At 43.3% G+C, this 57,281-nt stretch overlaps 1 protein-coding gene across 2 annotated transcripts; it reads left to right on the plus strand.

The window, feature by feature from the left end:
• Positions 1-2,001: 2,001 nt before the first annotated feature.
• LOC106581812 (uncharacterized) lies at positions 2,002-45,564 on the plus strand. Of its 2 annotated transcripts, none has more exons than XM_014164457.3 (14): positions 2,002-2,450; positions 9,055-9,156; positions 10,569-10,673; positions 10,869-11,024; positions 11,197-11,364; positions 14,631-14,702; positions 38,962-39,146; positions 41,251-41,300; positions 41,423-41,473; positions 41,605-41,701; positions 42,904-42,937; positions 43,076-43,784; positions 44,135-44,217; positions 44,704-45,564. In XM_014164457.3, exons 1-14 carry the CDS (start codon positions 2,439-2,441, stop codon positions 44,728-44,730), a joined length of 1,851 nt encoding a protein of 616 aa, XP_014019932.2. In that variant the 5' UTR covers positions 2,002-2,438; the 3' UTR covers positions 44,731-45,564. The 2 variants fall into 2 exon arrangements, with proteins under 2 accessions (XP_014019932.2, XP_082828910.1); XM_082972784.1 differs by having other exon boundaries at positions 11,197-11,361.
• The last annotated feature ends 11,717 nt before the right edge of the window (positions 45,565-57,281 follow it).

Raw genomic sequence — 57,281 nt, forward strand, 5'->3', positions numbered from 1 at the left:
TGCGCTGGTTATCAAGGGACAAAGTATTGACGCGCTTAAAGTTCTCTTTACTGACCATAATTTTCACTTCTGACCTATCTGGGTGATGTTTTTTCTCACCTGAATGATCTGAATCTAGGATTACAGGGACTCCCCACAACTATATTCAGTGTGCGGGACAAAATTGAGGCTGTAATTAAGAAGTTGGAGCTCTTCTCTGTCTGTATTAACAAGGCCAACACACAGGTCTTTCCATCATTGTATGATTGTTTTGTGTGCAAATTAACTCAAGCTTACGGACAATGTCAAATGTGATATAGTGAAGCACCTGAGTATAAGGGCACAAGGCGAGACCCAGATACAGACACAGGAGGCAGATGGTTAGAGTCCAAGATGTTTATTAACAATCCAAAAGGGGTAGGCAAGAGAATGGTCGTGGACAGGCAAAAGGTCAATACCAGTTCGGAGTTCCAGAGGTACAGAATGGCAGGCAGGCTCGAGGTCAGGGCAGGCAGGATGGAGTCCAGAAAAACAGACAAAGGTCAAAACCGGGAGGACAAGTAAAAGAGAATAGAAAAGCAAGCGCGCAGGAAAATCACACTGGTTGACTTGAACATACAAGACAAACTGGCACAGAGAGACAGGAAACACAGGGATAAATACACCATGGAAAATAAGCGACACCTGGATGGGGTGGAGACAATCACAAGGACAGGTGAAACAAATCAGGGAGTGATACTGAGTGAGTTGGGTGCGCAATTACGCAGGTACTTTCCCGAAACGGACGACACAAACAACTGGATTCGTTAGACCCTTTCATGTCCTGCCTCCAGTCCACTTACCGATATCTGAACAAGAGAGTGTCATTGAAATTGCAATAAGCAGTTCCCTGAAAATTGAATTTAATCAGAAGCCACTACCAGATTTCTGGCTAGGGCTATGATCAGAGTATCCTGCCTTGGTAAATCGAGCTGTTAAGACACTGATGCCCTTTGCAACCACGTACCTATGTGAGAGTGGATTCTTGGCCCCCGCTAGCATGAAAACTAAATACAGGCACAGACTGTGTGGAAAATGATTTAAGACTGAGACTCTCTCCAATACAACCCAACATTGCAGAGTTATGTGCATCCTTTCAAGCACACCCTTCTCATTAACCTGTGGTGAATTATTCACAATTTTCAATGAACAAATATGTTTTTATATGTAAGATGGCTAAATAAAGAGCAAAATTATTGATTATTATTATTTGTGCCCTGGTCCTATAAGAGCTCTTTGTCACTTCCAACGAGCTGGGTTGTGACAAAAACTCACACTCATTCTTATGTTTAATACATGTATCGTATAGTGTATGTGTGGCAGGCTTAAAATGATGGCAAAAAACAACATTTGAAGGTGCACTGACCCTGGTGCTAGAGGGGGAACATAGCTGGAGGTTGAATGTTTGAAGTGGTACGGGACTATAAAAAGTTTGGGAACCACTGCAGTAAATTACATATTGCTGTTTTTCTAAAATAATAATCTTAAAGTATTTGTAAAATACCACTGTTGAGAGCCTTTTATATGTGTAATCCTCTAGCAATGTTTGCTATGTGGGCCTAAGTGTTATTTAACCCAGAATAGTGTGCTGGGATGGTAACTTAATACTCTATCAAAGAAGCTGTCTGTCTGAAGCACTCTGGGAAAACTAAGCCACTGAGTGCAAGTCATAGTGTTTTGATTTCCCTGCCGCTTCCTTGAGCAGTCTGGCATTTGTCTGCCTGGAGCATGCCCTTCAGGAGGAGTCGTGGGAAATCCTGCAGGCAACACCCCCACCCCAACCGATACCCTGCCTGGGCACTCACACTCACAGACAAACCAGCTGTTAAAGAGATGGTAGGGGGATTGTTCTAACGACCAAATACATCCATCTCATTATGGGCTGGTACATGTTTGGAATAACATTATGACAGTGGCTGCAAATAGAACGCTGAATGGTACTTACTGGACTGCAGTTATTTGTATGGACGGACTGTATCACTCTTAGGAAGACCAAAGATTTGCTTACTAAAAATAATCTCCCGTTTCCCTTTAAATTCAGAGAGGTGGGTAGGAGTGAGTGTATTGGGAGGGGGACAGTATTTAACCAGTTTGTTCTGAGCAGAGGACAGAAGGAGGAGGGGACAGGCAGGGAAAGGGGTGTGAGAGGTAATTTTAACTGAGAGCAAGTGCTCCAGAGAGAGGGAGAGAGCAAGAGCATGTGTGTGGGAGGGACAGAGAGTGAGAGAGTGTGAGAGCAAGCCAGCGGACGGGGGCTGTAAATCCGTTAACAGGGGCGCTCTGTGCATTTGTTAGACATCTTGGCTGTCAGCCCAACTTGGCTCATTGTAATCAAGGCATGGTCGTGGACTCCAAGCAGCCCTCTCCGCCACCTCGGCTGTTGCCTCGCGTTTGGACCCAGCCCAGGTTTCAACGCTGACATGGAGAGACCTGTGAGTGCCTTCTCGCTCTCTCTCGCAATCTTTCTCTTGCACTCTCTCTAGCTCTTTCTCTCCCTGCCTCTCTCGTTGTCTCCTGCTACAGGCTAGTCTCTCTGCTCCCCCCTTCCTCTTGTCTCCAGCTGGAGGTTATAGCTGTAACTAAATGCAGTGCTTCAGTCAGACATCCTGGCTCTATTCTCCTTCCTGGCCTACCAGTAGGGGCTGGGGATGCTGGGTGGGAAGGGACTAGAGAGAGAGAGGCTCTGCCGACCTCAGTTCTGCAGGCCTCCCTGCCTGGGCATGGGTGCCATAAACTGGCGGTCTCATTGCCTGTGTGGGTGTTTACGTGTGTGGGGCTCAGCCAGCTACCGTGTGCTAAGGACCTGCCTCCTTCACAGGCGATCACAGTGACAGGGGCTCGGAGAGAGAAAGGAGGTACCCCAAACCCAGACGGGTACATCCACATCCCCCTTACAGCGTTTTTCACGTGTGGTGTCTGTCCCTCGCTGTGATACTGTAGCTGGCTGTTCTTGTGAGCCGCCATTCGCCTGCATGAGTGCTGGTGGTGTTCCTTTCCCTCTCTGTCCTATTCCTGGTGTCATCATGGCCTGTTTTGTTTGGATACCCTGACAACCAGAAACTCTAAAGCAGCTCGGCACTTCCCACCCTGCCTCTCTGTGAGTCCCAATTTCTATCTCACTGTTTTCACAGGCTTTAGATTGAATCTGATGCTATCTCGTCCTGTTAAAGCTATTTGCTAATGTTCAGTTTGGGCTGTCTGTGAATCATTGCCATTGGCTACGCTGCACTGGAAACATACTTAAAGATTTTCAGTCTGTCCATTTAAAAAAAATAGTATGGCTGATGAATGTGCCATATTCCGACTGCATGTTAAGGTTTTTGAGGAATGTGAATGTTGGTCTTAACATGGAGCTTCAAATAATATATTCCTTTCTTCAGTCAATTTTAAAACAAGACATTTGACCAACGCCCCTCTTCCAAAATCTCCTGCCATCTGCGCCAGGAGTGTGGCAGCCACTCTTTGTGGCCAGTGCAGTGGCAGTGGAACGGCTTGGAAGGATCCCGTGCAGAGTCAGAGTGCTGTGTGGTGGAGGCTACGCTGGGAGTCATTGTTCTGCAAAGTGGAATGTCACATGGAGCAGCCAGGATCATCTTTTGTCGTCCCTTTGGCGGCGGTGGGTGACTGGCAGGCAGGCAGCTTTGCAGTGTGTGCCACCTCCTGGCTCTCTGTCTGTGGCAGTCGAGCTGTCTGCTAGGTCTGGGCTGCAGACATCACCGTAGTCCCTTTTTATATGGGGGAATTGAACAACAGGGGGTTGAAAGGGATATGTTTGTTATGGTTTCCTCCCTGGTTAAGATTGTCACACTGCCTCTCTGATGTCAAGTCATTGTATAACTAGATTTGATAAGGCCTGGGTCTAGCTTTGTTATGGCCACTTGTTGGCTTTGTTGTTTGTTTAGACTGTCACCATTAGTGTTATTTGCTGTATATTTTGACCTTTCATACTCTTCATGATAAACCCATTACAAGGATGACAGGGGAAGGACAATGACAGAATTGGCTTTGAATATCCACTTTATTGCCCTCCTGGCTCTTGTTGGTGTGTGTGCATATGCATTTGTGTGTGTATTGTAGGTGCTCACGGTTTAGTCGCCTCATGAATGCTAGCCTTATATGAAGGATCTAGTGAGCTTTGGGAATTGTATCTCAGAGTGGTGTTTCTGCTGTGCCAATACAATCTGGTCACTTTCCTCTGAGCACTGTGCGTGGCTGTTATTTGTTCAGAACTGACACTACAGTTTGTGTGGTGTGGGTGTTCACTTAGCCTGGAGAGGAAACAAGTGTTATTCAGCGCTGCATCATTAGCTCTGCTCAGGGCATCCATGTGCCTTTTTTAAAATGTTCTCCGTTTGAGTTTTACTTGTCAGCACAGACACTGCTGGAGTTGTTTCTAAAGGACCCACAAGGGATCGCAATAATGCAATTTCACATCAACGCCAGCATTTAATTAGCAGATCAAATAATCATAAGTTGAGATCAAAACCTGCTGCTTGTACAGTTAGCTGTAAGCACTTGTTTGCAGCTCCCAAATAAGATTTTTGACTGAACGTAGTGATGGTAGGCTACTTCTCTTTCCGTAGTATCACATACAGTACCAGTCCAAAGTTTGGACACACCTACTCATTCCTAGGTTTTTCTTTATTTTTTACTGTTTTCTACATTGTAGAATAATAGTGAAGACATCAAAACTATGAACTAACACATGGAATCATGTAGTAACAAAAAAAGTGTCAAACAAATCAAAATATATTTTAGATTCTTCAAAATAGCCACCCTTTGCCTTGAACACTCTTGGCATTCTCTCAACCAGCTTCATGAGGTAGTCACTTGGAATGCATTTCAATTTTAATTTAACTAGGCAAGTCAGTTAAGAACAAATTCTTATTTACAATGACAAACCCAATCAGAGCCAGATGTGATGCACCCTGGCATCAAACCAGGGACTGCAGTTATACCTCTTGCAGTGCCTTAGACCGCTGTGCTACTCGGGAGCCTCAATTAACAGGTGTGCCTTGTTAAAAGTTAATTTGTGGAATTTCTTTCCTTAATGCATTTGAGACAATCAGTTGTGTTGTGACAAGGTAGGGGTGGTATACAGAAGATAGCCCTTATTTGTTAAAGGACCATATTATGGCAAGAACAGCTCAAATAAGAACTGAGAAACGACAGTCCATCATTACTTTAAAACATGAAGGTCAGTCAATGCGGAAAATGTCAAGAACTTTGAAAGTTTCTTCAAGTGCAGTCGCAAAGACCATCAAGCACTATGATGAAACTGGCTCTCATGAGGACCCCCATAGGAATGGAAGACCCAGAGTTACCTCGGCTGCAGCGGATTAGTTCATTAGAGTTACCAGCCTCAGACATTGCAGCCCAAATAAATGCTTCACAGAGTTCAAGTAACAGACACAACTCAACATCAACTGTTCAGAGGAGACTGCGTGAATCAGGCCATCATGGTCGAATTGCTGGAAAGAAACCACTACTAAAGTACACCAATAATAAGAAGAGACTTGTTTTAGCCAAGAAACAAGAGCAATTGACATTAGATCGGTGGAAATCTGTCCTTTGGTCTGATGAGTCCAAATGTAAGATTTTTGGTTCCAACCGCCATGCCTTTGTGAGATGCAGAGTAGGTGAACGAATGATCTCTGGATGTGTGGTTCCCACCATGAAGCATGGAGGAGGAGGTGTGATGGTGCTCTGCTGGTCAAATCAAATTTTATTGCTCACATACACATGGTTAGCATATGTTAATGTAAGTGTAACAAAATGCTTGTGCTATCAAATTCACAACTACCTTATACACACAAATGTAAAGGGATGAATATGTACATATAAATATATGGATGAGCGATGGCCGTGCGGCATAGACAAGATGCAGTAGATAGTTTAGAATACAGTATATACATATTAGATGAGTAATGTAGTGTATGTAAACATTATTAAAGTGGCGTTATTTAAAGTGTCTAGTGATACCTTTATTTCCATTTATCTAAGTGGCCAGAGATTTGAGTCTGTATGTAGGCAGCAGCCTCTCTATGTTGGGGATGGCTGTTTAATTCTTACGACACCAATCCCATCAGCGGGACTGAGTTTGACAATAGCCAGTGAAAAATCAGAGCGCCAGATTCAAAACCACAAATCTAATAATTTCAATTTCTCAAACATAGGACTATTTTACACCATTTTATAGATACACTTCTCCTGAATCGAACCACGTTGTCCGATTTCAAAAAGGCTTTACAGCGAAAGCAAAACATTAGATTATGTTAGGAGAGTACATAGACACAAATAACCACACAGCCATTTTCCAAGCAACTAGATGCATCACAAATACCCAAAACACAGCTAAATGAAGCACTAACCTTTGACGATCTTCATCAGATGACACTCCTAGGACATCATGTTACACAATACATGCATTTTTTGTTCGATAAAGTTCATATTTATATCTAAAAACAGCATTTTACATTGGTGCGTGACGTTCAGAAAATATTTTCCCTCAAATAATGCCGGTGAATCAGCACAACAATTTACAAAAATACTCGTCATAAACGTTGATAAAATATTAAACTGTCATTCAAAGAATTATAGATGAACATCTCCATTAGGCAAACGCTGTGAAAGATTTCAAAAAAGCTTCACTAGGAAAGCACACTTTGCAATAATCTGAGTACTGCGCTCAGAAAAATACACTAGGCAATACAGATACCCGGCATTTTGAAGTCATCTAAAATCATAAATTGCATTAGAAATATTCACTTACCTTTGATGATCTTCATCAGAAGGCACTTCCAGGATTCCCAGGTCCACAACAAATGTTGTTTTGTTCGATAAACTCCATAATTTATGTCCAAATAGCTCCTTGTTGTTCACGCGTTCAATTAGCTACTCCAAATGTAGGAAGCGCGCGGAAAATGTCACGACGAAAAGTAAAAGAATGTTCTATTTACGTTCGTTCAAACATGTCAAACGTTGTAAAGCATCAATCTTTAGTGCCTTTATAACGTGAAACTTCAGTAATATTCTAACCGGACGATTCCAGTGTCTTGAAAAACGTTTTAGAATACAGCTACCTCTCGCGTGAAGGCACGCCAATGAACTGATGTCCTTCCCTGAGTCAACAACTTCCCCACCTTCTTGTTCGGTCTCTGTTCATCATAGAAGCCTCAAACAACTTTCTAAAGACTGTTGACATCTAGTGGAAGCCTTAGGAAGTGCAAAATGAATGCTTAGTCACTGTGTGTTCGATAGGCAATGACTTGAAAAGAGTCCATGCATCAGATTTCCACTTCCTGGTAGGATTTTTCTCAGGTTTTTGCCTGCCATATGAGTTCTGTTATACTCACAGACATCATTCAAACAGTTTTAGAAACGTCAGAGTGTATTCTATCCAAATCTACTAATAATATGCATATCCTAGCTTCTGAGTTTGAGTAGGAGGCAGTTTAATATTGGCACGTATTTAATCCGAAAGTGACAATACTGCCCCCTATGCGATTGGTGTCGTAAGAGGTTCAACAGTCTGATGGCCTTGAGATAGAAGCTGTTTTCAGTCTCTCAGTCCCAGCTTTGATGCACCTGTACTGACCTTGTCTTCTGGATGATAGTGGGATGAACAGGCAGTGGCTCGGGTGGTTGTTGTCCTTGATGATTTTTGTTACCTTCCTGTGACATCGAGCTGTTGGTGTCCTCGAGGGCAGGTAGTTTGCCGCCGGTGATGCGTTGTGCAGATGGCACTACCCTCTGGAGAGCCTTGCGGTTGAGGGCAGTGCAGTTGCCGTACCAGGTTTGAATGTTTTAGGTGACAACCAAATTTCTTCAGCCTCTTGATGTGTTCACCACGTTGTCTGTGTGGGTGGAGCAATTCAGTTTGGCCGTGATGTGTACGCTGAGGAACTTAACTTTCCCCCTCCTCCACTACTGTCCCGTCGATGGGGTGTGTGTGTGGGGGGTACATTCAGTACCCATTAAGTCCAGTCTGGACTTCTAACATATTTTATCAAGTATTTTTATGTCGCATTAAAAAAAAATTGAAATTAAAGTCATAAAAGTTCACGAGAGATTAATCTTTCATTTTATCTCCACTTTTCTTAGGGAAATTAGGGCTGTGTACGTTAGAAATGTCTAAACTTAGATTTTGGTGGGCTTAATAGGTACACTTACCCTAATGCCATCAGAGACTGCTACGAGAATGCTCAGGGTCAGAAGCCCAAAGTTTACCCAGATTGTATTTTGGATTAGATTCTCCATCCCTGTGATTTTTGCCCTGAATACATTTCAAAATGGTGTGTCTGTCAACTTACCAGCTGTAGTTTTTATTGTTAATTGGATTTGTGTTATTAGGCCTAGTGTCCTTCATAGTTACTGTAATGCCTATTGTTCAGTCAAAACCACAGAGTGCCACAGTGGTATGACATATGAAATGCCTTCTGTTTTAAAAGCGGGGTAACACACACCCTGTTACAGCCCCATAAGAAGTAATCGAGGCTTTAGTCAGAGGCCTTTGTCCTATGAGGAGACATGCTGCTCTGTTCTGTAGTGCTGACGGCATCAGGATGTTTAGGATGCTTTGCTCTGGTATTCCTACTGGGTAACTGAGCCCAATAATGAACAGTCCATCAGGACACGTATGTTCGTGGGTTTGTGTGTGTTTACTACTGTTACTGTGCGTGACCTCAACAGACACAATTGGTGTAGAAAGACAGAGATAATATTTCATACTCATTCATGGATCCGTCTGTAAAGCACATCAAGCCGAGAATTGTAAGAAGAAGATTTCATCAGTGCTTGCTACATATTGTTGGCCGGATTTTGCTGGGTTAATCATTCTGAATGCCCATCATGCACTGGATTGTTTATTGTAGATACTGTAGCCACTCACAGGTAGGCTGGGTTTCTGTACAGCACTTTGTGACATCAGCTGATGTAAGAAGGGATTTATAAATAAATTGGATTGATTGTTTGAGGTACCAATAATATTCTACATTAAGGCTCTGATGAGCTCAGTATTCTCTCTCTCGTCCCCAGACCCCCAGTGACGTCATGTTGAAGAAAGAGAAGGATGTGGAGCTGGATAAGAAGATTGAGGCGCTCCGCAGGAAGAATGAAGCACTCATGAAGAGGTACCAGGTGAGTTAGTGTTCAACTGTTCTTACTCTGAAATAGAGACACCATTTTAGAGGATTGGGGTTGAGGATTGGGGTTGAGGATTGGGGTTGACAAAGACCTGAATATTTGTTTTTAATTATACAAATTATTATACAAAATTCTTGCAACCAATATAATGTTTATTTATATGTGTGTGAACTTTTGGAAAACATCACAGCACAGTTGAAAAATATATGGCAAATAGAAATCAGAACTGGATGGTCTTCAGAGATAGATTGGAGGGGTTGAGCGTAGCTGAAGGATGGGATTAAAAACAAACAAAAGATAACTATTGTAAAATACATTGTGTCTGTAAAATGTATATGGTATGTGTAAGCTGGAAGTAGAAGCCAAAGTGGTGTTGTCCATTAGTTTGCTCCAATTAGGGGAGGGGTGGTGGGGTTAGGGGATAATAATACATGTAAATGTATTTTAAAACATATACAGTACCAGTCAAAAGTTTGGACACACCTACCCATTTAAGGGGTTTTCTTTATTTTTTACTATTTTCTACATGTCTTAAAGTAATGATGGACTGTTATTTCTCTTTGCTCATTTGAGCTGTTCTTGCCATAATATGTACTTGGTCTTTTACCAAATATGGCTATCTTCTGTATACCACCCCTACCTTGTCACAACACAACTGATTGGTTCAAACACATTAAGAAGGAAAGAAATTCCACAAATGAACTTTTAACAAGGTACACCTGTTAATTGAAATGCCTTCCAGGTGACTTCCTCATGAAGCTGGTTGAGAGAATGCTAAAGAGTGTGCAAAGCTGCCATCAAGGCAAATGGTGGCTACTTTGAAGAATCTCAAATATATTTTGATTTGTTTAACACTTTTTTTGGTTACTTCCATATGTGTTTTTTCATAGTTTTGATATCTTCACTATTTTTGTACAATGTATATAATAGTAAAAAGAAATAAAAACGCTTGAATGGGTATGTATGTATGTATGTATGTATGTATGTATGTATGTATGTATGTATGTATGTATGTATGTATGTATGTATGTATGTATGTATGTATGTATGTATGTATGTATGTATATATATATATATATATGGGGGATTGGAAATTATGCAGACAATTACATTGATGCAAGCTACACTCTATATGCAATATTAAAGCTGATCTACCCCCTAAAGAAAGAAAGAAAAAAAAGACCTGCCGTCTTTCTGGAATGGTTTAATCCTCATATCCCCAAACCAAGTGACTTTGGAAACCTTCGATAATGATAAGTATCTAACAACTAGCCTTGTATGGAGTGAAGATCTAAGACAAATACTGCATTTTAACTCACCTTTTTTACAGGGTTTGTTGACGACTAATAATAATATCAGGTTCCTGATGTTGTCATGTGTTTCATGTTCTGTTTCATTCCATGCAGGAGGTAGAGGAAGACAAGAAGAGAGCGGAGAAGGAAGGAATGGTACTGCAAAGCCCTAAGGGTAAAGCAGGGGACTTAACCATCACCATCAACAAGTCTACCAGCGTGAGTTGCCCCGTCTGCCTACAGAGATGCTTTTACATACAGAATAGTTGTGAAATATGAATATTCTTACCAATACAATTAGAATGTCCATGTTGATGAAAGACACCATATGCATACACATATATTATCAGCAATAGAGATGTATTACTGAGATACTGTGATTCACACTGTCATGTTCACTTTGCTATTGAGTAGGATCCCCGTGTTGTGATGACCAAACCAGGCACGGGTGGTTCTCCCACCCTAAAGTGGGTCCAGGAGCTTGGGGAGAGGGAGGCGGAGGGGAACCTGCTGTGCTCTGGGCGGGGCAGGAGGAAGCAGCTACTGGTCACCATGGCTGGCAACACAAAGGTAAACAACATGACGAGCCTATGAGGGACAGCAGAAATGATCAAGTTCTGTGGCCAACTGTAGTCAAATTATGCCATTGAATGATACAAATGATGTTTAGGGCCAGGACTTTTTTCTGATAAGGTCACTTGGAAATGATTCATATTGATGATCCATGTGTGTTTGATCCCAGGGTAAGAGGGTGGTGAGTGAGAGGCTGGAGAGAAGGCCAGGTCCAGGTTCCCTCAGTCCACTGGATGTGAAGAGCCCTACAGAGGACAACCATCACCGTGTGGAATCAGCAGCAAGAGGGAAACACCAGCACACTCACACAGCAAAGAGGGACACAGGACCACAGGTCGTCAGTGCATACTTTGGGCCGAATCCTAGCTTGAGACATGAGACTCTAAACTGAGAGTCCTGGAGGAAACCGATAGGCCTATGTCATAATAGCCTGCTTTTTATAGATTGATAATATGGCAGTCAGCTATGCACTTTTTTACACTGACAAGACTTTGGCTAGTTTATATTGCTTCCACATCATTCCCTGCTCTGTACCATGTTGTCTAGCCACCTTCCCCTTCCCTCCCCTCCCTTGTGTCTGTCCTCTCATACGCTGCTCTCTTGTTTTACATAGTTGTCAGACATGTTAACAGGCCCCTCCCCTCCTGTAAAAAAGCACAAAGGCTGTTGGACAGAGGGAGGGCTGCAGGGATGGTGATTGACTGGGGAGTGGGGGGCAGGACTGTGAACTCTTCTGTCACACTGGTCTGGCCTGGAGCTATTTGGGCCTGCTGTTTTTTTTATTGTTATTTTATTTAACTTGGCAAGTCAGTTAAGAACAGTCTTATTTACAATGACGGCCTACCCCGGCCAAATCTGGACGACGCTGGGCCAATTGTGTGCCGCCCTATGGGACTCCCAATCATCGCCGGATGTGATACAGCCTGGATTTGAACTGTAGTGATGCCTCTTGCACTGAGATGCAGTGCCTTAGACCGCTGCGCCACTCGGGAGCCCTGAGTGTAGCTAGTAGCTTCTGTAGTCAGAGCTGAGAGGGCTCCGTTGACATACAGTTTGTTGAAAAATGAAAATATCACATTTGATGGTATATGGTGTATTGTTTTCCACAATGTTCTGATCTGGAGGGCCATTATACTGTAGCAGAGCCCCTCAAGCAGTCCTGGTGGGGTGTAGATGCTGTATTCAGACAGAGCCCACAGCAGACATACAGCTTGTTAGTCCCTCTGTCTCTACAGTGGCCTGGCTGTTATCCTCATGAGACTGTAGGGAGAAGTATTCATCCAGCTGATCCAAGGCTTTCATTATATTCACTCACACTGGGCAGGCCATTGAGAATGACTGCAGCGAATAACTTGGAAAATAGATTTTGTGTTTGTGTGTTTTCCTCCAAGGAGTTTTCTTTCTTTAATTTTGGTTTTCAGAGCCATTGTTTAAGTTTACCATTTAAGGACAATTAAGATGGTCCTTACTGAGTTACTGTATTTCAAGTCCCTAACATCCTGCCTCTTAGGGCTGCTCTTAGCGCTCTATTACTTCATGAGTTATGATTCGGTGATGTGATATGGTCATTTATAAATACGTACAGATGGAAACGTTTTAAAAGAACTGCCTGATGCAGGTGGTTTCATAGAAGCTGTGCAGGCACACGTACGTACATACCATACACACACACAGTACTCCCAGCTGCTCTGTGAAATGCCACACGGTTTCTGATTTAGAGCCCTTGGGCACACAGAGTCTTTGGAACAGCTGCTAGTGCTCTGACTGACGTCTGGAACACACAAGAACACACACACTCTTACACGCACATGGCCCAATCAACACACTGACGCACACTACCGGCAGCTGATCCTCCAGCACTAAAAAGTGAAAACCAGCCAGTCCGTCAGGCTCTGTGAACAGAGAGTGGATCTGTGCTACAGGAGGAGTGGAGAGCTGCACAAAGCTGTAGTGTGGGACAGGACAGACAGACCGAGGCTCCAGAATGATCTAGAACACAACTCTGTGTTTACAGGCTGCTGCTGCTACTGCCACGTCCAGTGAAGTTAACGCGACAAATGTACAGGGTGAACAGGATGTTCCCTGGCTGTGTTTCTGGCCTATATCTATCTGGTCAGACACTCGTAGTCATGCCATGTACACTGAATCAGCGTTTGAGCCATGGCCAGTGTTTGAGACAGCCGTGAAAATCTAGGCCTGTTTGCCAGGTCCACTTCTATTTGGACCCCGCTTACATAATGTTGTTCAGCCTCTATATGGCGGTGATTGCTCTGCAGAACACTCTCTTCAGACAGCCAGCACTGTTACTGCAGCAGCATGGTCCCTATTAATCCACGGATGGCTATGGTTCACTGTCCAGTCTTCCTCTGGTCTTCTGTACCACTCCTAGTGATGAGGGGGGAGAGAGGTTTGAGACTGGGAATGGATGACGACTGGAGTGTCAGTAGGAAAGGATGAGAGTGACAGGGAGAGCCTCAGGGTGGTACTATCACTACAGGCCCTGGGATAGAGAGAGAGGAAGAGATGGAGAGAGAGAGAACCAGGCTTGCAGACAGGTTGTTTCCAGTCTCTGTTACTCTCCTAAACCACAGAGAGTCTGCTCTCCTCCGCCACATTGTTTCCCCATTCCCGCTGTCATGAAAATCATGATTTAATCTAATTAACATTTGGCTGCCTTTTGTTCAGAATGGGCTCATTATGCCGCCAATGACAGGACAGAGTGGACAGCATGCCAACGAAGGGGGAAAGAGGGATGGAGATAGGAGAAGAAAGCGAGTGGAATAAAGCGTGTGAGAGAGGGGGAGGAAAAGTGATTTACAAGAGTTGAGGGAGAGGGATCCTTTTTGAATGTGCTCACACAGGGGAACAAAACCCCAGGCTCAGTGGTGTGACTCCGAAGGTGTTCTATCACTGCTCGGACAAGCTTCCTGACTGTTTCCAAAACTCCCTGTACCTCTCTCACTCTGTCTCACACTGTTCTGGAGATGGCTGTTAGTAGCACCAGCAGTCTAGGGTTTATCCAGTAGTGGAACGTTTAGAAGGTTGGGAGAAGAGACGTTGAATTTAATGGATACTGGGAAGAATATTGTCTTAAGAATATAAATAGTCCAAAAACATATATGAAAAAGGTCATAGAAAAACTATTGGGTAAGGGTCAAAGTATTTTTTTTAAATTAAAGTCTCTTGTTCCCACCCCTCCCCAGTGCTATGCACTGGGATGTATATAATGGATATATCGGCAAGAAATTGTACACTTGGGACTGTTTGAAAGGGGATCAATTAAACATTGCCTGTTTTTTATTTAAAAAATCCCCAGTTGGTATTCTGTGAATTCTGTGTAAAATAGGTATTTCATTGTGTCTTTGAAAAAGGACTATGATATCATGTGTCCACTTGGGAGCAGTGTAGCTCTCTGAAAGTCTGAAATGTGCTGCTGAGGATAGGAACACATTCATTTTTGTGACAGCAGTATCAGTGGCAGCAGTGGGACCTGCTGTAGTACGATCCTTCTGTATAAGGACTTAGTTGATAGACATCATCATGATTTTTGTGGTGCTGATAACTTCTTTCTCTCTCCTCCATTCTCTCTTCTCTCTCTTTCAGCATGAAGTGGGGCAGGGGACGTGTTTGACAGAGGAGCGTCACTGGCTGTCAGAGTGTGAGCCTTACCACCAGGTAAGAGACCAGACCCCTTCTTATTAGCACCTAATTGTTTACTGTCTTAAGCCAATCAATTACCATGAATATAAATGTAACCTAAGTACCATATTACCAACATTTCATTATGCATTCTTTCATATTTTGTTTAATTGTCCAATTGTGCATACTTAATCTTCTTTTGAAGAGTGTGTGCATTGTCCATCATAGGATAATCCATGCCAAATCAGTGTGCACATGTCAGTGTAGGTGCTGAGTAACTCAGGAGTTGCGTGTTGAAACCCAAAGGCGGCAGCTCAGAGGCACGCCCGCTTCAAACGGTGTTACATGCAGTCTGACTTACATCGTCAGGTTATTACCGCCTTATTACTACTCCATTACTGCAAACAGAGCTTGCTGATGAGCTTCTTCAGCTCACTGGTCTTGGTCTTTAAAACACACACTGCGTACCAGGCCTCTGGAGTCTGCCATAGTGTCAATGATTCACCCCATGAGTTACGTGGAGCTGTAGCATCCACAATGAGCACAAAGTCTCCGGTGGTGAAACTCAGCTTTGTGCTGTTCCACTTCGGACGATCCTGCGTCATTGACAGACACTCACATGTTCATCTTCTCCAGAAAAGTTCTGCAAGGTACTGGGCTTGTTTCCATCTACTTCGAGCATACAAGTCGTCCTTCTTGAACAGACCTGATGGCAACAATGGTTATCCTTTGAGTTGAATGACGTGATTTGGTGTTAGGGATTCCAAGTCACTTGGGTCATTCGAGACTAAAGTTATTGGGCAGTCATTAAGAATTGCCTCCATCTCACATGCAGCTGTTTGCAGGGCTTCGTCATCAAACCTGCCTCATGACGGATTGAAGAACACTCTTTACTTGCCGGATGAGCTGTTCCCACATACCGGCATGGTGAGCACTATGAGGAGTGTTGAATCTCCACTTTATGCCATCCTGCAACAGGGCCTTCTGAATTTTGTCTTGATTTAGATCCTTCAGAGCTTCTCTTAGCTCATGGTTAAAGCTGACAAAATGTATTCCATTGTCCTCTCCTAAACTCAGCAAAAAAAGGAACGTCCTCTCACTGTCAACTGCGTTAATTTTGAGCAAAATTAACGTGTAAATATTTGTATGAATATAATAAGATTCAACAACAGACATAAACTGAACAAGTTCCACAGACATGTGACTAACAGAAATTGAATAATGTGTCCCTGAACAAAGGGGGGGGGGGGGGGGGGGGTCAAAATCAGAAGTAACAGTCAGTATCTGGTGTGACCACCAGCTGCATTAAGTACTGCAGTGCATCTCCTCCTCATGGACTGCAGATTTTCCAGTTCTTGCTGTGAGATGTTACCCCACTATTCCACCAAGGCACCTGCAAGTTCCCAGACATTTCTGGGGGAATGGCCCTAGCCCTCACCCTCCGATCCAACAGGTCCCAGACGTGCTCAATGGGATTGAGATCCGGGCTGTTCGCTGGCCATGGCAGAACACTGACATTCATGTCTTGCAGGAAATCACTCACAGAACGAGCAGTATGGCTGGTGGCATTGTCATGCTGGAGGGTCATGTCAGGATTAGCCTGCAGGAAGGGTACCACATGAGGCAGGAGGATGTCTTCCCTGTAACGCACAGCATTGAGAGTGCCTGAAATGACAACAAGCTCAGTCCGATGATGCTGTGACACACCGCCCCAGACCATGACGGACCCTCCACCTCCAAATCGATCCCGCTCCAGAGTACAGGCCTCGGTGTAACGCTCATTCCTTCGATGATAAACGCGAATCCGACCATCACCCCTGGTGAGACAAAACCGCGACTCGTCAGTGAAGACCACTTTTTGTCAGGCCTGACTGGTCCAGCGATGGTGGGTTTGTGCCCATAGGCAACGTTGTTACCGGTGAGGACCTGCCTTACAACAGTCCAGCCTCTTTCAGCCTATTGCGAACAGTCTGAGCACTGATGGAGGGATTATGCGTTCCTGATGTAACTCGGGCAGTTGTTGTTGCCATCCTGTACCTGTCCCGCAGGTGTGATGTTCGGATGTACCGATCCTGTGCAGGTGTTACACGTGGTCTGCAACAGCAAGGACGATCAGCTGTCTTTCTTGTCTCCCTATAGCGCTGTCTTAGGCGTCTCACAGTACAACATTGCAATTTATTGCCCTGGCCACATCTGCAGTTCTCATGCCTCCTTGCAGCATGCCTAAGGCACGTTCACGCAGATGAGCAGGGACTCTGGGCATCTTTCTTTTCGTGTTTTTCAGAGTCAGTAGAAAGCCTTAATTGCCTTCCGTCTATAAGCTGTTAGTGTCTTAACGACCATTCCACAGGTGCATGTACATTAATTGGTTATGGGTCATTGAACAAGCATGGGAAACAGTGTTTAAACCCTTTATAATGAAGATCTGTGAAGTTATTTGGATTTTTTACTAATTATCTTTGAAAGACAGGGTCCTGAAAAAGGGACACTTCTTTTTTTTGCTGAGCTTACAAATGAACCGTCGAAGGGGACTGAAGCATGAGTCTGTGTCAAAGGAATGAGCCATTTTGAGAAGGATGGCTCAACTGGTCAGACATGTGGATATTACTCCATACCTCTTTACATTACTTCGTCCTCTCTTAATTTCAGTAGGTCCGCAGTAGTCGATGCCTACATGAGTGAAAAGTGGTAGATCTGTAGAGATTCTGCCTATAGGAAGAGAAGCCCTTTTCTGCTGTCCTACATTTCAATGTTTGCGTTGACAAGCCAGACATTCCTGTATGATGGTGCTTTCTGCAGAGTTGGCACGCAGAACCCAGTATATGCGCTGCAGCCTGGAGAGCATGTCATTTCTCCTGCTGTGGCCAACCAGCTCATGACAAAGGATCAGTTTTGAGATGTGTCTGTCTTTGGGAAGAATGGCTGGGTGTTCTGTTTCTTAAGGAATGGCAGAGCTGCTAGCCTTCCACCTACCCTTAGGACACTGTTCAACAAGACTGGATCCATTCTGTACAGCACCAGTCAAAAGTTTGGACACACCTACTCATTCAAGGGTTTTTCCTTTATTTTGACTATTTTATACATTGTAGAATAAGAATGAAGACATTGAAATAACACATATGGAATCATGTAGTTACCCAAAAAGTGATAAACAAATCAAAATATATTTTATATTCTTCAAAGTAGCCACCCTTTGCCTTGATGACAGCTTTGCACACTCTTAGCATTCCATCAACTAGCTTCACGAGGAATGCTTTTCCAACAGTTTTGAAGGAGTTCCCACAAATGCTGAGCAGTTATTGGCTGCTTTTCCCTCACTCTGCGGTCCAACTCATTCCAAACCTTCTCAATTGGGTTGAGGTTGTGTGATTATGGAGGCCAGGTCATCTGATGCAGCACTCCATCACTCTCCTTCTTGGTCAAATAGCCCTTACACAGCCTGGAGGTGTGTTGGGTCATTGTCCTGTTGAAAAACAAATGATAGTCCCACTAAGCGCAGACCAGATGGGATAGCGTATTGCTGCAGAATGGACAGATTTCCACCTGCCTAATGTCCATTGCTCGTGTTTTTTGGCCCAAGCAAGTCTCTTCTTCTTATTGGTGTCCTTTAGTAGTGATTTCTTTACAGCATTTCACCCATGAAGGCCTGCTTCATGCAGTCTCCTCTGAACAGTTGCTGTTGAGATATGTCTGTTACTTGAACTCTGTGAATAACTTATTTGGGCTGAAATTTCTGAGGCTGGTAACTCTAATGAACTAATCCTCTGCAGCAGAGGTCACTCTGGGTCTTCCTTTCCTGTGGTGGTCCTCATGAGAGCCAGGTTCATCATAGCGCTTGATTGTTTTCGCGACTGCACTTTAAGAAATTGAACTGACCTTAATGTTTTAAAGTAATGATGGACTGTCATTTCTCTTTGTTTATTTGAGCTGTTCTTGCCATAATATGGATTTGGCCTTTTACCAAATAGGGCTATCTTCTGTATACCACCCCTACCTTGACTCAACACAACTGGTTGGCTCAAACGCATTAAGAAGGAAAGAAATTCCACAAATTAACTTTTAACAAGGCACACCTGTTATTAATTGAAATGCATTCTAAGTGACTACCTCATGAAGCTGGTTGAGAGAATGCCAAGAGTGTGCAAAGCTGTCATCAAGGCAAATGGTGGCAACTTTGAAGAATCTCAAAGGTGTGTTCAAACTTAACTGGTACTGTGTATGTGGCTGATCTCTTAACTGTCCCTATGCTGAATGGAGCAACTTCCTCAGGAAACTCTGTTCTTGGACAAAGCGTACAACAGCTTCCTCTGCCTGGGCAATGTCGTCCACTGAGAGACTGAGTGTATAGCTTTGCTATTGAACTGACATTTGTGATCCTCTAACATTCTCCAGCTCCTCCATGTGCTTAATGGCCTGCATTGTGTGAGAACAGCCTCTCAAGAACAATGCATAAGAATACAATGCCTTCCCATCTACTGGCTTAATGACCAGCTCAGAGCTTTTTCCATATGTTATTTTTCTTCATTTCATTGACAAAGTTGAACTCAAGTGGTTTCTTTGCTTCATTGTATACCCTTGCTGGAATCATGTGCAAACAGCTACGAACAAGTTCTTGGTTGACCACTTTTATACTGCGCTAAATAATAAAGCCTGTCTTGCATGGTGTCAGTTTTGCATTCAATACCATGTTGGAAAGCTTTAATGAATGACCTGTAATGAAGTGGGTCACCATCGAACACTGGTAGGCCTCTTGTTGGCAATAGAGTTGTTGCTGTTTTATCAGAAATTCGGTGATGCCATTCAATCTTTGGATAGCATGAAACTGTGGAGAAAAAGGGGTAAAAATACAAAAAACATAAAAAAAGAGCATCCTGGTTGGCATTAGCATGGTAGCTAGTAGCATTACCTTGGTGGTTAAAGGAAAGGGAACGAGGAAATAGTAGCAACAGCTTGGTTGCTAGTAGCATTAACCTGGTTGGAACCTGCACTTTGAGTTGCTTGCCCATTAGCGCCACCTGTGGGTGTTGGCGGCTGCGGCTGCTGTGCTTGTATGATGTTGGTTGCAGAATGTAGCCTTGGTGCACCATGGCTTATTCTCCCTGTTGGGATCCTGTAGTCAGTAGGAGTAGGTTTCAAGTTTTATTAGTCGTATGTACAGGATACGCGTGGTTTACATCGTCCAACAAAATTCTTACTTGCAGGTTCCTTCTCGACAATGCAACAACAATAAGAAATCAAATATAAGAATACGAACATAAAGTAAATGGCTCAGTAGAATACAGTAAACATTTAAAATCAAACATCATTCGTCAAATGCTCCGAATACAACAAGGGTAAACCTTACCGTGAAATGCTTACTTACAAGCCCTCAACCAACAGTGCAGTTCAAGAAGAGTGAAGAAAATATTTCCCAATAGACTAAAGTAAAAAATAATAATAAAAAGTAACACAATAAGAATAACAATAACAAGGCTATATACAGGGGCTACCGGTACCGAGGCAGTGTACAGGGCAGTTGAGGTAATTTGTACATGTAGCTACAGTAGAGGTGAAGTGACTATGCATAGTAGCAGCAGTGTACAAAAGGGAGGGAGGGGGGTCAATGTAAATAGTCCGGTGGCAATTTGATGAATTGTTCAGCAGCCTTATGGCTTGGGGGTAGAAGCTGTTGAGACTTTTGGTCCTAGACTTGGCGCTCTGGTACCGCTTGCCGTATGGTAGCAGAGAAAACAGTCTGTGACTTGGGTGACTGGAGTCTGACAATTTTATGGGCTTTCCTCTGACACCGCCTGTTATATAGGTCCTGGATGGCAGGAAGTTTGGCTCCAGTGATGTACTGGGCCGTACGCACTACCCTCTGTAGCGCTTTACGGTCAGATGCCGTGCAGTTGCCATACCAGGCCGTGATGCAACCGGTCAGGATGTTCTCGATGGTGTGGATCTGATCTTGAGGATCTGGTGACCCATGCCAAATCTTTTCAGTCTCCTGAGGGGGAAAAGGTTTTGTTGTGCCCTTTTCACGACTGCCTTGGTATGTTTGGACCATGATAGTTCATTGGTGATGTGGACACTAAGGAACTTAACTCTCGACCCACTCCACTACAGCCCTGACGATGTTAATGGGGGCCTGTTTGGCCCGCTTTTTCCTGTAGTCCATGATCAGCTCCTTTGTCTTGCTGACATTGATGGAGAGGTTGTTGTCCTGGCACCATACTGCTAGTTCTCTGACCTCCTCCCTATAGGCCGTCTCATCGTTGTCGGTGATCAGGCCTACCACTGTTGTGTCGTCAGCAAACTTAATGATGGTGTTGGAGTTGTGTTTGGCCATGCAGTCGTGGGTGAACAGGGAGTACAGGAGGGGACTAAGTACACACCTCTGAGGGGCCCGTGTGTTAAGGATCAGAGTGGCTGATGTGTTGTTGCCTACTCTTACCACCTTAGTCCCAGAGTCCTTAGCTTAGCGATGAGCTTCGTGGGCACTATGGTGTTGAACGCTGAGCTGTAGTCAGTGAACAGCATTCTCACATAGGTGCTCCTTTTGTCCAGGTGGGAAAGGGCAGTGTGGAGTGCGATTGAGATTGCGTCATCTGTGGATCTGTTGGGGCGGTATGCGAATTGGAGTGGGTCTAGGGTGTCCGGGAGGATGCTGTTGATGTGAGCCATGACCAGCCTTTCAAAGCACTTTATGGCTACCAAAGTGAGCGCTACGGGGTGGTAATCATTTAGGCAGGTTACCTTTGCTTCCTTGGGCACAGGGACTGTGGTGGTCTTCTTGAAACATGTAGGTATTACAGACTCGGTCAGGGAGAGGTTGAAAATGTCAGTGAAGACAGTTTGCGCATGCCTTGAGTACACGTCCTGGTAATCCGTCTGGCCAGCAGCTTTGTGAATGTTGACCTTTTTTTTAAAAGGTTTTGTTCACATCGGTTACCAAGAGCGTTATCACACAGTTGAGCATAAGTAATAATACACAAAGGCACAATTTATAGTGCAATATTGATATTTGTATTGGGGAAGGGGGGGGGGGGGCAGTGTATAAAATGAGCAGTATAATAAGAGTCTGGTAGCAGTAGTTGTGGTGTGTGAGTGCATGTGTGCTAAAGTGCGGAGAATCAGAGCAGGTGGTCAGTCCAGTTCAAGTGTTCATCAGTCTGATGGCTTGTAGATAGACACTGTCTCTCAGACTGTTGGTATCAGACCTTAAGCTCTGATACCGTCTACCCAACGGTACGGGAGAGAACAGCTCATGTCTGGGGAGTGTGGGGTCCTTGATAGTACTGCATGCCTTCCTCAGGCATCGTTTTGAGTAGATGTCCTGGATGGGTGGGAGCATGGTCCCAGTGATGCACTGGGCCGTATTCACCACCCGCTGTAAGGCCTTGAGGTCGTGGATGAAGCAATTCCCATACCAGGTGCTGGTCAGGACGCTCTCCATCGTGCAGCGGTAGTATTTGGAGAGGACCCGGGGAGGCATGCCAAATTTCTTCAGCCACCTTAGGAAGTAGAGACACTGATGCACTCTCAAGAGTGGTGGTGTTGTTGGTCCATGACAAGTCCTCAGTGATGTGGACCCAGAGGAACTTAAAACTTGTGAGTCTCTCTACTGCAGTCCCGTTGATGTGTATCGGGGCATGCTTCCTCTCTGCTTTCTGAAGTCAACAATCAACCCTTTTGTTTTGCTGACGTTGAGGGTGAGGTTGTTGTCATGATACCACAATGCCAGTTCACTTACCACCTCCCAATAGGCTGACTCGTCATTGGTGGTTATCACCCCTATAACTGTGGTGACATCAGCAAACTTGATGATGGAGTTGGTGTCGTGCAAAGCCACGCAGTTGTTGAGTACAGCAGAGGACTGAGGACACACCCCCGGGGGGCCCTTGTGTGAAGAGTCAGTGTGGAGGTGTTGTTGCCAATCCTTACAGCATGTGGTCTACCCATCAGGAAATCCAGGATTCAGTTGTGTAGGTGGTGTCCAGACCCAGGGCACTGAGCTTGGTGTCGAGTTTGGATGGAACAATTGTGTTGAATGCTGAACTGTAGTCAATGAACAACACTCTCACATAGGTGTTCCTCTTGTCCAGATGGGTTACGGCCATGTGAATAGCAATGGAAATAGAATCTTCCGTGGAACTGTTGGAGCGGTAGGAAAATTGGCATGGGTCCAGTGTGCCTGGCATGCTGGCCTTGATGTGGGCCATGATCAGCCTCTCAAAGAACTTTATGATGACCGAGGTGAGCGCGACAGGGCAATATACATTTTGGCATGTCACCTTGTTTTTCTTGGGCACTGGGACAATGGTGGTCTCCTTAGAGCAGGTGGGGACTACAGCCTGGGACAGAGACAGGTTGAAGATGACGGAGAAGACGTCCACCAGCTGGTTAGGACACACTCCGAGGAGCGGCCAGGGATACCATCTGGGCTGGCAGCATCAGAGAGTGAAAGCACCTGGTCGGGTCGGAGTTGTCTTGGATGGCTCTGTATTTTCTGCCTCGAAGCGAGCATAGAATGTGTTATTAACAAAGTAGACAATTAGGGCAAGAGTTGATTTCCAAAGAGATATCTGGGATTGTAACATACTGTTTCACGGAAACATGGCTAGCTTGGGATATGCTGTTGGAGTCAATACAGCCAATGGGATTTTCAGTGCATCACACCGACAGGAATAAACATCTCTCTGGTAAGAAAAAGGGCAGGGGTGTATGTTTCATGATTAACGACTCATGGTGTAATTGTAACAACATACAAGAACTCAAGTCCTTTTGATCACCTGACCTAGAAATCCTCACAATAAAATGCCGACCGTATTATCTCCCAAGAGAACTCTCCTCCGTTATTTTCACAGCTGTCTATATCCCTCCGCAAGCTGATACCAAGAGGGCCATCAAGGAACTTCACTGGACTTTATGCAAACTGGAAACCATATATCCTGAGGCTGCATTTATTGTAGCTGGGGATTTTAACAAAGCTAATTTGAGAACAAGGCTATCAGCATATTGATTGCAGTACATGAGCAAGTAACACGCTCGACCATTGCTACTCTAACTTCCGCGATGCATCCAAGGCCCTTCCCCTGCCCTCCTTTTGGCAAATCTGACCATGAATCCATCTTAATGCTCTCCTCCTATAGACAGAAACTAAAACAGGAATCACCTGTGCTTAGGTCTATCCAATGCTGGTCTGACCAATTGGATTCCACGCTTCAAGATTGATTGAATCACGTGGACTGGGATGTGTTCCGGGTAGCCTCAGAGAATAACATTGATGTATATGCTGACTCTGTGATTGAGTTTATAAGGAAGTGTATAGGAGATGTTGTACCCACTGTGACTATTAAAACCTTCCCTAACCAGAAACCGTGCATTGATGGCAGCATTCGCGCAAAACTGAAATCACGTAACACCGCATTTAATCATGGCAAGGCAATTGGGAATATGGCCGAATACAAACAGTGTAGTTATTCCGTCCATAAATATTCCATTACCGTACTTAGAAGCATGTCAAACGCTGTTTAAAAGCAATTTTTTATGCAATTTTTCTCGTAAAATAGCGATAATATTCCAACCGGGCAACGTTGTATTCATTCAAAGGCTGAAAGAAAAAAATTGAGTAGTCTCATGACCGTGCATCTCCAGTGTCACTGTCCCCAGGCTGACCACTCACAAATTCTGCTGCTGTTCTTCGCCCAGAGACAGCAGACACCCCATTCCACTTTCTGAGCCAATGGAAGCCTTTAGAAAATGTCACCTTACAGCACAGATGCTGTATTTTTGATAGAGATGCAACAGAAGGACAACAAATTGTCAGACAGGGCACTTCCTGTATGGAATCTTCTCAGGTTTTGGCCTGCCATATGAGTTCTGTTATACTCACAGTCACCATTCAAACAGTTTTAGAAACTTTAGAGTGTTGTCTATCCAAATCTACTAATTATATGCATATTCTAGTTTCTGGGCAGGAGTAGTAACCAGATTAAATCGGGTACGTTTTTTATCCGGCCGTGAAAATACTGCCCCCTATCCCAAAGACGTTAAACAATTTAAAGGCAATGCTACCAAATACTAATTGAGTGTATGTACATTTCTGACCCACTGGGAATGTGATGAAAGAAATAAAAGTGAAATAAATCATTCTCTCTACTATTATTCTGACAATTCACATTCTTAAAATAAAGTGGTGATACTGACCTAAGACAGGGAATCTTAATTAGGATTAAATGTCAGGAATTGTGAAAAATTTAGTTTAAATGTATTTGGCTAAGGTGTATGTAAACTTCCGACTTGAACTGTACATGTAGACAGGTGTGTGCGGCCTTTCCAAATCATGTCCGAACAATTGGATTAACCGCAGGTGGACTCCAGTCAAGTTGTGAAAACATCTCAAGGATGATCAATGGGAACGGGACGCACCTGAGCTTAATTTCGAGTCTCATAGCAAAGTGTCTGAATACTTATTTACATAAGGTATCTGTTTTTATTTTTAAGACATTTTCAAAAATGTCTAAAAACCTGTTTTGTATTTTATTATGGATTCCCAACTACTCTTCCTGAGGTCCAGCAAAATTAAGGCAGTTTATTGACTTTTAAATACATTATAATACATTCGCAGATTTCATAACACACTGTATGCCTTCAGGACCCTACTCCACCACTACCACAAATCTACAGTACAAAAATCTATGTGTGTATAGTGCATATGTTATCGTGTGTGTGTATGTCTGTGTGGCTTCACAGTCCCCGCTGTTCCATAAGGGATATTTTTTGTTTGTTTTTTAAATCAAATTTTAGTACTTGCATCAGTTACTTGATGTGGTATAGAGTTCCATGTAATCATGGCTCTATGTAGTACTGTGCGCCTCCCATAATCTGTTCTGGACTGTGAAGAGACCTCTTGTGGCATTTCTTGTGGGGTATGTATGGGTGTCCGAGCTGTGCGTCAGTATTTCAAATAGACAGCTCGGTGCATTCAACATGTCAATACCTCTCATAAATACAAGTAGTGATGAAGTCAATCTCTCCTCCACTTTGAGTCAGGAGAGATTGACATGCATATTATTAATATTAGCTCTCGGTGTACAGTGAGGGGAAAAAGGTATTTGATCCCCTGCTGATTTTGTACGTTTGCCCACTGACAAAGAAATGATCAGTCTATAATTTTAATGGTAGGTTTATTTGAACAGTGAGAGACAGAGTAACAACAAAGAATCCAGAAAAACGCATGTCAAAAATGTTATAAATTGATTTGCATTTTAATGAGGGAAATAAGTATTTGACCCCCTCTCTATCAGAAAGATTTCTGTCTCCCATGTGTCTTTTGTACAGGTAACGAGCTGAGATTAGGTGCACACTCTTAAAGGGAGTTGGTGCGATTATTCGCAAATGGAAGAAACACAAAAGAACTGTCAATATCCCTCGGCCTGGGGCTCCATGCAAGATCTCACCTCGTGGAGTTGCAATGATCATGAGAACGGTGAGGAATCAGCCCAGAACTACACGGGAGGATCTTGCCAATGATCTCAAGGCAGCTGGGACCATAGTCACCAAGAAAACAATTGGTAACACACTACGCCGTGAAGGACTGAAATCCTGCAGCGCCCGCAAGGTCCCCCTGCTCAAGAAAGCACATATACATGCCCCTCTGAAGTCTGCCAGTGAACATCTGAATGATTCAGAGGACAACTGGGGGAAAGTGTTGTGGTCAGATGAGACCAAAATGGAGTTCTTTGGCATCAACTCAACTTGCCGTGTTTGGAGGAGGAGGAATGCTGCCTATGACCCCAAGAACACCATCCCCACCGTCAAATATGGAGGTGGAAACGTTATGCTTTGGGGGTGTTTTTCTGCTAAGGGGACAGGACAACTTCACCGCATCAAAGGGACGTTGGACGAGGCCATGTACCGTCAAATCTTGGGTGAGAACCTCCTTCCCTCAGCCAGGGCATTGAAAATGGGTCATGGATGGGTATTCCAGCATGACAATGACCCAAAACACACGGCCAACGCAACAAAGGAGTGGCTCAAGAAGAAGCACATTAAGGTCCTGGAGTGGCCTAGCCAGTCTTCAGACCTTAATCCCATAGAAAATCTGTGGAGGGAGCTGAAGGTTCGAGTTGCCAAACGTCAGCCTCGAAACCTTAATGACTTGGAGAAGATCTGCAAAGAGGAGTGGGACAAAATCCCTCCTGAGATGTTTGCAAACCTGGTGGCCAACTACAAGAAACGTCTGACCTCTGTGATTGCCACCAAGTACTAAGTCATGTTTTGCAAAGGGGTCAAATACTTATTTCCCTCAAAATGCAAATCAATTTATAACATTTTTGACATTTGTTTTTATGGATTTTTTGTTGTTGTTATTCTGTCTCTCACTGTTCAAATAAACCTACCATTAAAATTATAGACTGATAATTTCTTTGTCAGTGGGCAAACGTTCAAATTCAGCAGGGGATCAAATACTTTTTTCCCTCACTGTACATCCAAGGGCCAGCCGTGCTGCCCTGTTATGAGACAAAAGCAATTTTCCTAAGTCCCTTTTTGTGGCACTTGACCATGACTGAACAGATCCTGTTGGACCTGCCTTGTTGATAGTGCTTTTAAGAAGACAGAGAAGTGTTTTATTACGGACAGACTTCTCCCCATCTTAGCTACTGTTGTATTGTGTTTTGACCATGATAGTTAACAATCCAGCTTTTCTCCAAGCAGTTTAGTCACCTTAACTTGCTCAATCTCCACATGATTTAGTTTAGTGAATGATTTGTCCCAAATACAATGCTTTTAGTTTTAGAAATATTTAGGACTTATTTATTCCTTGCCATCCACTCTGAAACTAACTGCAACTCTTTAAGTGTTGTAGTCATTTCAGTCACTGTAGTAGCTGATGTGTACAGTGTTGAGTCATCCGCATACATAGACACACTGGCTTTACTCAAAGCCTGTGGCATGTCATTAGTAAAGATTGAAACAAGTAATGGGCCTAGACAGCTGCCCTGGGGAATTCCTGATTCTACCTGGATTATGTTGGAGAGGCTTCCATTAAAGAACACCCTCTGTGTTCCGTTAGACAGGTAACTCTTTATCCACAATATAGCAGGGGGTGTAAAGTCAACACATACGTTTTTCCAGCAGCAGACTATGATTGTCAAAAGTCGCACTAAAGCATAACAGCCCCCACAATATTTTTTATCATCAATTTCTCTCAGCCAATCATCAGTCATTTGTGTAAGTGACCTGTGCTTGTTGAATGTCCTTCCCGATCAGCGTGCTGAAAGTCTGTTGTCAATTTGTTTTCTGTAAAGTAGCATTGTATCTGGTCAAACATTTTTTTCCAAAACGTTAAGGGTTGGTAACAGGTTGATTGGTCAGCTCTTTGAGCCAGTGAAGGGGGCTTTACTATTCTTAGGTAGCGGAATGACTTTTGCTTCCCTCCAAGCCTGGGGGTTCACACTTTCTAGTAGGCTTAAATTGAAATACGGCAAATAGGAGTGGCAATATCGTCTGCTATTATCCTCAATAATTTTCCATCCAAGTTGTCAGACCCCGTTGGTTGATAGTGTCATGACCTTCCCTCCTGTGTGAGGATCAGAGAGAGCCCCTCTCTCTCCTACCAAAGAGGAGGGGGGCGGAAGTTGGCCATTTTATGACAGTCTTAAATACATTGCAGGAACTTTCTCTCCCACTGCAGAAATGGAAGTAAAAAAATCCCTTTTACAGCAGAGAGCGTTATTTTGTAGTACTGTGACATCCATCATTGGATAATGAAACAGTATTTCTGTAATCCAAACATTTGGAATGGTCCGTGGGTATATAAATAACAATTCTGTCGAATTCATTTCGATTTTGTGATGTCATTAAAGACGGTAGAACAACATAACTATCTCTGAAAGTGTACATTTTCAAGTTGTCAGGTTTACATCTAAATGTTGTGGAACTTTATATGATTAAATATGAAACTATTTGTGATAAGATGAAATGTGATGTTAGCCTTCTAAATGAGAATTGTTTTTCATATAAAAGTTCTACCCAGTCAGTGACCACACCCACGTGAGCACAGACATTATGTCGGTGTCATGGAACGCCCCCTTTTGCCAGAGTGCATAAAACTCCTTTCACATTAGACCAAGCGGACTCCGGTGTAAGTCGGATGTTGCAAATGGTTAGACTCTACCAGACCAGTTACGTGCAGCACGAGCTGAATACATCACAAATGGTTAGGAACTCTCGATGAGTGAAGAAGATTAAGACTACACATTCACAGTCTGCAGCTGTATATGTAAAATAGTCTAGTAAACTTGACCAAAGACGAGAAAAGAAGAACATTTCCCTATCAAACGACCATTGTTTGACCTCTATTTAATCGCGTAATAATTTAACGTGGTATGTAATTATTTGATAAAATAATTGTCATTGCGTTAATGGTACTAACATCACGACAATAGACATTCATTTTTCACCTCTAACACACTCACTTTAAGGAATTCAAAATTACAATATATAATTGGCTGTGTAGTGTCTGCGTTTGTTGCTGGCAAACATTCTTTACATCCACAACATAGGAATCACTATAAAACTTATTGTATTACCTCATATACACTATATTAGGCCCAGCCTTTGGAAATCTGGTTTTCCTAGATATGGCTACTATATTGTGCTCACTACATCCAATGGATCTGGATACTGCTTTCAAGCTAATTTCTGCAGCCTTAGTAAAGATGTGATCAATACATGTTGATGATTTCATTCCTGTGCTGTTTGTAACTACCCTGGTAGGTTGACTGATAACCTGAACCAGGTTGCAGGCAATGGTTACAGTTTGAATCTTTTTCTTGAGTGGGCAGCTTGATGAAAGCCAGTTAATATTTAAAATCATCCAGAAAATATACCTCGGTTGATATCACATACATTATCAAGCATTTCACACATGTTATCCAGATACTGAGTGTTAACACTTGGTCTATAGCAGCTTCCCACCAGAATGGGCTTTAGGTGAGGCAGTATTTAACATGAGATCCTCTCTAATCTTTACAGGAACGTGGTTCTGAATATAAACAGCAACACCCCCACCATTGGCATTTATATATTTTCTGTAAATGTTATAACCTTGTATTACTACCACTGTATCATCAAAGTCATTACCTAAGTGAGTTTCAGAGTCAGAATATGAATGTCATCTTTTACTAGCAAATGATTGATTTAGTGAACCTTGTTTCTTAAGCTACATATGTTAACTTGGGCTATTTTGAGCACTTTTCTTCTGGGATGCTTACTTATTGCTTTTATTGCTTTACTGGGAAGCTTAGCAGAAGTAGATAAGCTCATGTTATTTATGTTAGTGCAGGGTGAACTGCAAACATTGAACTTCCTCCTAGGGCACACTGGCTCAGTGCCAGCAGTATAAATCTGGTTCATAGGCACATGATTACTGCATACAATAGCTGTAGGATCAGCAGAGGCATTCAGGACAGTTAAGAGAGACATTAATTAGGTTACTTACATTGTCTACCAACGCCCCTGGTAATCATACATTTGCTGAAGCATTATGACAACTCTGCGTCACAATGGTAGGGATTAGCTGAGCTGGGCTTGGGTCATTGATAAGTCATTGTCTCAACACAGCCTTATAATGCTGTGAAAGGGTCCAGGAACCCAAATGATTTAGATGGATCCCATCCTCCTTATAAAAAAATGGTTTTGTTTCCAAAAGTTATCGAAATTGTCAACAAAAGTTACACCCATTGAGCTGCAATAATCACGTAGCCATTTGTGAAGAGAAAGAATCCTGCTAAAGTGTTCCATGCCACGATTCAGAGGGGGCACAGGGCCAGATTTGATGGGTATTTTGTTAGTGTCTAGCGGACTCTTTAAAATCCAGTTTCAACTGTTCAGAGCTGCCCTTCATAATGTAATTTAAACCCACATGGACTACGATAGAATCGATTTCAATGTCCTGACGTAGTACGTTCGGGAGAAGCTTAGTAATGTATTTTATTCGAGCTCCAGGGGAGGATGTTGTTTTTGCACCAGAAATGGTCACATTTCTTACCAGGGAACTACCCAAAATCACATCTGGCGAGAATGATGAGGAAATCCACCCACTCCCACACTTCACAGGATTTGGAGAACCCTTTATGGATGGGCGAGAGGCAGGATAACTTGAGCCCGTTGCTCCCGGCGCCTGGTGCAGGCCTCCAACAGATGGAGAAGCCCTGCTTGATCCAGAGCAGGAATGGAAGGTTGCCGACGTCGACTTCGAAATCGTAGTAGTAGGTACTGCGGCCGCAGACACCGGCACCCCCAGCGACGAAGGTGCAGGAAGATCAGGCTCCAGGACGTCTAAACTATTTGTTTTTTTTGTATCTGCCCCAGGCCTCTCGTTGGGAGTGTAGACTGCTTTGCGGGAGGCCGCTGTCTTTCGCTTCCACGGCTCGTGACATGTGACCATCATTGATTGCCTTGCTCTTACCAGAAGCCGCTGTTAGATCCATTCGGAATATGGAGAAGCAGACTTTGCAATTCTGAATAGTTTTTCGACTTGGATGCACTTTCTGATACAACAGAGCATGATCAGCATGATCAGACTCTTTCCTCTTCAGACAATATACACTGCTCAAAAAAATAAAGGGAACACTTAAACAACACAATGTAACTCCAAGTCAATCACACTTCTGTGAAATCAAACTGTCCACTTAGGAAGCAACACTGATTGACAATAAATTTCACATGCTGTTGTGCAAATGGAATAGACAACAGGTGGAAATTATAGGCAATTAGCAAGACACCCCCAATAAAGGAGTGGTTCGGCAGGTGGTGACCACAGACCACTTCTCAGTTCTTATGCTTCCTGGCTGATGTTTTGGTCACTTTTGAATGCTGGCGGTGCTTTCACTCTAGTGGTAGCATGAGACGGAGTCTACAACCCACACAAGTGGCTCAGGTAGTGCAGCTCATCCAGGATGGCACATCAATGCGAGCTGTGGCAAGAAGGTTTGCTGTGTCTGTCAGCGTAGTGTCCAGAGCATGGAGGCGCTACCAGGAGACAGGCCAGTACATCAGGAGACGTGGAGGAGGCCGTAGGAGGGCAACAACCCAGCAGCAGGACCGCTACCTCCGCCTTTGTGCAAGGAGGAGCACTGCCAGAGCCCTGCAAAATCACCTCCAGCAGGCTACAAATGTGCATGTGTCTGCTCAAACGGTCAGAAACAGACTCCATGAGGGTGGTATGAGGGCCCGACGTCCACAGGTGGGGGTTGTGCTTACAGCCCAACACCGTGCAGGACGTTTGGCATTTGCCAGAGAACACCAAGATTGGCAAATTCGCCACTGGTGCCCCCTGTGCTCTTCACAGATGAAAGCAGGTTCACACTGAGCACATGTGACAGACGTGACAGAGTCTGGAGACGCCGTGGAGAACGTTCTGCTGCCTGCAACATCCTCCAGCATGACCGGTTTGGCGGTGGGTCAGTCATGGTGTGGGGTGGCATTTCTTTGGGGGGGCCGCACAGTCCTCCATGTGCTCGCCAGAGGTAGCCTGACTGCCATTAGGTACCGAGATGAGATCCTCAGACCCCTTGTGAGACCATATGCTGGTGCGGTTGGCCCTGGGTTCCTCCTAATGCAAGACAATGCTAGACCTCATGTGGCTGGAGTGTGTCAGCAGTTCCTGCAAGAGGAAGGCATTGATGCTATGGACTGGCCCGCCCGTTCCCCAGACCTGAATCCAATTGAGCACATCTGGGACATCATGTCTCGCTCCATCCACCAATGCCACGTTGCACCACAGACTGTCCAGGAGTTGGCGGATGCTTTAGTCCAGGTCTGGGAGGAGATCCCTCAGGAGACCATCCACCACCTCATCAGGAGCATGCCCAGGCGTTGTAGGGAGGTCATACAGGCACGTGGAGGCCACACACACTACTGAGCCTCATTTTGACCTATTTTAAGGACATTACATCAAAGTTGGATCAGCCTGTAGTGTTGTTTTCCACTTTAATTTTGAGTGTGACTCCAAATCCAGACCTCCATGGGTTGATAAATTGGATTTCCATTGATTATTTTTGTGTGATTTTGTTGTCAGCACATTCAACTATGTAAAGAAAAAAGTATTTAATAAGATTATTTCATTCATTCAGATCTAGGATGTGTTATTTTAGTGTTCCCTTTCTTTTTTTGAGCAGTATATTATGCACAGCCACATACAGTTCCATAAACTCAGCAAATTAACCATTGAACACATTAACGTTACTACTGACGACGTCATCATTTTCACCACCATCCATCAATGCTTGAATTGCATTCTTTTTCTTTGTTAGTCGAGCTTCCATCCACCTTTCCAACTTTTTTTCCACCAGAGCTTAAGAATGGGTGACTGCCATTTCCATTCACAATTTTCAGTTACACACTTCAATATCAACAATGCATTTCCAATAGCGCTTAACAGCTTCCCATCGCACCGATGGCTCATTCACAGTTGAATAGCTTGTGACAATGTTTCCAAACTAGACGCGTCAAACATTTCCAAACCAACAATCACAAAGAAATGGCTTAACTTGAAAATGATACCCGTACTGTACTCACGGTCTCTTTTGTTGGCAACGCTGATTTGCTCCAGGTGACTTGATAAATCTATAAAGTGTGGACATTTTAACTTAAATGTGGTGGCTTTCGAATAGCCGTGGGAAAACTAGTTGCACGTTTGAGACGCACATCCAAAATCCATTTTAGAAAACCCAAGAATCCAAATGAAATCGATGGCATGATGAATTAAACTTCACGTTTTATTTGTAGAATCCAAAATGATAAATGCAAGGCAAAGAAAGGTTCCAATATTCCAGGTAAACAAAAAAGATCAGGGTAAAAACGTATATGGTTAAAAAAATGTATGCCATCCCAGTATCACAAACATTTTCCATAACTAGTAGGCACTTACTTCCCCTCCTTATACCCAATATGCACCTATCTGGGCAAGCCCACCCGTCCTGATTGAGCCCCGTACTTCCAACTGATTGAGCCTAGAGGGCGTAATTGCCATATTTTAATTCAAATTATAGGACCATAATAAGAGGCCACATAACCAAATAAATGCAAACACCATATGTATATAGAAATTCAATATTATATTCTTAATGAGCAATATCATCTAATAAACACATATTTTCATAACCAAGGAAATATAGAAACAGACTCCAACACTCCCGGTCTTCGGAGTTGAAGAAGACTGCATCTTTCCCAAAACAAAAGTATCGCCCTCTCCCTTACACCCCCCCTCCCCCCCACTCCCTCTGGTAAGTTGTCCCCATGTGCCACCTGTGCTCTTGGTCTGTTAGTGTTGCCAGTGAAATATAGGGTAGGAGCAAGGTTGGGTAACAGATCAGGAGTGTGATAAACACCCAGAAGCAGGAGGCAGGCAGGGAGGGATTGAACAGAGCCTTCAGAGGAAAGTGAGATACATAGTCAGTTGTACAACTGAATGCATTCAGCTGAAATGTGTTTTCCGCATTTAACCCAAACCCTCTGAATCCGAGAGGTGTGGGGGGCTGCCTTAATTGACATCATCGGTGCCCTTGGAGCAATTGTTCTTCGGGGTTAACTGCCTTGCTCAGGAGCAGAATGACAGATATTTACCTTGTCGGCTCAGGGGGATTCGACCCAGCAACCTTTTGGTTACTGGCCCAACACTCCTACCCGCAAGGAAGGAGCCACATGACAAGTGATGCTGTTCATGTCCCACTCAGCTATACTACGTTGGTGTGTTCTCAGCCCGGCTGTGGAGAATGCTATGAGTTACGCAACCTCTTCCATCGTGGCTGGTTTTTGGATGCCAGCGTTGCATAAGAAGAACATGATCAGAGCTATGTTAGCAGCTATGATCTGATATAGCCTAGAAATGAAGTTGTTCTGATTTGGGAGGTATCCAACACCGCTTCGGAATAAGTATGGTCATACAGTTCTAGACATGACAGAGCACAGGGTATTCAATGGACACCAAATAAAATACTAAATATAAAACCTATTGAACTTAAGTCCAATAAGTCTTGTTTTCATTTTCTGTTGAAAAATGTTTTGCTACAATGCCCTAATGAATATGACCCAGGTTTTTTCTGTTGGCCAGTGTGCGGCTCCTCCCTGAACCCCTGTAACCCTGGGAGGGAGCCCCAGCAGAGGCAGGAAATTGAAAGTGCTAACTAGTGGTGTGCTTGGCGGAGCCAGCGGGGGTAGGCCTGTTAGAACATGTGAGACATGTCGTCCCCTGTGGCCCCTGCATCCCACAGGACCGGGGAAGAATAGACAAAGAGGAGCGAGGAGAAGCAAACCGAGAGATGATCACGGATGCCACGTTCCCGATAGTGCCTGCAGGAGAGCCACATGTTTACCTGTCTCTGATTGGTCCACACCGTGGAGGAAAACATCTTTCTGCCTGTCCCTAGTTTATCCCTCTGTGCCCAATCAGTGGCTTTCGTCTGTCTCCATTATTCTTGTCTCCTGACTGCTCCTGTCCGGTTGTAAAAACCCTTCACAGAAAGAGCATGAATGGAACCACACATCGATTCTCCTGGTTTGTAGAGTAGTATCTACACTACATGGCAAAACGTATGTGGACACCCCTTCAAATTATTGGATTTGGATATTTCAGCCACACCTGATGCTGACAGGTGTATAAAATGAGCACACAGCCATGGAATCTCCACAAACAAACATTGGCAGTAGAATGTCCCGTACTGAAGAGCTCAGTGACTTTCAATGTTACACCGTCATAGGATGCCACCTTTCCAACAAGTCAGTAGTCAAATTTCTGCCCTGCTAGAGCTGCCCTGGTCAACTGTAAGTGCTATTATCTTGAAGTGGAAACGTCTATGAGCAACAGTCGCTAAGTGGTAGGCCACACAAGCTCACAGATCGGGAGTGCTGAAGCGCACAGCGTGTAAAAATCGTCTGACCTCGGTTGCAACACTGATTCTTGTTCCAAACTGTCCCTGGAAGCAACATCAGCACAGTAACTGTTTGTCAGGAGCCTCATGAAATGGGTTTCCATGGTCGAGCAGCCACACACAAGCCTAAGATCACCACGCGCAATGCCAAGCGTCAGCTGGAGTGGTGTAAAGCTAGCCGCCATTGGATTCTGGAGCAGTGTGTAAGTTATTTTGTCTGTAGCAACACACTCTCAGGAGACACACCCTTCACCTGCACAGTGCACACACTCTCAGCAATGACAAGCTCCAGCCTTTTTCCTCTCCCTGCTGTTGCCAAGCATCTAGTCTCCCTAAAGACAGGAGTTTATTGATATTTGAGATGCATCTTTGGGGCCATGTGACAAGCACATCTGTCTACATCCCTGTCCCTGAGAATGTTGTGAAGGGCATTTCTTAGAGCTCATATTAGTAGCAGTTTAGTTTGGCCAGCCATGGAAGCCTTACCACTAGTATCATCACGCTACATTACCACTAGCATCATCACGCTACGTTACCACTAGTATCATCACGCTACGTTACCACTAGTATCATCACGCTACGATACCACTCGTATCATCACGCTACGTTACCACTAGTATCATCACGCTACGATACCACTAGTATCATCACGCTACGATACCACTAGTATCATCATGCTACGATACCACTAGTATCATCACGCTACGTTACCACTAGTATCATCACGCTACGATACCACTAGTATCATCATGCTACGATACCACTAGTATCATCACGCTACGATACCACTAGTATCATCACGCTACGTTACCACTAGTATCATCACGCTACGATACCACTAGTATCATCACGCTACGTTACCACTAGTATCATCACGCTAAGTTACCACTAGTATCATCACGCTACGATACCACTAGTATCATCACGCTACGTTACCACTAGTATCATCACGCTACGTTACCACTAGTATCATCACGCTACGTTACCACTAGTATCATCACGCTACGATACCACTCGTATCATCACGCTACGATACCACTAGTATCATCACGCTACGTTACCACTAGTATCATCACGCTACGTTACCACTAGTATCATCACGCTACGTTACCACTAGTATCATCACGCTACGATACCACTAGTATCATCACGCTACGATACCACTAGCATCATCACGCTACGTTACCACTAGTATCATCACGCTACGCTACCACTCGTATCATCACACTACGTTACCACTAGTATCATCACGCTACGTTACCACTAGTATCATCACGCTACGATACCACTAGCATCATCACGCTACATTACCACTAGTATCATCACGCTACGCTACCACTCGTATCATCACGCTACGATACCACTAGTATCATCACGCTACGTTACCACTAGTATCATCACGCTACGATACCACTAGTATCATCATGCTACGATACCACTAGTATCATCACGCTACGATACCACTAGCATCATCACGCTACGTTACCACTAGTATCATCACGCTACGATACCACTAGTATCATCACGCTACGATACCACTAGCATCATCACGCTATGTTACCACTAGTATCATCACGCTACGCTACCACTCGTATCATCATGCTACGTTACCACTAGTATCATCACGCTACGTTACCACTAGTATCATCACGCTACGATACCACTAGCATCATCACGCTACATTACCACTAGTATCATCACGCTACGCTACCACTCGTATCATCACGCTACGATACCACTAGTATCATCACGCTACGTTACCACTAGTATCATCACGCTACGATACCACTAGTATCATCACGCTACGATACCACTAGTATCATCACGCTACGTTACCACTAGTATCATCACGCTACGTTACCACTAGTATCATCACGCTACGATACCACTAGTATCATCACGCTACGTTACCACTAGTATCATCACGCTACGTTACCACTAGTATCATCACGCTACGTTACCACTAGTATCATCACGCTACGTTACCACTAGTATCATCACGCTACGTTACCACTAGTATCATCACGCTGCGTTACTACTAGTATCATCACGCTACGATACCACTAGTATCATCACGCTACGATACCACTAGTATCATCACGCTACGTTACCACTAGTATCATCACGCTACGTTACCACTAGTATCATCACGCTGCGTTACCACTAGTATCATCACGCTGCGTTACCACTAGTATCATCACGCTGCGTTACCACTAGTATCATCACGCTACGTTACCACTAGTATCATCACGCTACGATACCACTAGTATCATCACGCTACGATACCACTAGCATCATCACGCTACGTTACCACTAGTATCATCACGCTACGCTACCACTCGTATCATCACGCTACGTTACCACTAGTATCATCACGCTACGTTACCACTAGTATCATCATGCTGCGTTACCACTAGTATCATCATGCTGCGTTACCACTAGTATCATCACGCTGCGTTACCACTAGTATCATCACGCTACGTTACCACTAGTATCATCACGCTACGATACCACTAGTATCATCACGCTGCGTTACCACTAGTATCATCACACTAGAAGTCTTCACGGATCCACCTGTACCAGAAAACCTGAGAGCCAATCCAAGACCAGAAAGGGTCCAGATCCAGAATTCTAAATAATGTCACTTGCTAGCTAACATTAGCTAGTTTAACTAGCTTCTCTTGGTTTGATGCAGTCAAGACAGGTACTGTATAATCATATTTGATAATAGCCTAGCTATGGCAGCTATCAGTCAACTATAACGCGAGTCGGCTTGGTTGGTTACTGTCTCATCTCTACCTCTCTGTGTCACTCGCTCACAGTATAGCCCCTCCCCCGCCTGCTAGAGCAGCACCTCTCTCCCTCTCACACTGTATCAGTTCTGGTTAATAAAGTGTGTGTGTGTGTGTGTGTGTGTGTGTGTGTGTGTGTGTGTGTGTGTCTGTGTAAAACATTTTTATGCATATTGGGTTCGGGTGGGAAAGTCCCAGGTCAATTTCAGAACAGGTTGATAACTTGGATGAAAGCCTTGTAGCTCTCTAGGACCCGGGGTGACTAGTCACAATGATGTGATGAAAGCCCATCCAATTTACAGATATAACCTCTTTTATGTATGAACCAAGAGCACTTGTTCAGTTCTCCCTCAGACCCCTGCTGTTCCTCTGATCTTCTGGACTGCCCAGAGGCTTCACCAATCCAAGGCCAATTATTATATAAGGCTGTTATTTTGACCTGTATTGCCACTGTCTCACACAAAGTGTTTGAAGAAAGCTTCCTCTCACAGCTGAAGTACAGATTGGATATCTGACCATGGTAGGCCTTTTGCAGTTTTCACCACTGGCACTAAACTATGACTGGTACTTGTGTTCTCCTTGCAGGAGTCTGAGAGGCTACACCCAGCGGGCGACACAGACCTCACCATCCCCACGTCTAAAGAGGAGCAGCAGGAGTACTTGTGCTGGAAGAAGGAGCGTGAGCAGATCGACCGTGAACGCTTGGCACGCCACAAAAATGCCAAGGGCCAGTGGAGGCGGGCATGGGACATGGACAAAACAGAGAATATGTAAGCCCACTCCCATCCCTGGCTGCTTGCACTTCTTTAATTTGCTCTGTCAATCATTTCAGTTTGGCTGTTCTGTTTGCTTGATGCATGTCTGAGTGCTCATTTTCCATTTTGATTATAAATGAATGTTACAATAAAAAAAGTACTCTTCTGTATGTGCTCGTCTTCTGGTCTTGTTCACACAACAACTAAAGCTAACTACCACACATCTCATCTCTTACCATGCAAAATAGGCCATTCTCTTGTCATTGTAACTAAACTTAAACGTTAACTCATTCACTCATCAAGGAGATTACCTTCTCTATTACTTCCTCTATTGAACAATGATGTATCTGTCTTTCTATCTTCTGTACTTCTAAATGTAGAAATGGTTGCATTGAATTTTCTAAGGAAGCGCAGAATGGTGTCTGCGGAGAGAAGATGGTGGTACAAACAATTTTTTAGGTTTTTGCCCTGGCACTACAGAGCTGATTCAAATAACCAACTCATTATCAAGCTTTGATTATTTGAATCAGCTGTGTAGTGCTATGGCAAAAACCAAACCGAGTTTAGTAAACCCTGCTCTAAGGTACTTTCAGAATGTTAATTTACTCTGGTGGAAGATTTCCATTGTTGGAGGTATTCACGCGATCCACATTTTGGACCATGCCCTGTCCCATGATACTGATTTCACACTGTCACAAGACTTAATCCAATCAAGTCACAAGACGTAAATAACAAGTCACAGCAAATGTAATGATGTTGGATGGTGACTGGCAAATAACGCTATTAGAGGGAGGAGAAGGAATGACCTGGCAAAAATGTGTTTGTTCTCTTCTGAGGTATCGTCTTTATTGGATCACCTCTGTTTATGAGCCGTTCTTAGAAAATGGCTTTGATAAATCTTGAAAGGGTATTTATCCTATAATCTAAATACCCTCTCCCTAGTACTCTTACCACCCTCTCCCTTTGTTAGCTATGCTAGACATTGGGCACTTTCACTAGAAGAAGTTTGTAACAAGCTGACATGCAATGTTTTAGAACCATGGAGAAAGGATAAAAGTAGGCCAGTTTTAGGCCTTGAGCGCCACAGAATGAAAACAACATCTTATATATAGCTTACATGATTTTGAATTTGGAACCCAGAATTTTACTATGTATGGAGCTGCTGTCCTTTCAAACAGTGGCGTCCTTACTGCTTAGGAGCAAAATATATGAACACCCCTCTTTCTGTTCCTTGTTGGAATTCAAACACAACAGATGTGCTGTGAGCAGCACAGTGACTGGATAAATAAATGTTCTGTTTAGAAGAAAGAAGCATCAAACTTTAAAGAGACAAGATAATAGGAGACTTTTTAGCTGGGGCTGGGATGCCTTTCCTTTTGAGGCATGGTTTAAATAAGGCCCCAGAGACTAACTAGAGTAGGAAAAATATTTTTGATTCAGCAGTTTAGATGTTGTCAATGAATGAGGAGTGTAGGATCATAACCTCTAGCTACAGATTTGTAACGTGATTCTCCATTAGCCGTTACAGGAAAGGTACTGTTTGGCGTAGAGCAGAGAATTTTCGACCAACCTTAACGTGGTCATACTATCTTCATTCTCGACTTGGCCAAACATGAATCTTCTAAAACGTTTGTGTCCAGTTGCAGGTGGTTTGTTTGAATTTATAAAATGCACTGTTATTAAAATAAATATATTTTTTTGCTCCATTAAGTAATCCAACAATGTGTAAGCAGCCATCGTGTCCATTTCAAATCTTCTCTCATTGATTGAGAGCGTTACAAATCTGTAGCTACATGACCTCAAGATACCACAGTCATCTCTGTACAATGTCTCATTCTTGCTCTGAGCTCAGCATGTAATGATTACTTGGAAATGAAAATGGCTGTTGAATGAAAGTAATGGAATGTAAATTGTTAGGTTAGTGGAATAACACAGATATTTGAGAAATGTCCAACCAAATGCATTGGACCCTTCATTAACCCTGGTAGGTAAGAGTTTGTCTGTTTACTTTAACACCAAAACCATGGCCTCGTTATCTGGTAGTTCATCTGTTGATGGAACATCCCAGCTGTGTATTAAGTTTTAATTATTTCACTGTAAACTAAATGTCTCTCTTTAGGTTTTCAGATACATCTCCTAGGGAGAGAGAAAGGGGGCCTACAGTCAGAGGTGAGAAATTCACTCTGTAGTAAATTATTTTCAACTCAAACACTGAGGAATAGTCAGACCATGATCAAGTATGTCTTATTTCCAGTGATACCCAATAATTGTTGAACTTGTTTGATTTCCAGGAGGAAGAAATGCAAAGAGGGGTCACCCCAAATCAAATGCTGATTCACGGGGTGAGTTTGAATGCTTTATACTGTGTACCAGCAGCTGAATCATTGAACTCCTCAGTACAAGCTACCAATCAGCCAATGATGGAGGAACTATTCTGAATTTTTCTCTTGGCTTTGCTTGTGTTCATCTCCAGGTCAGCAGCTGCGGGGCAAAGACAAGCGGGGTAAAAATGTTCCAGTGGTCAGCAGTAAAGCCAAGGGCAAGGACCGGCTGACTGGGAGGGCTAGAAGGTGAGTGGCAATAACAGCAGATTTAATCATAACAGCCTGTGTTGATGTAAGGAAAGCACACACCTTGCCTGGCTGTATGCAAACACACTGGGACTTACTCTAAAGAGCACAACGTGTCAAATGACCAAAAACAGCTAATTCACTTGTGCATTCTTCTGTTTTATTTCAAAAAGCCCACTGTTCCAGCTTTTTGTTCTGAAGCCATTGGTGAGGCTAGACTACTTTTAGGTTCTGTTAGCGGTGCTTGAGAGGCAGGTATTGGTGGCTGTGCGGTCCTCTGTGAGATTGAGCTGACCAGGGGAAAGAGCAGTCAGGTATGTCCAGGCAGAGTGCTCTCTTGTCTCAGTTGCCTGTTATTGGGTTTTGCTGCTGGTGCTAATTGGGAAAAGAGCAGAGCGTGAAGAGAACTGCTCAGACTAGCCTTACCTCTTAGGCAAAAAAAGTTATATCTAGAACCTAAAAGGGTTCCTCCGGCTGTCCCCCAGGATAACATTTTGAAGAACCCTTGTTGGTTCCAGGTAAAACCCTTTTGGTTCCATGTAGAACCATTTTGGGTTCCATGTAAAACCCTTTCCACAAAGGGTTCTACATGGAAACCAAAATGGTTTTACCTGGAACCAAAAAGGGCTATACCTGGAATCAAAAGGGTTTTTACCTAGAACCATTTTTTTATTTAACTAGGCAAGTCAGTTAAGAACAAATTCTTATTTACAATGACGGCCTACACTGGCCAAACTCTAACCCGGATGACGCTGGGCCAATTGTGCGCCACTCTATGAGACTCCCAATCACGTCTGGTTGTAATACAGCCTGGAATCTAACCAGGGTCTGTAGTGACGCCTCTAGTACTGAGATGCAGTGCCTTAGACTGCTGCGCCACTTTGGAGCCACAAAAGGATTCTCCAATGGGGATAGCCTAAAAACCCTTTTGGAACCCTTTTTCTAAGTGTAGACTGTCAAGCATTTCTCAGGATGTACAGAGGGCAGCCATGATTAAACACACAGGTGTGTAAGTGTACCTACAATCATCCTTCTCTATTTCGTCTCACTCACACTCTCTACATATCTCTTTCTATCTTTGACCCCACACAGAACAGATGTATTTTTTCTAAGTGCAAAAGTACTCACTTTGTTATCAGGATACTTTGAAGAATATAGACCACTCATTCTTAATGTTTCTAATAAAAAAATATATATTTCAGATGGGATGCCAGCGAGGATGGGGAGGATTTGCAGGTGAGAGGTTTAAACTGAATGCTTTTCATTGATGATATAGCTGTGCTTTGGTGAAAAAATGTCTGTGCTTGGGTTCAACAAAGAAATCTCTGTCTTCTTTATCATATTACTAATGGAATTTTATTTTTGCTCCTTCAGGCCTCTAAGACTAGTTTGGAGGAATTCTTAGAAGAGCTTGATGCTTTGGCTGACCCTGACATAGATGACTCCACTGCAGAAACTCCAGAGGTCAAAGATGGTGACCTCAAAATGGAGTCTTCGCTAACCCTGGATGTGGTGAAGCCCGAGAAAGTGAGTGGAAGCGTCAGTCCTGGCCTGGACAAGGCCGAGACAGCTCAGGCCCCGGACGACCCCCCGGACGACGGGACATCCAGACAGGGGAAGGCTGAGGCCTCGTCCCCTCAAGCTACAGAGAAGAAGGTCCGCTTCTCAGAGGAGCTCATTAAGGGGCCCGGGGCCTACGAGAAGCCCAGTACTGGGGCCCAGAACAGTGCCCGCTCAGAAACCAAGGGCTCCAGCGTGTTAAAAGTTGCCTCCCCCATCAAAAACGGACAGAACTTGGAGGAGCAGAAGCAGTCCCCCGAAGGCGACCAGGAGGATGCTGGTAATGCCCTGGACTGGGGGGATCAGCAGGCTGCAGCTGTCCAGGCGCAGAGCTCATCTGATGGGCAGAGACAGGGTCAGGAGGGCCCTCCATTTCTTGATGCCTCCAAAACAGAATGTGCTGAAAGCTGCCAGGATGGTGTGCTCAGCCCCGTTCTTCCCATTTTACACAGCAATGTCAAAGACCCTGCCCCTCCACAGGATAATTCTGTCCAGCCTTTAGAGCATGCCAAGAGCAATACAGGTAGGCAATAGTTTTGTTCGTGGTTAGTCCCTGTTAAATATTAATATCTACATGTACATACTACCTCAATCAGCCTGACTAACCGGTGTCTATATGTAGCCTCGCTACTTTTATAGCCTCGCTACTGTATATAGCCTGTCTTTTTATTGTCGTTTTATTTCTTTACTTACCTTTTGTTCACCTAACACCTTTTTTTGCACTATTGGTTAGAGCCTGTAAGTAAGCATTTCACTGTAAGGTCTACACCTGTTGTATTCAGCGCACGTGACAAATAAACTTGGATTTGAAATAGGTACAGTGTATAGTTATCACTATGATGCAATGTAAATAATGCTTGGTTCCCTTCACAGAGGCGCTGATTGACTCCAGTCTGTCTGTTCTCAGCCTGGAGTCAGGAGAGACTCACCCAACCCACACCACCAGTACCGATAAGGTCAGTATGGACTGAGAGAATATGAACAACTGGATGGATGGATGGATGGAAAGAAAGGAGTGCATGACTCATCTGCATTGTAGTCTGGACTACGAGAGAGAGTGAATGTGGATGGATTGAAAAGGTGATGAGTGTATGATTCATCATCACTGCAAATTTGGGATTTTTGATTGCTGAATGAGTGCATTCCCTATGGTCTTCTGTAGTGTTTAAGTAGATTTGGAATAGACAAGAGAGACAATGCATGTTCAGAACTACTGTAGCAGGGTGATAATGCATTACCAACCACTGTGACAGGGTGATAATGCATTACCAACCACCATGGCAGGGTGATAATGCATTACCAACCACTGTGGCAGGGTGGTAATGCATTACCAGCCATAAAGATAAGTACTGTATATGTCTTCCTTTTGAGTAAAACTGTACTTTTACACCTATTTTTTAAAACCACATTGTTTAACCCCTTTTTATTGTTTTGTTTCATAGGCAAGAGAAAATGGGAAGATTGTTTGAAGGACTTTTGACGTTGCTATAACATTTTCTAGAACTGAACAACAACATGATTAATTAATTCAAGCGTTTACCATGAGCCTTTTAGTTTAATACCGCACTTGCTTCCAATAGCTCTTTGTAGATGTCCTGTGTCTAGTTGGTCAGGTTAAGACTAACATGCACAATGTTGTTTCTTTTGAAAGGATGCTAGCTGCTCAAGGTGGGAAAAGGAAACGATACATGTTCAAGTGAAGTCATTTTGAGCCTTTTGTCTGCTTGAAAATACTTTGCTTACAAGCACTTTATTCTTTATGAGGTATGAGAATTGACATGTCATACATTACTTAAAGTTGGAATCCTTAATGGTGAAACAGCTACGTCCTTTTGCGATATACAACAACAAAGAAGTTACTGCAAACAACGAACACTGTTTTTTTCCCCTCGGACATCATTACACGCGTGATAGAAGAGCACAATATGTATTGCATTTTTTTTTACCATGCTGCACGGCGCTCCTCAGCTCAGCAACAATAACAACGGTGGTGGTGGGGCGGCCAGTGGCGCCGTTTCCCCTTAAGTCTGTTATTTGAATGGCTGTTTTTGTTTACATTTGAAGTATTATTTCAAGGTACCAGTCCTAATGCTTGTATTAGTTCAGTTCCTATGGATGACTAACCTACATAACCTAAACAGGCCCCGCCATTAACCTTTGCCAGCCTTAGCAGTTGAATGACAAAATATAATTAGCATTATATGCTAATAGTTGTACACTGACTTTATTTACAGTACTAGTCAAAAGTTTGGACACACCTACTCATTCCAGGGTTTTTCTTTAGTTTTGACTATTTTCTACATTGTACAATAATAGTGAAGACAACAAAACTATGAAATAACACATATGGAGTCATGTAGTAACCAAAAAAGTGTTAAATAAATCAAAATATATTTTATATTTGAGACTATTCAAAGTAGCCACACTTTGCCTTGATGACAGCTTTGCACACTCTTGGCATTCTCTCAACCAGATTCATGGGGTAGTCACCTGGAATGCATTTCAATTAACAGGTGTGCATTGTTAAAAATTAATTTGTGGAGTTTCTTTCCTTCTTAATGTGTTTGAGCCAGTCAGTTAGTGTTGTGACAAGGTAGGGTGGTATACAGAAGATAGCCTTATTTGGTAAAAGACCAAGTCCATATTATGTCAAGAACAGCTCAAATAAGCAAAGAGAAACAACAGTCCATCATTACTTTAAGACATGAAGGTCAGTCAATCTGAAAAAGGTCAATAACTTTGAAAGTTTCTTAAAGTGCAGTTGCGAAAACCATGAAGTGGTATGATGAAACTGGCTCTCATGAGGACCGCCACAGGAAATTAAGACCCAGAGTTACTTCTGCTGCTGAGGAGAAGTTTATTAGAGTTACCATCCTCAGAAATCAGCTATTAATTGCACCTCAGATTGCATCCCAAATAAATGTAACAGACACATCTCAACATCAACTGTTCAGAGGAGACTGTGTGAATCAGGCCTTCATGGTCGAATTGCTGCAAAGAAACCACTACTAAAGGACACCAATAAGAAGAAGAGACTTGCGTGGGCCAAGAAACTTGAGCAATGGACATTAGACTGGTGGAGATCTGTCATTTGGTCTGATGAGTCCTAATTTGAAATTATTGTTCCAACCAGTGTGTTTTTCTGAGACACTGAATAAGTGAATGGATGATCTCTGCATTTGTGGTTCCCACTGTGAAGCATGGAGGAGGTGGTGTGATGGTGTGGGTGTACTTTTCTGGTGACACTGTCTGTGATTTTATTTAGAATTCAAGGCACACAACCAGCATGGCTACCACAGCATTCTGCAGCGATACGCCATCCCATCTGGTTTGCGCTTAGTGGGACGATCATTTGTTTTTCAACAGCAAAATGGCCAAAACACATCTCCAGGCTATGTAAGGGCTATTTGACCAAGAAGGAGAGTGATGGAGTGCTGCATCAGATGACCTGGCCTCCACACTCACCCGACCTCAACCCAATTGAGATGGTTTGGGATGAGTTGGACCGCAGAGTGAAGGAAAAGCAGCCAACAAGTGCTCAGCATATGTGGGAACTCCTTCAAGACTGTTGGAAAAGAATTCCTCATGAAGCTGGTTGAGAGAATGCAAAGAGTGTGCAACGCTGTCATCAAGGAAAAGGGTGGCTACTTTGAAGAATCTAAAATCTACAATATATTTTGATTTGTTAAACACTTTTTTTGGTTACTACATGATTCCATATGTGTTATTTCATAGTTTTGATGTAATCACTATTATTCTACAATGTAGAAAATAGTAAAAATAAAGAAAAACCCTGGAATGAGTAGGTGTTCTAAAACTTTTGACTGGTACTGTATGTAACTTTTCTAAATAGAAAGCTCTGACCATTGCACTTAACTACTGAGATATGATAGCTCATTCATTCATATGGTAGTTTACAGCTTGGTTTGGTGAAACCAGTTACATGAAGTAAAAGTAAATTCAAGTGCATTATTTTAGTGTGGGAATGATTACTTTGTAATATAAAGTTCAATAGTTATGGTTTTCAAATGCTAAAAAGTTAAAATATAGTTTCATATTTATTCAAATGTTTTTCGGGGAACCCTTTGACTTTTAATTTTGAAATGTTGTGGTATTAACTAACTGTCATTATTGATTTTATTTATTCTCATTTGGACTACTGATTGTCAAGTATAATTTGCTGGAGAATAAACCCTTGACATGCATTAGTGGCTGGATTGTTTTATTTTAAGTAGGGAAAGGCAATTTATTTGTACCCCTTTGTTGTTTTCTTATACTTTAATAGTCTGACAACATCATTTGACAAAGAGCCTTAGCATATAATAAATAGTGTGTTAATGAAGCACTTAAATTGTTCTTTTTAGAGCACTTATTTAGGCAATTCAGTGTACAGCGCATGTTGGAGAGAGAACTGTGGCAGTTAACATCTTCAGTTATCTTCTGACCTGCCAAAGCAATTTTACTTTCAGTAGGACTGGCTTTCCTCAAGCATTATAACACTGGCATTAAAAGTGCATTGCCATAACCAGGTGACAAGTCACAGTAACAGGTTGAGGTCATTTCATTTGTAATTAAAATTACTTTTGGAGCTGTGGAGGTGAAAAAGAAAAGAATGGCTGGAATTGAGAGCTAACAGAACTGAAGTTACTTGTTGGGAGAAAAGAGAATTTCCTCCATAATGTATTGTAGTTGAACGGATCAAATTTATCCTGGGAGAGGGAGAAAGGGAAAGAGTTGAACATAGGGATATTTTTTATGAGAAGTAGTGGAATTGACTTCTACCATGTGACTAGTGCAGAACATACTTCCCTGTTCAGTGACTGTTTGCGTCTACATAATGGTTGCAGTTTGTTTGGTGAATGTATTTATTAAAGGTTCGCTTGATATTTATGTTATCACCAAGGCCTCTTGAAAATTGAGAAGTGATTGTCTGACATTACCGCTCCTTTCGACATCAATGTGCATCACCCAACCATGTGCTCCATGGACTCACACAGGACGTGTGTGTGTGTGTGTCTGTGCATAGAGCTTTATTCACAGCTTTTTTTACTGTCAAGTTCCTTGTTTGTTTAACTTGGAAGTTAGCATATAGCACATTAATAAAGTACCCGCGGCTACAGATTCTGTCTTGCTCTTTTTGTCATGTTTTACTAGGTTTCCAAAATTCTGTGAACTTTCAATAAATTCCCTGGTTTTCCAGAAATCCTGGTTGGAGGGTTCTGGATTTCCTGTTAATTCCCTCCTGATTCTGAGAAGACCAGGGAATTTATTGAAAGTTCCAGGAATTTTGCAACCCTATCTTTAGATGGAGTATGTCTTGTCCCCTGTCCCTGCCCTATAACAGCATGAAAACTGAGTGAATGTGAAATGTATTTTTCCTATGTTATATACACTACAGTACAGTGCATTCGGAAAGTATTCAGACCCCTTGACTTTTTCCACATTTTGCTACTTTACAGGCTTATGCTAAAATGGATTTAGTATCTTTCCCCCCCATCAATCTACACACAATACCCTATGATGACAAAGCAAAAACAGGTTTTTGAAATGTTTGCTAATGTATAAAAATAAGAAACTGAAATATCACATTTACATAAGTATTCAGACCCTTTACTCAGTACTTTGTTGAAGCACCTTTGGCAGCGATTACAGCCTCGAGTCTTCTTGGGTATGATGCTACAAGTTTGGCACACCAGTATTTGGGGAGTTTCTCCAATTCTTCTCTGCAGATCCTCTCAAGCTCTGTCAGGTTGGATGGGGAGCATCGCTGCACAGCTATTTTAAGGTCTCCCCAGAGATGTTTGATCGGGTTCAAGTCCGGGCTCTGGCTGGGCCACTCAAGGAAATTCAGAGACTTGTCCCAAAGCCACTCCTGCGTTGTTTTTGCTGTGTTCTTAGGGTCGTTGTCTTGTTGGAAGATGAACTTTCGCCCCACTCTGATGTCCTGAGTGCTCTGGAGCAGGTTTTCATCAATGATCTCTCTGTACTTTGCTATGTTCATCTTTCCTATGATCCTGACTAGTCTCCCAGTCCCTACCACTGAAAAACATCCCCACAGCATGATGCTGCCACCACCATGTTTCATCATAGGGATGGTGCCAGGTTTCCTCCAGATGTGACACTTGGCATTCAGGCCAAAGAGTTCAGTCTTGGTTTCATCAGACCAGAGAATCTTGTTTCTCATAGTCTGAGAGTCATTTAGGTATCTTTTGGCAAACTCCAAGCGGGCTGTCATGTTCCTTTTACTGAGACTTTTGCTTCTGTCTGGCCAATCTACAATAAAGACCTGATTGGTGGAGTGCTGCAGAGATGGTTCTCCCATCTCCACAGAGGAACTCTGAAGCTCTGTCATGGTGACCATTATGTTCTTGGTCACCACCCGGACCAAGCCTCTTCTCCCCCGATTGCGGAGTTAGGCCGGGAGGCCAGCTCTAGGAAGAGTCTTGGTGGTTCCAAACTTATTCCATTTAAGAATGATGGAGGCAACTGTGTTCTTGGGGACCTTCGATGCTGCAGAAATATTTTGGTACCCTTCCCCACATCTGTGCCTCGACACAATCCTGTCTCAGAGCTCTACGGACAATTCCTTCGACCTCATGGCTTGGTTTTTGCTCTGACATGCACTGTCAACTGAGGAACCTTATCTAGACAGGTGTGTGCCTTTCTAAATCATGTCCAATCAATTAAATTTACCACAGATAGACTCCAAGTTGTTGAAACATTTTAAGGATGATCAATGGGAACAGGACGCACCAGAGCTCAATTTCAAGTCTCATAGCAAAGAACCTGAATACTTATACAAATAAGGTATTTTATAAATATATTTTTTATAAATTTGTTTTTACTTTGTCATTGTGGGGTTTTGTGTGTAGCTTGATGAGGAAAAAATGTAACAAAATGTGGAAAAGGGGAAGGGGTCTGAATATTTTCTGAATGCACTGTGTCATGTTTTAAATACAATTGACTTCCCATACTCAATTTGGGGACTGATAAGCAGCACCAGTGAATTTCCCAAGAAAAGTTTCTGATGATTCACATGCATATCAGCTGCCAACTTCCCCATATTGGATAGCTTATGCAAAGTACTTAACCACCACTGAAAACAGGCCAACTTTAGAAAATGATCATTCTGTGTTCCATAAGAGTTGGATTGAATAATGTAATATGACACGATAGCAGCACACGATAATACTTGATTTGATTGAACTTGAAGGCAAAACTAATTGTGTTTCAGAATGGGGGACTGTGACAGTGTGGTGTTAAGCTGCCTCCATTTGGGAGTCATTTCTGATTAATTTCAAATGAGCTCTCCATGGGCCTGCTCTAACAGCCTGTTGTGTTGGAGACAGTTCCCTCCATCTTCTCTGGTGAGAATCCTCCGAGGTGTTAATCTTTTAATTACCTTTTCCTCTGGCGTTCACTAGGGCCACCTGTCATTAAGGCCCTGGGTCCTGTGACTTCAGCATGGTGCTTTGTGGCTCCTTGTTTTTTAGTTGCATCAGCATCAGCCCACTTTCATGTTTCATTGCCTATTGTTTTCTACCAGGTAAAAGGCTATCTATCCTTTGTACCTTTAAAATACCGGATTCTCATTTCATGGACATGGGGGCACCGTCTCTAGGTTTTCATTCCATTAATGAAAATTAATTAACTCACTGAGCCACCAGATATAATTTATAATTTACAGTTTGAACACAGTGTGCTCTCCCTCCTCTGCTCCCAGTGGCGACTAATAGTTTTTTAGGGGTGTGATGCACCTCTATGCTTTAACAGTGTGAGTATGAGTAGCTTTGGAAATAAGTGGTACAAACTGATGGGGGATTAAAGAGGAGTATGGGACTATGCACCTGTCTTCACACACAGCAAGATAAGATTTGAAACGCAGAGCGTTTTCTGTCGTAAAGGATGTGACAGTAGCTCGGCTGTCAGTCCAAAGCACCCTAACATTTGGTAGCAGAGAGGCTCTGAGCGGGAAGCCAATCCTGTCACCATGGGTGATGCTGTCACTGCAGGAGACAGGGCCTTTCAAGGGCATTAACACATTTCAGTCCTGACTGCTGCATTCTCACACGGGGCTAGAAGAGAGGCCTCACCAGGAGTAAGCTGTCTCCTTCAGACAATCATGCTCTGTCAAAGCAAAAGCCTTATCTGAACCAGGTTCAGAAATGCTTGTAGCCCTAAGTGCCTTGGTGCGGAAAGTAAGCTCCTAAAGCTATGTTCTGGATATGCAACCAACTTTTTCTCGCATGTGTTAGGGTGATAGTGAACCTGAGGCGCCATGAGATTTTTACATCTCTATATCTGTAGTTGTAATAACCTCTTTCAGATCATGGTCTGGTTAATAGTCATTGCATTGATTGGCGTGGGTTAAACAGAGGAACCACCTTATCCAGCCCTGTGGCCCTGACAGTCTGTACAAACAGGTGGTTTTTGGCAGGCCTCTTCCCCTACTGAGTGTGTGCGTCATCCCTCTGCCCTTATATGGCGGCCCAGGCTGTACCAGCCAACCACACCTCAGCAGCTGGCCTGGTCCATCACAGGCACACGGGAGGGATCTGAACATGCTCTGCTCTTCCTTTTCTCCCGCCCCCCAGAGAGGGGGCTAACAAGGCCGTCAATGTACAGCTTGCCTTATTGATCTGAGCCATGGTGTCATGGTGTCTCCGCTGGTACTGTGTCGTGTAACAGCTCCAGCAGACAGCCTGTCAGACTACCATATTGATTGTTACTGTGATGTTTTGTATGAAATAAATGTATTGCTTTTCCCTGAAGTCGTATTTTGTCACCCTCTGATATTTCAGCAGGAAACCTTCCATGGTTAGAGGTCAGTCCTCAATCTAAAGGTATAGGCAGCCCCGAGTAGCCTTCTATATAACAGCCTTCTATATAACAGAAAATGGTGGGTGTCAGTAACAAGCATTGTACCTATTAATTTTTTTATTAATCTATCCTATAGGGAACCGCAGCTAAACTGACTGAAGACCAGCTCTTCCGTTGTTCCCTATAGACTAAATACATTGTTATGAAATAGTAGCATAGGGACTTGGCAGGTGTCGTTGAGATGTTCAATAGACAGCCTGGTTCTGAAACAAATAGGGGGATAAAACAACGTCTACCTCACCATGTGCTTATTGCATTACGTCATGGTTCTGCACCTGTGCCCCATGTTGTAATTGTGAAATCATGCACACTTTCATAGTCCAGCAATCATCTGAGAGGTCCTGGTTAAAAGGTCCCTGAAAACAAAAGGCTCAACTCAATTGAACTCGCTTTGAGGTATTTACACAGTAGCTCTATTTCCCATGGTCAAACAATCCCTGCATGGTTTGAGGCACTGTATAAACCTCGATACTTTACCATGTGGTATCTTGTGGGAAAGAGTGACTATGACACCATGGGCCTGTCTTTAGTTTGATTCATAAAATCTGGGCCTATAATTCTTCCCGGACTTTAATAATTGAAGAGCCTATTATGAGCTTGCTTCATATTGTTCTCCTGTGTTGCAAGAGCTCATTAATTATTCACAATTCCTGTGATAGTATCTTGTTCAGACAATGGGGTTCTAAACTTTGATTCTTTTTCCTTTGTTTTAAAAGTCTCTCCAGGGTGGCATTTTGGCACATTAAAATAATGCTTGGTGTCACTGCAGAACATGCAGAGACGGATAAGCATAAGAAGCTCTGGGATATCCAAAGGCAAGTAGAGGAGAGCTGCTCTGCAAGAGTAATACCCTGATGACTAACACTGTCAACAGTATCAACAGTCACTCATCCTCCATAGCTGGCATTGAAATAATCCCCACTGGTAATGTAACTCTCAACTCCCTGGGACCCAAGATGTTGCCCGCTCAGCTTTGCATTGTCCAAGTAGTGGTAGCTGTGCTTGAGCTTCAAATACTGTACCATAATCCAGCTGGAGCTGTGAGATTTAGCAAACCATTGTTTTCAAACGGATGCCTTAGAAAAGAGGATAACAGGACATCTTTCATCTTTGCTAGAATCTCTGACTCAGGTGTGATGTTTTGAGAGTAGTGGGGATGACTAGGGCCAGGCCACACAGTCAGGAACAACTCCTGGCCCCAGTGATGACAGAGCAGCAACCGCTATCTCCTACAGGGTACTCCATCATGTAAACATTCTCCTGGGCGACTGGGTTTAGAGGTCAAAAGGTCACTAGCCCCTCCCCCTCTTCTTCATGGGCAGATATAGAAGAATAAGAACATCAGATGAGACTGTCAGATCCACTCCTTCATCAATATCCTGCTCCATTATTTTCATCCATAAGCATAGGGTCTTGTAAGCATTTTAATGGTAAGGTCTATTCGGCACATACATTTTTTGTTTTTGATTTGATTTTACCAACTGAAACATTCAAAACATGTCACTGCCGTGTTGTAGGGCCTATGGGGAAACAACTGTAGCAATATCCACTGTGTTCAAAGTTTCCTGCTACTTGTGCCTGCTGTTTTACAATAGTCCCAAGTGTTTACATTATGTTTGTTTACGTCTCAGTGTAACAGATACCCACCATGACAGGTTTTCAGTGCAGCACTACTCAGCTGAGGCTTACATTTCACTGTGATACAGTGTGATGGTCCAACCAGCAACGGAACCTCCCCACCACTCAGTGAAAAATAAGCCTTTCAAAGAGTGTTTGCTGGAAATAGTACCGACCCAGTATTATGTAATGCGTTCCTCTTTCCTTTGTGGACTGTAACTACAGAGCGTTCAATCAATACACCTCCCTCACATGCCGTTCAGTTCAAGTAGAAAGCATACATACATACAGGCTTGTTTTTTCCTCTCCAGAGTTCACCAGAAGTGAGTCAGAAGCAGGAATATGAAAGAAAGAGAGAGAGAGAAGGAGATATATCTGACTATGTGCTGTAGCAGACTGATAAACGATGGGCCTTGCCTCTGTTGAACACATCTTAGCCTGTTCATACCGTAAAAGTCACAGATTTGAGGCTCACATGAAGACATCGACAGTAAACTGACTGTCCTTTGAGCTGTAGGACAAAAAATTGCCTGGATTATCACAGGTTCTGAATTCAACTTGGTAGCTGGTTAAGAGTTGAATATGTCTACAACAAGCCCTTTGACTGGATAGTGATATAACATTGCTTATCTAATATATTTTACCAGGGGGATAATCAGACTAGGCGATTTGAAAAAACAGCTTCTACAAAATTTGATTTATCAGAGTCCTGTATCAAAACTCCAAAACATCAACACAATTTCTTGACATAGTTTTTCATAAACGATTTCAGATCTCTCAAAATAAAATGTTTAATATGAAAGGTGTTATTATTAAGTTTCTTTGCACGAACCTTATTTAAACAAAATCTAAATGAAGAAGCATTTTACAAGGAAGTTTATTTGCCTCGTAATATATGCCTAGACCTAACATAGTCTTAATAAAAAGTGTTGAATTAGACTAAAAGTTCAATCAAGGCCAAAGGATGTTCAATATCTGCCCTACATACACGACCAAGTACTCAATACATTTACATGGTTATATGCACATACCTGAGCTTAACTCAATAATACAGGTTCCTCTATGCCAGCAATCCAGATGTATCCGTAAAAGGAAATATAGAGGACGAAATGCTATATAAATGCGTCCTGTTATCCAACAGCTCGGCCCATCAACGGTAGTGATAAATGGTTGTGTTATAGAATAACATTGGAGGCCTATAAGTAATGCGTAGTTTACATATCCTGCAAAGGCATATATCCTACCAGTTAAATACAGGTGTAAATTACCTTGGTGGAGCTGTCCAAAGGAAAGATGACTTACATCAATTAAGGCATACAGTAACAGAAAACGCATAGTATTTTAGGGGAAACAATATTTCTTTTAAGCAGTTTAAGTCTATAATTGTCAGTCATACACATTCAGATTATTGGTATATAAGATATCAATAAAATACGTGCATGAAGCCTGTGCAATTCTCGCAGCATCATCTGTTCTTTGATATCTCTTCCACGAAGACCACTGTCTGTCGGCTATCCGACCCCCTGCATAAGTCTGTCAAACACTCCTGGTTCGATTCCTGTTTAATGGCCTGGTTACTCTCCTTTACGCAAACCTTGTTGTCTCGTAGCGGAGGTGCGCTGCGGAACCTTTGTGGATGAAGGAGCAGCATCCGCCGCTGCTTGATCCGCATTGCCAGTAGTTAGTCGGTCCGTATCCTTCTCCCCTTTTTCATTATGCATGGTGTTGTGGGCTCCAGTGCGCAACGGGCTCCGATTGTCCTCAGCAGGCTGAGACGCCTGGTTATCTCTCCCCGCAGTGTTTGCTCTCTCCGCAGTTTGTGCGGCTTTGTGGCTTTGGGCAGACGTGTAGAGCCCTTTCGGTTGCGAATGCGCACTTTCTGATAAAACGCCGTCGGAGATGACGGCGGCGCTCTTGCTTCTGCCCTCCCAGTGAAATGCCTTGGTCTGAGACTTTACACCAAACCTGGTTTCATTGACAGATAAAATGTCTGTCTGTGTAGAGTTAGTGTCTGAGACGTTAGTGCTTGTGGATATGTTTGTTGAGATGTTAGCAGAGGCTGTGACCTCGTCGGGCACCCCTAGCTTCCCCGCTGGAGAGGATGCGCTCGTTGGCTTCCATATCAAGCTGTAGTAAATGGCTAGAATGATGGCTGCTAAGGACACAGACAATACATATGCGAAGACAGTGGCTAGTCTCACCCACTTTTTGTTCGTCTTCGCAGCCATTTTAGCCTTTTTATCCCCTGTATAAGTGGCAGGTTTGCCCCTCTCCATGTTGGGCATAAAGTCCCGCTCTCTCATATTGCCCCGATGTTTCCCTCGATGCTCCACCACCCCGTCCGTCTTGAAGATGTCTTGTTATCCACAATCCAAGAGAACACAGGAACCTATCCGGTCGAGTGAAGACGTAGAGCCTCAGGCTTACTGTGGACCATATGCGTTCTTGAACCGTTTACTGCTAAATATATTTTTGGTTAATTCATTTCATCCTAGAAGGCACTGCGGTTTGTCTCAGAAACCAAGTTCAGCATTGTGTTTCATCATGGACATCATGGATGAGGCAGGCAGCTCAGGGTCTCTTGTGAATTTCAGCATCCACCAGCAGAATCCCGGTCCCGTACGACCAATGTTTATTCCGACGGCATTTCCCAAGTAATCAGCTATACAGCGAATCCGCAGTAAAGGATTCGATGTCATTTAAAAAATCGATTAAGTAAAATCATACGGTACACAGCTGTCTTTACGGTAGCCTACAACAAATGAAGTGGTTGTCTCAGCTAAAAATATAGGAGAGGGGGCGGGTGAAGGTTCTTAAAGAGCCAGCAGCTATATGCAGTGGGCTGCATTAACTAATGAAACCGCACCAAACGCACAATTCACCCCAACACTAGAGTTAAAAAATACATATATGTTTGCGGATGGTGTAAATTGTCCAGACCGAGTAGCCTATGATTACGTCATGACATCAACGTGGAACTGGTACTAGGAATGAAGCAGTGTGTGTTGCTATGTAGAGTCTACACTGTATTTATGAGAATGAGGGATGGACAGCTTGAAGGGCAGTAACTGAAGGCTCAAGTTAAACGTCACCAATAGCAGTGGCAACGTTTGGTGCCGTGGCGCGCATGATTTCAGCCCCTTGTGATTTCAGCACCTTGGACAGTGGCGGATAACCTATATTTACGCGATAGGCCTACAGGTGCACATGGCAACAGCTTGACTGATTTATTTGCCTGCTATATGGTGACGGGGAGTGAGGGGTATGAGTGAAACACCGTTTTTCTTTTGATCCTGGCCCATCTATTCATTATATGAATCACATACAGGTACTTTTGACTGAGAAACTCTACAGTGTACATTTTTGATACTGTATGTTGTAGGTCTACCATACTGTATGCTTTTATTGCTGCATTGGAAATAATTTCTGCTGGCTTATCAAGTTTCCGCTTGAAAAGTGTGAATCATGTTCTTTTTTATATAATTGGTAGATGGGCAACTTTGATGGGGTGGGGGGCAAACAC

Source organism: Salmo salar, chromosome 01 (assembly GCF_965601325.2).
Source record: "Salmo salar chromosome 01, fSalSal1, whole genome shotgun sequence".
Lineage (NCBI taxonomy): Eukaryota > Metazoa > Chordata > Actinopteri > Salmoniformes > Salmonidae > Salmo > Salmo salar.

What these genes read in the sequence shown, in the direction of transcription:
- LOC106581812 (XM_014164457.3), top strand. An exon ending in ATGGACAAAACAGAGAATAT is followed by an intron (nt 39,147 to 41,250) that starts GTAAGCCCACTC and finishes GTCTCTCTTTAG; the next exon opens with GTTTTCAGATACATCTCCTA. An exon ending in AGGATGGGGAGGATTTGCAG is followed by an intron (nt 42,938 to 43,075) that starts GTGAGAGGTTTA and finishes TTGCTCCTTCAG; the next exon opens with GCCTCTAAGACTAGTTTGGA.